At 42.0% G+C, this 72,089-nt stretch overlaps 1 protein-coding gene and 3 long non-coding RNA genes across 4 annotated transcripts; 2 read left to right on the top strand and 2 right to left on the bottom strand.

Annotated features, from left to right (window-relative positions):
- Positions 1-14,817: 14,817 nt before the first annotated feature.
- Positions 14,818-16,023, bottom strand: LOC125289706. The gene is made up of 3 exons (XR_007192679.1): positions 15,935-16,023; positions 15,564-15,641; positions 14,818-15,315 (listed from the first exon to the last, which is right to left on the bottom strand). It is a non-coding gene; the product is annotated as an uncharacterized LOC125289706 (long non-coding RNA).
- A 6,811-nt stretch (positions 16,024-22,834) lies between these two features.
- LOC125289512 lies at positions 22,835-37,030 on the bottom strand. The gene is made up of 5 exons (XR_007192644.1): positions 36,957-37,030; positions 36,557-36,602; positions 24,779-25,136; positions 23,006-23,346; positions 22,835-22,869 (listed from the first exon to the last, which is right to left on the bottom strand). It is a non-coding gene; the product is annotated as an uncharacterized LOC125289512 (long non-coding RNA).
- Positions 37,031-48,395: 11,365 nt separating this feature from the next.
- On the top strand, positions 48,396-51,980 carry LOC125289801. The gene is made up of 3 exons (XR_007192702.1): positions 48,396-48,521; positions 48,883-48,921; positions 51,925-51,980. It is a non-coding gene; the product is annotated as an uncharacterized LOC125289801 (long non-coding RNA).
- Positions 51,981-58,061: 6,081 nt separating this feature from the next.
- LOC125289659 lies at positions 58,062-61,169 on the top strand. The gene is made up of 7 exons (XM_048236616.1): positions 58,062-58,262; positions 58,949-59,013; positions 59,150-59,316; positions 59,489-59,607; positions 59,978-60,042; positions 60,574-60,731; positions 61,052-61,169. The coding sequence occupies exons 1-7, from the start codon at positions 58,143-58,145 to the stop codon at positions 61,141-61,143; spliced, it is 786 nt and encodes a 261-aa protein (XP_048092573.1). The 5' UTR covers positions 58,062-58,142; the 3' UTR covers positions 61,144-61,169.
- Positions 61,170-72,089: the final 10,920 nt, after the last annotated feature.

The following is a 72,089-nucleotide window of genomic DNA, read 5'->3' as shown; positions in this document are numbered from 1 at the left end:
CCATTTTTGTGTGGAAATGTATATGCGTTTTGCTCAGTGTCCTTTTGGAGACTCCAAAAAGGACCTTTGGTTACCCAAAACGCATACTCCAAAGAAAGTCTAATAACAGAAGAACCCCTTGGCCTAGAATCATGATCTTGGTCTCAAATGAAAGCTGACACCCAGGGGGTTGCATCTGGCTCAGTCAGAGATGGGTACTGTGGTACTGTATTACAGAGGTATTACTTCACACAAAACTCTACTTTTGCCAAAACGCCTCAAGAATTTCAATAAAAAAAGGACAAACAATGTGCTATAGTGCAAATTTGTAATTGTAAAAGTAAATTTGTAGTAGTGCAAACATTTGTAAAAGGCAAATATGAAAATAGGTGAAGAGCAGCAAAATTGCTTCAGTGCAAACATAAAGTAAGACAAAATATGAGTGGGGGAAACTATTTACATTTGGCACAATAGAATGCAACAAAGTGCAGAATAGATCACAAAAAAATGGTGTCTTGAGCTAGGGTTAGTCTTCATTGCTGATGTTGTCATCACTTTCACTGAAGAGAACAGAGACAAAACAATCAAACCATATACACACAGGAGCACATTCAATGCACACTACATTTGCATTCCCTCCCCTATGACTGCATGTTCACAATACCACAGGCCCATGCTCTCATTCCACCTCCAGTACAAACTATACCCCACACACATATCAGTCACCTTAGCCCCCCCTCCTCCTTCAGACTAATACAGGACACTCACCTTCCCCCTCCTTCTCTCTCTCTCTCTCAGGGCTAGTCCACACGTACGAAACCGATCTTTTTTTCCTCCGTCTTCCCCGAAACCGCATAAAGAATATTTACGTCCAAACGGATCCATCTCAACACGACTCAACACGTTACTTCATACCCCAGGCCTATAGGTGGCACTGTTTCTTTACAGAAATGGACCAAAGTTTGTGCTTTACAAACAGACAGAATAGGCTATGACAAAATGGCTAGTGCAAGGAAACCAGAATTGTTTGTGTGGACTGATGGTGAACTGTCAACTGTAGTCAACTGTAAAACTAATAAACTTTATTTTACGGTTTGTGAAGGGTGCAGTCCCGTCCTTTATTTGGCTAACGCAGGTAGCCCTACTAATCACCTTTACTTTCTTTGGTTGTAGGATAGTCCGTGATTCACATTAGTTTTGGCTATCACCGCAATTAGGCTACTAAACACAAGGCTTACCCAAGTTCTAGGCTATTCTGTCGCCACATTTATAATATTGCTATAAAACCTTCGTTAGTAACAGTCAATACCTACGTTTGCCTGCATCAAATCAAATCACGCATTCGCATTCAGTGTGCTACCATCGGCTTAACGTGAGTTCTAAGCGTCTTTGTATACTTATATCTGATTTCACTCGACTGTGAATGCATGTATATATGTTGTAAGACATGTAAAATAAATGAATGACACTGGCACTACGCACAAATTAATGTAGCCTAAACTTACACCGCTTTCCTTTCCTAATAACTTAAGTTCTCTCGCGTCACTGACAGTAGCTAGAATGCATTAAAAACACCGGGAAAAACAGTGTTCAGTCCACCAAGTCATAAGCTATCGGCTTTCGCTTCACCAGTTGTGATATTTATCTTACGGAGTGTAATCGTAGGTAATGTCATGTATGAAAACTAGTATTGTTAGGCAATACTATAAGTGCAAGTCCAGGGCAGCTGAGGTGTGGCGATAACATCATTGATACGCAAGCAGGATGTGCGGTTTCGCTGTCTAAACAAATTCAAACGGGCCACGGTTTCAGATTTCTCCACTCTGGGACCAGGTTTCAGAAAAGTGCGGTTTCGGGTGGTGCGTTTACAAGATTCGTTCGGACGCTCGGCCAAGACGAAGCAAAACCTCTGCGTTTAACCTGAAAAGCGTCTCCGTGTGGACGGGCCCTAACACACACACACACACACACACACACAGGTAGATTGCATCCCCTCCCCCATGACACCTAGGTCCCTCTCACCTCCCATCCCCCTGTGTGTGTGTCTTTCTCTTTCTCATACACACACACACACACACACACACACACACAGGTAGATTGCATCCCCTCCCCCATGGCAATGTACTATACATAAACATACCATATATCGAGTTTCTGTTACAAATATATAGTGTTCACTCACCATTCAAAGTCGGGGTCCTTTCCTTCTAAGAAGTCCATGAATCCCTCTTCTGAAACTTCACTTTCCTCAATGTCACTTATCTCTTCATCACTTTTTCTACTTTCACTAAATCTGCTGGTACCTTCCTCAGCTGGTTCGACCTCCACGGTCTTTTCGGCATGTTTTCTGCTTACTTCTTCTTCAAAAGATCCAAATGATCCTTGAATTTACACTTGGGGATCAATAAAGCATCTATCTATCTATCTAACTGTAAAAATTGCGACTGTATTCCTCTGACGAGCCGGTCGTACTAGTAAGCTATCGTTACGCACAACGAAGGTGGACTCAATTTCCCAGAGTTCCCCTCACCGGAGGGGATTGTACCATACGTCATTCGAAAGGTCTACTCATTGGCTACAAGACTATCTTTGAACCATCCTCGTAGCTTGTCATACGCCAGAGCTGTTGTCAATCAAAGCTAACTTGTCCATTAGGCAGCTAGCATGGCTACCATCCTTCTATGGGTGCATTCAAGGCACTTCGGAATGACAAGGACCGCCCCCGTGGCTACTGTTTTTCCCACAGCAAGTGTTCATGTGCTTTGCCGTCGGAGTGTGTGACAAACACGGATGCCACAACAAAGGTTAAAACATACACTCACTAATCCTAAATAAACAACTGTATTTGCTTAAAATATAGTGTAAGGCGCTTATTGAAAGAAAGATATGCAGCTTTCAAGTGACAAAACGGCAAATTCTAAGTTCACATTAAAACTGTTGGACATGAAAGGCCACATGGACTACAAACGAACTACAACGTGGCGACAAAAGTGATGGCGAGCCCCCTAACTGGGCAACTCTGTTAGCAAAATCTAGCCCCAGTTTCCGACCTCTGACTCACACATTACGTGACGTGAATGATGCGGAATGATGATGTTTTGCCTCGGAAAAAGGTTTTTCCAAAGCCCATGAACACTAGGTAAGGGTGCATTCAGGGCACTTCGAAATGACAAGGACTGCCCCCATGGCTACTTTGTTTTCCGACAGCAAGTGTTCATGTGCTTTGCCGTCGGAATGTGTGACAAACACGGATGCCACAACAAAGGTTAAAACATACACTCACTAATCCTTAACAAACAACTGTATTTGCTTAAAATATAGTGTAAGACGCTTCCGAAGCCCATGAACGCTAGGTAACACGTGTTTCTCGACAACGGTACATCACACAAAGTTGTCACTGGTATCTACGTACTCAGGAGAGCTTCCTGAACACGCCGAGCGGTGTGAATCCCGGTGATACATAGGATAAGCATACGAACTATGTGGTTTTCTGTCAGAGAAAAGTTATCGTTTGTTTTTTTACTAACGAAACGGTACTGTTTGGGGGAAATTATGCATCTTCTAAACGTAATGTTGACAAAAGACTTCGGATTCTATTCTATTCTATTCGGATTCTCTGGCTTCTTGTGAACAGTATGACACCAAGCATGTTGGGGTAGCATGAAGCCCGGGATGTACACAAAGGCTGTAATGTGAGGAGACACGGTGGTGGTGGGGGGCATTTTGAAACGTGACTAGTGATACAAATTGTAGGTTTTAGCCGTTCGGGATGGGTTTCATTCAGTCGACACGGGTCTCAAATGAATCCTGAGGCTCTGGGCTTTCCAATGGTATATGCCATGACTATGTAGCTAGCACAATGACTCGGCTACGATTGACTTTACATTGAGATTAGTGATTGAACAAGTGATTTGGGTCGGTACCGGAACTAATTATGCACAACTTAACCCTACACCACACACACACACACACACACACACACACACACACACACACACACAAACCCTGCCCTACTTAAACACCCCCTCCTTTCTTTTCTTCATATTAAATGAAATCTAAACATTTGTTCAGTTCGCACACATTTTTCTTTCTTTCTCTTCTAGTCCCTACCTAACATACATCTACACTTCTTATATTCTTTATATCCTCCTTTTTAATCTATTTGAATTATTTCTTTGTTTTTTTACTGCATGTTTTGTCTCCATCCACCCATAACACACCATGTCTGCCATGATTCCCCTTCCCAAACACTTAGCTAGACCCACTCCTAGACATCCCCCCCTTAGACCCCAACCCCATCCTAGACCTACCGCACTCCTACCCACCCACCCTCACACTTACAGAAATGCAATTACCAACCCCACACATAGAGGTTTTCCCTTACAATACCTTACTCACTCCTACCTTCACATAACACGTCCTCTCCTACCTATGCCCCCACCCAACACCAGATACATTCACACACATAGACCCCCTAGGCCCACACATACACACACACATGCATCCACCTTAACCTCCACTAGACCCCCCTCCTCACACACACGCACACACCCTACTCCACCACCAGACATGTACACAAACACTCTCAGGTATGAACCAGATCCCCTCACACGACAACAAGCCAAACATTGCTTTAAATTAATCCAAGTCACACATCACAAACAGATCACACACACAGCTCTGGACACACACACTTTCCCCACAAACTCACAGAAGTTATCAAACCAGCCGCCCCCACACCCCAGACATTAGAATTACTCAGAAACAACACAACACAGTGGGTGGAACAGAACATGCAGATTTTACACAACCACTACACCTCACAAATTTTAAACTTTACTACACCTACAGCACCTTTTAACAACACAGCTTTTCAAATAGCGTGTGGCTGGGCCAGGAAGAGGTACCAGAGAAGATTCACCAACTCCACCCTTCCCACAGTTCACCTGGCCCTCAACCCCCCTACCCCTGCCCCTTTGCCCATACCCCCTCCTTCCCACACCCCCCCACCCAACTTAACATGCCTCTCAGATTTTCCACCACTTTCATCCACAACTTCACCATCACACACAATCACAGACACGTTAGCTCAAACACTTTCCAACCCTACTTCCACTTCCCCTCCCACTTCCACCCTTCCAACCATACACAAGCACAACACACCACCAGGACCCACCAACTTACAGACTCACACACATACAACACGGACAGTTGACACACACACTACACCACACTCTACACCTCCCCGCACTCCTGCTAACACAACCACACACCTTTCCCCCTACATAACATCACAAGCACATACAGCAGAACCACTACCCCAGCGTCCCAAATTGAGAGTCACAATACAGTTTCACCACACAGCACACAGCCAACCTGAAGCAAACATTATCCCCACCATCACACACTCACCCAGGCCAACACATACACAACCCCCCAACCATTTAGTAGTACACACCCCTGATAATATAGTTTCCTTATCCCCACAGCACCCACCAGAGGAGGAGAGGGAGACTCCGGCGCCTCCACAGCTGGAGAGGGCGATGACGAAAGGGCGGACTCATCAAGTCAAACGATTTGTTACAACCGCAGCTGAGCCCTCTCCATCACAAGCTGTGGGACCGCCGGAGACACCCAACCCTCCTATCCCTTCCACACCCCACACCTCACCACACACCATCTCCAACCTCCTTCTACAACCCACACCACCCACTACACACCTCTTCCACCCCACCTACCACCGTGCCCTTAAAAATAAACTGGAAGAATGGTCAATTTCAATACACAAACCACTAGTTTTCATAGGAGATTCAAATCTCAACAGGATTCCCCCCTTCACCCACCCCGATATACAAATTGACAGTTACCCTGGAGCCACCACCTACCATTTTGCCAAACTCCTACAACCAAGTGAAGTCGGTGGTCTTGTCAGTGGGCCTCAACAACAAGGACCATGACCCCAAAAACACCAGCATCAGACAGTTCCTCATCCCTCTACAAACATGCTTCTACAGTTTTCCCACGCAATCATACACATTCCACTTATTAATTTTTCACCCCCCCACTACCCAACAGAAGGACAACTCCACCCACATTAACAACTTTATAACTTCCCACTTCCCCACATCCCCACTATCCCCCAGACACCTTCCACACCACCCAAGATAACACATACACTGGACACCCCATACAGCTCAGACAATCTTTACACACTGGTGCCAATATCTACATTTTCAATAACTCCACCCATAACCCTGGCCCCCTACTCCCACCCCCCACCCTCCTGCACATTCACCCCTCAACCCACTCCCACCCTCCCTCATGATTTAATCATGAACCTTTTCCACCTTTTTCCAACCCACTTCCCCACAACGCCTCTCTGTTGGAAAGGGGGCTTACATTCATTCCACACACCACTGGATTGACCGGGTGAACTCCAGAGGGACCTACACCTTTATCACCAAAAAAATACTCCATCACTTTTCCTCTTGATCTACACCCTACACTCCCACCCTGCACTTCTCCCTCCCACTTGGGAACCCCACACTTCCCAATTAGATAAGAAATTAGTTAAAAGCACATTCACAGGGACAGGCAGGCACTCAATTCCTTTCTCAGGCACCTCCCTCCCCCACCACCAGTAACCTCACACCAGCAGAAAAACAGGCCATTTCACAACTCACCAACAATAATCAAACCGGCGGACAAGGGTTCCAAAATTGTTATCATGGACACCCATCACTCCTCACTGGAAGCACACAGACAGCTCAACAACACCCAGTTTTATACACCCATAGCACAGTCCACCCAACCCAAGCAGCACAGTCTGAAATACCGTTAGTCACCTCTACTTATCAACAACACTTCATTAACTATAAACAAAGTATATTTTACAAGGACCGACCACCCCCCCACTACCGCCAATTCTATCTCCTCCCTAAAATTCACAAACCCCCACACACCTGACAGTTCCCTCTCAGGTTCCTCCTGGTCGCCCCATTGTGTCAGACTGCAACAGCACCACATTCAACATTTCCATCTATATTGACTCCTATCTCAACCCCCTTTCCAACAGACACCCTTCCTGTACCTCAAGGATACATACCACTTCCTCACCAGGCTTCACCCATGGCAGTCCCACACCACACTCACCTCTTCACCTTAGACGAGATAGCCTTTTACACCAATATCAACACCCCCCTGCCGGATTACAAGCAGTTCAAAACACTTTCAAAAATACCCAGACCCTCACAGACCGACACCATCCTCCTGCAACTTTTAGAAATCTGTCTCACTCACAATGATTTTAACTTTGACAAGAAACTTTACCTACAAGTACACGGGACTGCCATGGGTCAACGCTTTGCACCTTCCTCACGCCAACATTTATATGAGTGAATGGGAGCAGGTCAGCCTGGCCAAGTGCCCCCCTTCAACCCACTTTTTATTTTTTCGTTATCTAGATGACATCATTGAGCTTGGCCACACCCCCTACAGGATTTCAACACTTTTTAGACACCTTAAACTCACATCACCCATCCATCTCACTTAAGGCCACTATTGACCCTCACCAAATTAATTTTCTAGACACTACTATCTTTTTTTTCACCCCTATTTCACCTACACATAAAACTTTTAGCTCCAAAGTTTATTTTAAAACCCACGGACACTCACTCACTTTTGCACAAGCACAGCAATCACCCCAAACACACGCTTAGATCCATAGTTAAATCACAAATAATCCGCCATCGATCTGCTCCTTTCCCACAGACTTTCACTTTTGCATACAACAACTCTTTTCAAGCCCTCCGAAGAGGCACTATTCTAAACGCTTCCTCCGCCACATTAAGCACTTGACTTTGGCCGCCTTGCTCCCACTCGCCATACACCCCAAACACTTGCCCATCACCCACTCCCACACCAGACCTTCCTAACCCCAACCCGACCCCAACCCAGACCCAGATCCTAATCCCAACCCTTTTTCCTAACCTTTTAACCCTGACCCTAACCCCCCTACCCCCTTTCCTAACCTTTTAACCCCCAACCCCTTTTTTCTAACCTTAACCCCAACCCTTTTCCTAACCTTAACCCCCAACCCCAACCCTTTGCCTAACCCTAACCCCAATCCCAACCCCCTTGCCTAACCCCAACCCCAACCCTTTTCCCTCCTAACCCTAACCCCAACCCTCTTCCTAACCCCAACCCCTGACCCACCCCATCTCCTGCCCCTTATTGGCACCTACTCACACGCATACAACACCTTCACCACACACTGAAAAACAACACTATACTGATTTCCAAACAACACACCCCACCTTCCAACACCACACACTCATCTCCTCGCATATAGACGCTAATAAAACCCTCAAAGACCTCCTCATACGCATCCACCTTTCAATTCACACTTACAACCACCACCCCTAAAGAAAAACTTACACTTCACCCCTCACCTATTCATCACTAATATCCATAGTCACTGTTCTGCACCCACTAATCCACTAAACTTAGACACTCCCAACATAGTATATGCAATCACCTGCACTCACTGTCACATGTTGTACATCGGGAAACTGACATACACTGTGATACCAAACAACACCTGCACAACATACATAAAAATACACTCAACACTTATTTCACACACATTTCCAGACACACAACATCACACATTTGAGGGTCTGTGGCCTTGAAGGGAATCCAGGCTGACAACTTTACAGAGGAAAGAGCAGAGAGATTGTGGATTTTAAAAACTTAAAACATTACACCCACAAGGTCTTAATGAAAATTAAATTAAAGTTTTAAACCACTCTGTGTCCTTTTTACAGCTCCTCTCTTTTATTTCCTTTTAACTTTTATTTTATTCTATTTTATTTAATTTATTTGACTTTTTTAGATTAGGGGCGGGACAACTGGCCAGTGCATAATGGTCCAAACAACTGGCACTAAAACAAATTTTAATTTTAATTTCCTAACCCTGGTCCAAACCTAACCCCCCATCCCTAAACCAAATCCCTTAACCTAACCCCATCCCTAAACCTAACCCCCCATCCCCCACCCCCTTAACCTTCCCTAATTATTTATTTATTTTTCTTCCCCAATTTATATATTTTTTCCTACATATTATTATATTTTATTTTGACAGTTGACCTTTCATATCCTTATTCCCCTTCCTATCCAATCGCCAGTGCACTCACAGTCACCCACTCCACCAAATATCATGTTCCCCTAACCCAACCCTTGCCTAACCCTAACCCCAATCCCAACCCCTTGCCTAACCCTAACCCCAACCCTTTTCCTAACCCTAACCCCAACCCTCTTCCTAACCCCAACCCTGACCCACCCCATCTCCTGCCCCTTATTGGCACCTACTCACACGGCATACAACACCTTCACCACACACTGAAACAACACTATACTGATTTCCAAACAACACACCCCACCTTCCAACACCACACACTCATCTCCTCATATAGACTTAATAAAACCCTCAAAGACCTCCCTCATACGCACCACCTTCAATCTGGCCACTTACAACCACCACCCCCCTAAAGAAAACTTACACTTCACCCCTCACCTATTCATCACTAATATCCATAGTCACTGTTCTGCACCCACTAATCCACTAAACTTAGACACTCCCAACTTAGTATATGCGATCACCTGCACTCACTGTCACATGTTGTACATCGGGGAAACTGGACATACACTTCGTGATAATACTCAAACAACATCTGCACAACATACATAAAAATACACTCAACACTTATTTCACACACATTTCCAGACGCACAACATCACACATTTGAGGGTCTGTGGCCTTGAAGGGAATCCAGGCTGGACAACCTTACAGAGGAAAAGAGCAGAGAGATTGTGGATTTTAAAACTTCAAACATTACACCCACAAGGTCTTAATGAAAAATTAAATTAAAGTTTTAAACCACTCTGTGTCCTTTTTACAGCTCCTCTCTTTTATTTCCTCTTAACTTTTATTTTATTCTGTTTTATTTAATTTATTTGACTTTTAGATGGGATTAGTGGGGCGGGGACAACTGGCCAGTGCATAATGGTCCAAACAACCACTCACCAAAACAAATTTTAATTCTAATTTTCTAACCCCTACCCCTTTCCTAACCCTAACCCCAACCCTTTTCCTAACTTTAACCCCAACCCCAACCCTTTTCCTAACCCTAACCCCAACCCTTTTCCTAACCCTAACCCCAACCCACCCCATCTCCTGCCCCTTATTGGCACCTACTCACACGGCATACAACACCTTCACCACACACTGAAACAACACTATACTGAATTCCAAACAACACACCCCACCTTCCAACACCACACACTCATCTCCGCATATAGACACAATAAAAACCTCAAAGACCTCCTCATACGCACTCACCTTCAATTCACACTTACAACCACCACCCCCAAAGAAAACTTACACTTCACCCCTCACCTATTCATCACCAATATTCATAGTCACTGTTCTGCACCCACCAATCCATTAAACTTAGACACTCCCAATTTAGTATATGTTATCACCTGCACTAACTGTCACATGTTGTACATTGGGGAAACTGGACATACACTTCGTGATAATGCCAAAACAACATCTGCACAACATACATAAAAATACACTCAACACTTATCTCGTCACACACACTTCCAGACGCACAGCATCACACATTTGAGGGTCTGTGGCCTTGAAGGGAACCCAGGCTGGACAATTTTACAGAGGAAAAGAGCAGAGAGATTGTGGATTTTAAAACTTCAAACACTACACCCACAAGGTCTTAATGAAAAATTAAATTAAAGTTTTAAACCACTCTGTGTCTTTTTTACAGCTCCTCATCTTCTTTTTAACTTTTATTTTATTCTGTTTTATTTATTTTATTTGACTTTTAGATGGGATTAGTGGGGTGGGGACAACTGGCCAGTGCATAATGGTCCAAACAACCACTCACCAAAGCAAATTTTAATTCTAATTTCCTAACTTGTTATGACAAAAACCGAATGTCACTTAATAACAGAAGCGTTATGTCATAAACGTTTATGACTTGTTAATGACACGTTCATGACAGTGTCATGTCACTCTTATGTCGACGCTGTCAAGTAAAGTGTAACCGAAAATTCTTTGTAACTCCTTTAGTAGTATGGAGCCCAGAAAGTGTCATTGCAATATATATTTGTGCATCTAGAGAATGTGCGCTCTTTTTTAGTAAATTGTGCACTCATTTTACTAAACTGTGGTCTCGTTTTACTACATTGTCTGCACAATTTAATATATTGTGTGCTCATTTTACTAAATTGTGTATGCACGTTTTACTACATAGTGCGCAGGTTTTACTAAATTGTGCTCTCAATTTACAACAATTAAAATGAGAGCACAATTTAGTAAAATGAGTGCACTATTTAGTAAAACGTGCGCACAATTTAGCAAAATGAGCACACAATTTAGTAAAATGACTGCACATTTTCTGGACATGTACCAAACAACTATCTTGCAACGATCCCTCCAAGGGACAAGGATGTTTAGACACAGTTTTTGTTATGGTTATATTTGCTTTTGATCAGTTCAAGTGAAATCCTTTACATGCCCTCCACATGTGTCAGCACCCCTGGTAACATTTACTGAAAACAGATATTAATGTTTTGGTGAAGAGAAGCAAAGTTATTCTGTGTAAAAAAAAAATTCTAAGCAAAAACACATGTGGCACTGTACCACACAGACACGCCTAGAATATCTAATAAAAGTCAATGGAACATCTTTAATTTTAGTGTCTGTGAACTTTCAGCAGGTATGAAAATAAAGTGAACGTGGAGCTTTGGTGATTAAATAGTCAACGTGGAGCTCAGTGTGCGGATTCAATTTTGTTCTTTTACATTCTAAATTTTTGGAATTTGGCACCTGCCAGTTTTCCCATGTGCGCGCCTCCTAACTTAGAAAGGACATGTTTACAGTTAAAACAATAATTATCATCTTGGGGTCTCCCATGCCATTGTCAATTTGTTCTCCTGTCCCAAACTCCATAGAAATACAGTGGGATGAGTCAAAGAGAACACACAAGTGAGGACTTAGAAATATGAATGATGGCCTAAAGTACCTTGCGTTGTATTGTCCAACTTCATGTGATGTAATATGAGTAGACAAGCCACATTAATGACAAAGGGAGGAATAACAAAGTATTACATGCAGGGGTGCCAAAAAAACCTTCAATGTTGTTTCTTTCTCATCTTTTTCAACATGTTCTTTGCACCTCTTTTGAACTTTACCAAGGGTGCCAATAAATGTGTAGGGCACTGGGTAACTGATGACAGTGGAAAGGATATTGGTATGAGGTGAACAGACAGGGTATGTTTACACTTTAAATCAAGGGGATGCAAAATTACTTTTAAATATTTACAAATAATTTGTAAAATGCATTATAAGTCGACAAATAGTGTGGGGACAACTTGTGTATGGTGATTTTTTACACTTTAGAGGATATAAGGACTTTGCAAATGTGCTGCATATTATTTCTAGATATATTTACAAATGATTTACAATGGGGAAAATAAGTACTGAACGCGTCAACATTTTTTTTCAGCAGCTTCCAGTGAGTTAATTTGCATGACTCATCGCTAATAACTGAGAGTTACAGAAAAAAGTATGATTTTGGGGTCTGATCCCTGACCTAAACTCCACAGAAATATAGTGGGGTGATTCTATATTTCTACAGTATATACATATAGGATAGGATATATAAGATGTTTCTTCGGCATTACTTTAACTCACGCTGAATGGCTTAGAAGCAATTCATAATTCATCATGAAGGCCTTCTACACTTCAGCGGTTGAGAGTGTTCTAACTGGTAGCATCATCACCTGGTATGGGAACTCCACAGTTAGAGATTGTAGTACTCTGCAGAGAGTAGTACGAACGTACTATAAGAACTCAACTCCCTGCTCTACAAGACATCTATTCCAGAAGAGTACTCCTAAGAGCCCAAAAGATTCTGAAGGACTCTTCTCATCCTAACAATGGATTATTCCTACCGCTGAAATCAAGAAGACGCCTATGTAGTCACAAAGCCAGAACTGAGAGACTCAGGAGAAGTTTTTATCCCCAGGCCATCCGAACTCTGAACTCACACTATACTGACTTTGCACACATTCACTCCTCAGCACTCTCAAACATTTCCCAACTCTGAACTCACACTATACTGACTTTGCACTCATTCACTCTCAGCACTCATGACCCCCACACACACACACCCACACACACCTACAAGACTTTTAGCACTTTTACATCCCTCTCCCCTATGCTACAGACCTTTTATTTATTTTCTTATTTCATCACACGACAAAACACACACACACACACACACACACACACACACACACACACATATCTGACTTTCTCCAACTTTTGCACACTTTTTATTTATTATTTTTGATTTCTCCTCCATCTACCCATGTCCTTGATTGCCTAGCCTTTCTGCCCCCCACCCCACCCCACCCCCATCCCCAACACACACACTTACATAATCACTGTCATCACTTCACATACATACAGCACTCCTCTACATACTTGCTGCACACTGCCCCCACATACACAGCACATTGTCTTCAGGATCTTCTCCAACACACATCCTCTACATACTTACAGCACACTGCCCCCACCTACCCACACACACACACACACAGTCACTGCTCCACTCCCGCCCACACACACATCTTCACTGTCATCACTCACATACATTACATACAGTACTCTGCTTGCAATAGTAAGTCCCTGACTTCAACACACACACACTTACATCATCACTGTCATCACTTCACATACATACAGCACACTGCTTGCTACAGTAAGCCTCCTCTACATACTTGCTGCACACTGCCCCCCCCCACATACACAGCACATTGTCTTCAGGATCTTCTCCAACACACATCCTCTACATACTTACAGCACACTGCCCCCACCTACCCACCTACACACTACACACACACACAGTCACTGCTCCACTCCCCTCCCGCCCACACACACATCTTCACTGTCATCACTCACATACATTACATACAGTACTCTGCTTGCAATAGTAAGTCCCTGCCCCCTACATACACAGCACACATTATTTCATCAGGAAGCTTCTCCAACACACATATTGCACACTGCCCTCTCCCCACATACACAGCACACTATCCCATCTCCCCTGTCATCCCCCCAACACACACACCAAGACCCCTGGCAGTTGGGTTAGCCCCTTGAGCCGTGGGATCTGCCCAAGGTTTCTTCCTTGGTAAGGGAGTTTTTCCTTGCCCCTGTTGCTCTTGGGTGCTCCTTTTGTTGGTGCCCCCACCCAATCCCAATCCTCCCCCACCTTTTTATGCAGCCCTTGCCACTTAATCTACTAAACCCTCTTCTACTGCACTTTTTACCCCATAAATGCACAAATAGGCTGACACCAGACATAATTTCACTGCATTTCTTACTTCCAGTAACTATATGCATGTGACAATAAACTTCCTTGTAATTTAGCAACAAATTGTTTTCAAATGGTGTACTAATCATTCTTAAATTATATAAACCAATGTTTTATTTAATAGTTTATATAGCATTTCTTAATTATTTGGTTCATGATTAGTTCATTATTAACTACAATATTATAAATTCATTGTTACCATTGGTTATTCTGAAGTGTTATCGAATAAAGGTTTAAAAAATATATGAATTCTTCCAATAGCAACTGGTTTGAGTCATTCATCCCGCTGCACACTGAAATAACGACAATTTGATATTGTGCATCCCATTCACTGTTTTGCTTGTCTCATTGACTGGACATAAGTCTTGTTTCTATATGTGTTTGTATATTGTCTTTGTATTAACAGAATGAAAATATACTGTACAATTCACAGCATAAAATAACAGTGTAATGTTACATTTTAAAACTTGTCAGATTTTCTTAGCTTCTTAGTCATAGAGTAAGGTCTATGCACATTTCTTCATTCTTCATTCATTGTCACATTGAAATAAATCTTCACATCTTTCTCCAAAGGATTACTCTCAGATAAGAATTGTTTGAAACGTTTCGATGTGGTTTCTGACCACAGACCACAGTTTTAGTGCACAGCTTCAGTGTTTGAGGAAGTTCTCCTTAATAGGAAGAGGGATGAATCCTGGGTCCTCGGTCCAAGGTGTGTCTTCGGGGGGCAGCTCCACCCGTGGGGCGATGTTGGGTCCGAGCTCGGAACCCAACAGGAACCGTGAGTTCTCCAGGTCATCGTAAAACTCAATGTTGTCTGAGTGACTGGCAAAGCCTTTAGGCACAGGGATGGACAAGGACAATGCAAACAAACCTGTGTAAAACAGTTTAGAATAAATGGGTGAAGTAGTTATCACTCAGATTATCATGAATTGCATTTAATATTGCCGCTTAAATAATATCAGAGTGGATTGAATGTTGGCATTCTTTTTATAGACTTACTAATGGGAAAATGGATAACATCGGTTTCAGACTAACTTGAGTGTATAGGGTTAGGTGTCACACTATACTGTCACAAATTGTAACAAAATAAGTTTCATTTAACAGGATTTAAACACCTACCGGAGAGCAAGAAAAGGAGGTGGTGGAACATATCTGTTGGTGAAGACGTCCTTAGATTACAAAGGTGTGGGAAAGGCTCTGCTTGGAAAAATGGAATGTTAGAACAATTCATCAGAATCAGGTGAGAGTGGAAAGCAGAGCAACGAGTAGACCGACTTGGTATCAGATTTAGTCAAGGCAATTTTATTCCAGATTCTGTTAAATACTTCAACATTTCTTAATATATTGCAGCAACTTTCTCTTCTTTTAATATATTGTAGCTATCTTTTTAAACCCCTTCACTTCACACATGCCATGTATGGCATGATACTGTAAACAGTAAAAAAGTAAATAAATCTATTCTATTCTAAATCAAAAAGAACAATACTCACAATATGGTAAGGTGGTGATGTAGTATGAAACGGGTTGGAAACGAAGCACAGGACTTGATATTCCAATGAGGGCCTGTAAAGGAGAGACTGGGCTATGCTTCACGCTTTTATAGTGAAGGTAGTTGTGCTGTAATAGGAATGCTGCATGTCAACTCACACACCTTATCAGTAATCATGTTGGATTTCCATTCCATAAGCATTCACAATAGGATATATGTAAATAGTATGTCTGTCTCTGTATTGTTGTTTCAGATGGCTGTCCTTATATAGACAAGAACAAGCAATCATTTCATGATTTTTGTCTCTTTTTTTTACAAATGCTAAAAATTTCTTATCCATAGTTTCTCTGAAAAGTTTTTAATAGAAAAGCTGACATAGCATGATGCTATGTCACAAGAGATGTATTGCTATAAGTTGTAGCCATTGACATGACAACTGTACTGTTACAATTTTCAGTAATGATGACCGCCGCGCAGCGAAGCGGCGGTCATCAAGGGCGTAGGTTTGGTCTCAGCTTTGGCGGGGACACATCCCCAACTCCTGTTGTCACAATACCAACATTAGTGTTTCAATACCAATACTAAGTGAAGAATCTCAATTTCGATACTTTAAGCATTTTTAAAACGCATTGATTTGGTTTGTGTGATTTGTGAGATCATTCACATCAGTGGCAATCATAGAATTTGATTGTTATGTTGTTGTGGTATAACATAATGACTGAGCTAGGATTAAGGCTAACAACAGTAGAATGCAATAGGCACAGTGATGGCTCATGATGCAATACAAGGAACAATCATAGCCAGAATTTTGTTAAAAGCAGACCAAAGGTCAAAGTCTGGTCAATTGTGATAGAAATGCTGTAACTTTAGGCTTAGGCCTACTCATTAAAATTAACAGAGAGCCCACTACCTGTATATTGCAACCCAAAACTTAGACATGTCAAGATTTCTGAAACATGTAATATGTATTTCAAATACAAAATAGTATTTTGTAATTTTTATTTTATTGGGTTGAAGGAAATGGCTCTGTATTTTGTATCAAAATACTTTATTGGTGTGTATTTTTGTATTTTAAAAATACTGCAAAATACTATGTGAAAAACACTAAAAAAAGTAGATACTACTTGATGAATAATTGGTAATTAGGCAACAATGGTTAATGTGAGATGGCTAATGTGAGAACAGCTGTGTTCAACAACATTCACAGCTTTTCAGTGACGGCCTTTGCTGAAGCATCAGCTCTGGTCTGAAGTATAAGTATAAATACTCTTTTGATCCCGTGAGGGAAATTTGGTCTCTGCATTTATCCCAATCTGTGAATTAGTGAAACACACTCAGCACACAGTGAACACACAGTGAGGTACCCACTAATCACGGCGCAGTGAGCTGCCTGCAACAACAGCGGTGCTCAGGGAGCAGTGAGGGGTTAGGTGCCTTGCTCAAGGGGAGCAGTGAGGGGTTAGGTGCCTTGCTCAAGGGGAGCAGTGAGGGGTTAGGTGCCTTGCTCAAGGGGAGCAGTGAGGGGTCAGGTGCTCAAGGGAACTTCACTTCACTTCACTTCAGCCGTGCCTACTGATCGGGGTTTGAACCGGCAACCCTCCGTGAATTAGTGAAACACTCAGCACACAGTGAAGTGAAGCACACACTAATCCCGGCGCAGTGAGCTGCCTGCAACAACAGCAGCGCTTGGGTAGCAATGAGGGGTCGGGGTTCGAATCGGCAACCCTCCGGTTACGTCCGAAGCGCTAACCAGTAGGCCACGGCTGCCGAATTGAAAGCTCTGTCAGTCAAATTCAATATCAAATTTTTTTACTTTGGCCTTTTGGGGGTATGTATTGGCAGACAGCCCTGGTAACTTACCGTTGTCGTTGACACACCTACTCGCTTGACTGCCACTGCAAAGCCTGTGCATTGGCATTCTCCATGCGTGTAGCCTGCGTGTCAGATAACCCTGACGTTTCTTGTATTGTCGTGCTGGCTGTCGGAATGATCAGCAGTACAAATAAGTTCGCTAAAATATTGGTGGGGACAATTTTGTCATCTTAAAATTTTGATTAGGACTAGTCCTTAGCGTCCCACCCTAAATCTACGCCCATGGCGGTCATATAGGTTTAGTCAGATTTTTTTTTTTTCTTTTTTTCTTTTTCGCATGTCCAAATTTCCATCAAGGATTCCAAGGACACTGTAAGACCGGGGTACACGAAACTTGGTGGGCATGTAACCCCACATGGATAGCATGGAACCATTGCTTTTCGTTTTGATCTGTAGCCCCCCCCGCTGGACTGGACCCCCCGAAAGGAGGGTAGGGCAGACACAGTTTTCTGTGAATATCTTGAGAACCATAGGGCCTTAGCCTGGCGAGCCAGACCCACATTAAAATGTAGGGTCTGGGCACTCACCGTTCGCAGTGCTCAGTCCGAGGGGCGGGATAATCAGTTGTCTTTCAAATTCCCTCTGCACGCAATAGGACGCAATAGGATATTTGTTTTCAAGTAGCAGGGAATTCAAGCCAAACCGTTGCAACTCTGCCATCAATCATTATGTTAAGCCCACCAAACGACTCTATACACGATTTCAATGTCCTGATTAAGTTTCGATTTCTGGAGCTCACAAGCCAACGGAGAGTTGCTAGACTAGCCCTGGCAGCAAATGTAATGTAATGTAATAAGCTAGTAGGGCCTAGGATGACCAATTTTTTGAGTATGTTTGCCTCCAGGGGTCATGTAAACCCATTCCATATGCACACATGTGCATAAACAGATACACGCACACACATACATTCACAGTAATCCTACGTATGACACATACTGACACTGTAGACATATATACGCATGCATGCACATGCACACACACAGGCACATAAGCAGGCAAACACACAAGCACATGCACCCACACCCACCCACCCACCCACATACCCACAAACACATAAACATAAACATGTACACGCACACAATTCAAGAATTTCTCAGAATTATGAACAGGCAAGATGGGGGTGGGGTTGTATAAAATGTGAAGCTAGGGAGAGATGCCACGTGACATAATATGCTTTCCAGGTCCTGCATACAAATCACTCCACCCAAGTAGCAGTGCTTCGTCTGTATGAGAATAGTTCCATTGTCACGACATGTAAATAGGAAAATGTTGAAGTTCTTTTATCACTTTTGAGAGATATAGGCTAGTTGATTCCAACAACCTTAATGAGCTATGCTAAGCTAAGCTAATGGTGGGTGCGTCAGACTGAGTTCACGTACAGGGGTGTGAAGGCTACTATATTTTCTATCTGTGGGGGAGACGGCAAATAAACTCAGTTCCCACAATGTTAGCGTGTTCCTAATGAAGGAAGAAATGTGTTTTGGGGCACATGGGTTACCATTGATGAAGTGCTTTTAATCAGCTTTGTTCTCAGTTCTCAATTCAGTTTTATTTGTTAATTTGATGTGTTCATGAATAAACAGCTGTGTTTCGAATTAGTAGACGTTAGCAACTTTGTATTGTGGATTGTTCTTGTTTTGAGCTCTCAAAGAGTTGATCGAATAGGCCTAAAACAAAACACAGATATACTGGTAATAATTGCACAGATGGGAAAGCTGGATCATTTTGCTCTTGCATTAATCTTTTTATTTAATGAAATACATATTTATGTCAGCGACTTGAAAGTGCACCAGTCATTTTCTGTGGATCACATGACCATAATACACCTCTATACAAGATATGCAAACTGGTTAAAGTACAACAGATAAACTTAAATACATACAAACACACACACACACAATAAATATTGCAATAAATATTGTAATAAAACATATTTGCAGACAAACTACTGATTGATTTCAAACAGGCACAATTTTTCGTTTATAAGTTATACCTTGAATATCACTCTTTTTTGCACTTTGTTCCGAATGTAGAATATAGGCATGCAGTACAAACTTTTAATGGTCCAGCCATCCTAGAGACACCATACACACTCTCTCTTATTCCAACATATCCACATTCCTCACAACTTATATGCTACGTCCAATAAATACATGGAAAAATAAAGTCATAAATTGCATTTTAACACTGCATTTTTGACACTACATTATCAATGATGGAGCATAAAATCCTACTGTTAGTTATTTCAATAAAAACAAAGTCCATTGCAACCCTGTTTCCTGTGTTTACAGGCCTTTAGTCGATCAGGATTGTGCAAATGTAATGCCCGTCAAACGTCAAAAGTGCAAACATTTCCTTCATGGGGAGTTGATGGGGAGTATTGGGGGGGGGCAGGCACACCAGGCGTCTACCAGGACTGCGTGGCAATGATGGCCAGGAGGGTGAGGCTGAAGGTGGTTCCAAGACTGATCCTGCTGGTGATGTCTCCTGAGCTGATGGCTGCAGGGCGACAAACAATGTTAGGTGGACAACACCCAGATTAGGTAAAAACGTCATTTGTTCACATAATAGGACAGACGAGAACACGATGTAATAACACCCATTAATGGTTTAGGCAGGGCAATATTGGTAGATAAGTTAAAAAAATATTTGACAACAAGCATTGTTTCACAAAGAAGAGATGCAGTCACATTAGAAATCTAGACCGCTGGCACCAAATATCTCCATATAGCACTCACAAAGAAATTAGAGGTGGCTGTCAGTTAAGAAATGGAAATTGGATTGGATATAGTGTTCAAATAAACTCACCTGTGCCATTCACTGAGACAATGTTAATAGTCAGGTTGCCACTTGCTGCTGCTCGCACCATGGTGTTGTATATGGCGGTTGCACTTGGTAATGTGGCGTTGTATGTGAAGTAGAGGTTTGATTGGGTTACATAGGAGTTTGCGTAAACTGTCCCATCCCTGAGGAAAAAAACGTGGTTAATTAGAAGGGCTTCACTTGATTGGTTGACACCAAGTAGCAACTAAGTACAATCCATAGGGGAATTTATTTGAATATAAATTCAGAACATGTCAAAATAACATTGATGCTAGTGTTACTTTCATGTTTATTGTTTGTTGATAACACTCAGTATCCATAAAAGACTAAACACATTCATAAAATAATTAAAGTATTCCAAATGCATTATAATGATTGTCACTAAAATATCTATTACTACACTCTGAGTTACAATGTTGTAGAAAAAGCATTATGATAGTTCAACCTGTACAATAGCATATTAGCCATCCAGTCATGAATGTGTGTACAAGGTATATAGAATTATGTTAATAATTATGAGGTGTTATGAATGCTTTATAGCATCCTTATGAATGTGTTTATAATGATTAATGGGTATTGGGTTCATAAGTGTTACTTGTGTATATTTTGTTTATATTTTGGGGATGGCATATCTATACAATATCAATGAAAGATCATTTAAAGTGTAACATAATTATATGTATGCTGTGGGGTTCAAAGAGACGAAGTTTGTAGAGTAATCTTCCAGAAAGAAGGGCTACAGCTGAAAAAGAGGAAACAACAAGAGTTAAACTTCATTCAGACTGCAAGCGACTAGTGAAAAGAGGCCAAGTAATGTTAATATAGCCAAATTCAACGATTACAATCGAAATAACCACTTGTGACCCGAATCGTTACGCAACAATTTAAAATGTTTTCAACTTGTATTGAATTTCAATTTGTTCTTGTTAGAAAGATTTCAACCATGCATTGGCCTATATGTAACCTATATACTTTAGACCTAGACTTGACTAACTCCTACCTTTGCCAGACAAACATTGTATAATCAATGCAATCTCTTATTTTGTCATTATAACACTCACCTCAGATTTAATTTTGGATGTTGTATCACGGTAGGCAGTTGAGTTGACAGCGGCCAGAGTAATGGCAGAAGACTCATTGGTGATGGTGAACGGAACATTGGCAATCATCTGTGGCTCGTCTGTGAAACAAAATAACCTGTGGTAAGTGATTGTATGTGTGTGTGTGTGTGTGTGTATATGTGTGTGAGAGCATAAAATGCTACAGATTAGATCAGTCTATTGCTTGATACTTTGTTGAAAAATGAGTGAAACTCACGGAGAACAGAGATGGTGCTTGTGTCCACAGACAGGTTGGCGGGGCTGGGCTGCTCTTTCAGTTGCTCGAGCACCTCCGTTGTGTCAGGGACAGTGTCTGGTACAGACTGATCGAACTCCACATCAATCTCTGCCTCTGTGTTGTCTGCGCGATAACGGGCTACGGCCCTTTTTAGAAAAAGAGAAAATAAAACTCATTATGAACGTGTTTGTTGAACGGTCGACTTTGATCATAGCAATGGCCATTACCATATGCAAAATAACTGGTTGTTGCTGGAGAAAATAAGTAGGGCCTAACTTACCTCAGCGACTTGACAACAACTCGGAAGAACCTTGACCCATATTTCGCTTGGTAGATTGGTGTGGACTGTGAACACAGAATTATCATTAGGCTATAGTGAGAACGAATCCAATCTTATAGCATTAAAGACAATATTATCTGTCTTATTATATGTCTGATTGAATGTCTTATTCTCAAAGGAAACACAGTTTTTGTATTTTAGGTAAATCAAATTACTTCAACTGACTGAAACCGTAATTGTAAATTAGCCTTACCCAGCTAACAATGGAAGCAGCTAGCGTCTGGTAAGCTTCAGTTTGAGGGTTGTTGTAATCAGCAATGTAGGTTTTGGTCATCACAAAGCTCATTGCAACTATGTAACGTGGAGTGGTTATTGGAGATGCTGTTGTTGCTGTTGTTGTTGTTGTTGGTGCTGCTGCTGTTGTTGTTGTTGTTGTTGTTGGTGCTGCTGTTGTTGTTGTTGTCGTTGGCGCTGCTGCTGTTGTTGTCGTCGTTGGCTGCTGTTGTTGTTGTCGTCGTTGGCTGCTGTTGTTGTTGTTGTCGTTGGCGCTGCTGTTGTTGTTGTCGTTGGCGCTGCTGTTGTTGTTGTCGTTGGCGCTGCTGTTGTTGTAGTTGTTGTTGTGCCTGAAAAACAAAAAAGTAATTTCAGTGTGATTTCTACTTTCACTTTTATGAGTGTACATTTATTTGCATTTTCAGTCAAATAAATGCAAACAGAATAAAAACTGACAAGAACGAGGGTATCTTAGGAAATGAACACCTTAGTTTACTTGTATAGAAATTTTACATTTTCCCGCCGGAATCGTGACAGGGTGTCTGAAGACTTTTTCTTGGTAGATAGGCCTTCCTCCTTTGAGACAAGGTCATGCAATTCACTTTTGGGGCTGAACTTGCTTGTTGGAGTGACCAATATGAATTCAGAATCCTCCTCAAGCAGGCCATTCTCTGTGTGACCATTGTTTCTGGAGTCTAACGCAGTGAGAGAGCCTCTTTCTCTTAGCAATAGGTGTGACCGCTCTAGGTCGCTGTAGAACTCAATGTTGGAGTTGCGCTGGCTTGGTAAACCCTTGATGGGAAAACACATTAGTAGCAGGGCAAGACCTGCACAGAAAGAAGTAATCAGTTAGTTATCTTATTGATGGAAATAAAAAAAAAACCACATCAGGATGAAATAGGGGACAAGCTTCAATGCAGAGGACATTGACCACATAATGTCAATCAAAGTATTGAAGGGTGACAAGCACTGGAGGTAGACAGCTAGGTGTACTTGAGATTATGGCACAAGTCTTAGGCCTGCTATGCTTATCTAAAGTAGTAAAACTATAGCACATTAAATTTTTCCAACCGTGCAGAACACATATTTTTAACAATTAAAGTTGGCAGCTAAATAGTCCATGAATCCAGAACTAGTGAGAACATAACCCTGTGTCAAACCCTGAGGGGCCCTATCTCGGTAATCTAAAACGCATTGTCACCCGCAAATAGCTTAGGGGTTTGTTCAGTCCACATTGGGGGTGGTTTTCTTATCAAATGCAACAAGGCGGTTCTTATGTTTCTTATTCAGTCATGGGTGTGTTTTGGGCGCAACTTCAAACAGAGCATCGGTATTTTGATAGTCAGCGAGGCATTTGAAGGAATCTGCTTGCACGGAATACCGTATGGAACAGGCATTCCCCTACTAAAATCTAGCAGAGTATAGCCTATACGCATCTGCACTCATCTACTATTTGAACTCATTGGCAAAGTGACACTAACTTTACCGTTGTGTCATTTACCCCAATAATATTCAAATGACTGAATAAAAAACCTAAGGACATTTATCCTGCAGAGGAGTTGCTGCTTACATCTTGTGACAGTGTGTCTTCAGCTGTGCTTAACATGCGCCTTTCACTATAGACAAGGTTTTTCTTGGTCAGTGGCGTAATGCTTTTTAGATAGTGTAAAATAGCGATTTTTAGATAATGCGCCAAGACCACACGTAAGGTCATTAATTGCCATACCCCTGAATGCATTGCTCAATAAAAGAGACGGGCAGGGCGAAAAACCCTCTGTCTCCCCTCAGTCCCCTGTCGGTCATTGATGTTGTTTCGTGGTTGTAGTGTGCATTCGCATTAAAGATTCCTGTTTTCAGGTTTAAGTGTGCCTCGTTCTCAACTTGCCCTGCGCCTCGGTCCAGCTCTCCATACTGCAACCCTGACACAAAGGTGTAAAACGCACCTAGTGAAGTGGTTGGTCCAGATTGTAGGAATGCCCTAACAGCTGCCAACTATGTAAAAAAAGTGTTTTGGGAGGTTGCCAATGCTAATTTACCAGAGATAAGTTCAATGTCTTTAACGGTCACACAGAGAAAAGTAACAAAAGGAAAGTCTTTTCTATTCCTGCCTTCAGGCAATATTAACACATTATTATTATTATTATTATTATTATTATTATTATTATTATTATTATTATAACACATTTTTCTATACCATAGTTTCATGGATCAGATAGATTAAGTTAATGAATTAAAAAGTGGTCAAGAAATATCACTGACCTATGGACAGCATATAGATGGCCATGTGTATCAGTTTGTCTGAAATTAGAAAGATATGGTTACAATACACCACAATGTATACAATACCAACATTACCAATTAAGACACCAGCACCACAAGCACCAAAATATTCTTGTGTGTGTATGTGTGTGTGTCTGTATAAAAACATTTCTACAAACTCAAATTGATCATTAAATAAATCAATACAGTGAAAAATCCTTTATGTCAATAGGCCACTGAGTATAATGTAACCCTGTTGTCCTCTCTGAGTGTCCTAGTTGTCTGAGTGAGGAGGTCTGGAGATACTGGCCATTTAATACTCCATCTCATACGAAAAGATGCTCCCTCCCCATCGTTCCTGTTCGTCAGACAAAAAAAAAAAAAAAAAACATAAAAAAAACTCTGTTGTAATGGAATCTGGGAAACCTATAAATAATTACCCCTCTAAATACCTAGCAAGAGGCTTGGCTATTGTCTACTATAAGACGTCACACCCCAGCCTCTGTACATCGTCATAGCCTCAGTGATTGTGCACACTTAGTTCCTTATCTCTCACAGGTTACTCCCCTGAGATTCTCTGTGGCACGGTGCTCCATCCATACCATTCAAGTATAGTCATTCCCTCTCATTCTTTTGGGTCAAGTCAGCATAGTTGAATATTGAGAGCCCCCAAGTATATTATGATTATGGTCTTTGTAAACATTTACTGAATAGTGATATTCACTGCACCCAGGAGTATTATACAAAGACTAACCAGTTTAGCTTTCCCTTGGTTCATGGTTGAAATTAGCCTCACCTCTTATACATAATTTGTAAATGTGTAAAGAGATCATATGCAGCACATTTTTGCATCCCCTGTTTGAAGTGAAATTGTGATTATTTTTAAGTTGTAACAGTTCTATGCTGGAAATATAAATTCATAAATATTTAGTGAGTTCTAATAAAAATTCTTTGTAACTCCATTAGTAATACGGAGCCCAGGAAGTGTCATTGCAATATATATCTGTGTATCTAGAGAATTTTAGTAAATTGTGGTCTCATTTTATTTATTTTTATTTCTATATTGTCTGCACAATTTAGTATATTGTGTGCTCATTTTACTAAATTGTGTGAGCACCTTTTACAAATAATGCGCTCATTTTACTAAATATTGAACGCGTCTACTGAAATTTCTTAAATACTTTGTGGAAAAGCCTTTATTTGTAATGACAGCTTCAAAAAATCATTAATAATCGCAAATAACTGATAGTTACAGAAAAAAGTATGATTTTGGGGTCTGACCCCTGACCTAAACTCCGCAGAAATACAGTGGGGTGATTCTATATATTACACACACTGGGGTGCGTTTCCCAAAAGCATCGTTGCTAACTACGGTAGCAACTAACATGGTTGCAACTATGTAAGTACGACACAACTGTTCCCCAAAACGATAGTGTGAACTATGGTGGTGGAACTTACATAGTACGATGCATCGTGACACTGCGTCAGTGTTTCCCAAAACCATAGTAGCAACTAACGTTCGCAACCACTATCGTAAAGTTGTGTAGTTACAGCTACACCTCTCGACCTGTAGTATGTAGTAAGAACCATAGTAGACAACGTAACCCTGATGACGGAACACGCAGAGGACAGATGGATGAGAGGTAGCCATTAAACGATCCCATAGCATTGCTGTGGGATACCATACCATAGCATTGCTGGAAGCTACAATTGCACATTACTGGACAACGTTATGTGGTACAGTGGAAAGTGAAGTGTTGTGGAGTTAGCCTACAACAGAGCGGCCTGTGGTGAAGTGCTATGGTGACCGCAATCACCTGTGTTTCTTTACACACACGCTACAGAGGTCAGGGGTTCAAGACTGAGTCGATGGGTGTGAGGTGAGTATGCCTGTGGAGTGGGGTTTGTGTTGTATCTTGTCTGATCACAAGCTATGTTTAGTGGGTGTATAAGTTAGGCTACTCTCAGTTATTATATGATCTTGATATTTGAACACATAGCTGAATTATGTTGGTACAATGACATTGGAGAATGCTGCTGTGAAGTTGAGTAGCCTCTTGCTTGGAGAACTTTAAGACCTCTGGGACTTACAGTAAGTGAGCATGCAGAGTGCTGTGGTCAGTGTCAAAATGTGACATGATTTTCACTGATTTAACTTGTCCTTCATGGCCCAGGTATGGGTAGGCCTGTCATGGGAGGCGGAAAAATGGTAAGTTGCCTTTGCTTTGTGACCTTCCAATCTGTGTATGTATTTTGATGTCATGGCTCATAGGGAACGTGTGTGTGTGTGTGTGTGTGTGTGTGTGTGTGTGTGGGAGGGATCATGGGGAGAAAGTGATGGTGGGAAAGTTAAGTACATTTACCCCCTCACCCCCACCAAACTAAAAGAAATGTAAAAAACATAAACAAAAGGGGAAAAAACAGGGAATGTGGCAGGGAATTGTGGGGTTTGGGTGTTTAGGGGCCAAACATATGTGCAACTAATTCCCAGTGTGCTTCCAGGCCAGCAGGTAGGTGTGCAGCAGCCACCGGAATGACCTCTTCCACCTCCTCCACTAACAGCTCCTCATCAGCCGGCAGTGGGATGTGATACTGAAGGGCCATGTTGCAGAAGCGACGTCACCAAAACTACACTGCACGCCTTTGCAGGATGGAGCTTCAGGCCACCAGCGGATTTGCTCACACACCTTTCCACATGCCCAGGGCCCTCTCCACAACAACGCGGGTCCGGCTATGGGCGTTGTTGTACCGCGCCTCTGCCTCGCTATTGGGCTCCTAGATGGAGCAGTTGACATGCTTGTATTATCATAGGGGGTTGATGGAATAAAGTAGGTCTTGAAATGTCAGTGCACTCAGGGAATATAGACATGCATTTGAAAACAACAGTATAGACTTTGCTACTATCTCAGCAGCAGAAGGCAACAACATGAGCAGCACCTACAGTAACACTGTGTGTGTGTGTGTGTGTGTGTGTGTGTGTGTATGTTGGTACAGCTGGCGCAGATCCTTCAACCATTTGAGCATTGAAACATTTGTGCTATGTGAACTGTCATTTTGTGGTTGTGATTCAACACACAACTTCATAACTACAATGGATGAAAAGTAATGGTAAAAAAACTGTATCTGTGCATTTAAAATATCATGAAATACTTGTGTGTGGTAACAGTATTCAGTTTTCAGTGTCACAATGAAAACACATAACAAGGGCAACATTGGGTAAATGCTGCATAAAGGTATGAAAATATTCCAGTGAAATGAAGGGCAATGATAAAGTAAAGTATTCATTTATATAGCGCTTTTAGAACAGAGTGAAACCCAAAGCACTTACACAACAACATGTTGTTCAACATTGTTCATATTACATATCCATATTTATTCTGCTCTTACTGTAATGTAACTGCTAAGATACTGCACATATTTATATTTAATTTATAAACCAACTGTATACTACTGTCTACACTGCACTATATTTCTTGTCCTGTCTATGCACCACCTGTCTATACTTTATATATCACATTGCACTTTTCTGCCTTTTTGGCACTTCTGGTTAGATGCAAACTGTATTTGGTTGTATTTGTACTTGTGCTCTGCACAATGACAATAAAGTTGAATCTAATCTAACCATGCCAATTTTCATAGAACATGTATCATGTATCCTAAGCCTAGGCTAGTAAGCATATGGTCTCCAATCAGTAGTTAAAACTAGGACTACAGGTTCTAAACGATCATAGGAATATTTAGTGATTGAGCCTATCCAAGATTCCAACACCATTGTAAATTTAACATTATCCAAGCCCGAACCTACGACTACAAGATCCGAAATGCAGAGGTCTAGCCTTTCACGCCACCTTGTCACGCTACAACAAATGAAAATATTGGCCAGTAGGCTATTTATATGTAGGCTATTCGGTGTGTTTCATTAAATGTGTAACTTATTTGTTCACATTTGCTCGGTTGGCGATTTATGCTTCACTGATTAGGCTAATTAGTAGGCTACGTTCAATAGACTGTGACGTTATTATTCAAATTATCATTATTATGCCTATTATTATTATTATTATTATTATTATTAATAGCCTATATTTTTAAAAAGCATACATAGCCTAGGGCCTATTGAAATTACTGCCTATTGTTGTAATAAGTATTATCATTATTATTATTATTATTATTATTATTATTATTATTAATGATATTATAACTGCTGGGCCCAGGAAACTTCATGCAATGTAAAATTTCATTACTTTTACGTGACTTCATGCGTTCGGCTCTAACCGACACAGCCCGACATTCTCCGAACACATCTGCAACCATTGTAGTCTGAACTATGTTGGTTGAAACCAACATGGTTCAAACTATCAAAGTACTATGTAAGTACGACAGTTTTGGGAAACAGTTGTAACTTACATGTTGGTTAGTTGAACGATGCATCGTACCACGTTAGTAAAAAGCTACCCTCCGTAGTTGTACGGGAAACGCACTCCTGAATGGCTTAGAAACAATTCATAATTTAGCAACAAATTGTTTTCAAATGGTGTACTAATCATTCTTAAATTATATAAACTAATAGTTTATTTCATAGTTTATATAGCATTTCTTAATAATTTGGTTCATGATTTATGCCTTTAATGCAACAGGATAGTGGAGAATGACAGGAAGTGAGTGGGAGAGAGTCAGGGTGGGATCCGGAAAGGACCACCGGGCGGGAATCGAACCCGGGTCGCCGGCGTACGGTGTAGGTGCCCCAGCCAGTTGCGCATTTGTTACTTATTAGTTAATGGTTTGTTAATCATTAGTAATTTATACATAATTTATCATCAGTAAAGCATTTGTTCACACAGTTATAAATGGTTTGTTCATAGTAAATAAGCCTATCTAAAAATATGTTTACGTACATGATTTACTTAATAAATAATGAAACAACGACTTATACATGAAATCATTTTCCCATTATAAACCAGTTGCAAACTATTACAAAATGCTTTGTTCATCATTTGTAACGCATTTCACCTATGTTAATTCTCATAAAGTATTTGTACACACAGTATAAATGGTTTGTTCATAGTAAATAAGCCTATATCTAAAATATGTTTATAAATTACTGTTAATACTTAATACTAGTAATGATGCAAATTATACTAATAATGATGCAAAAATATTTTGTTGATGAAGTAATATTTCCATTATTTAAAGGTGCTCTAAGCGATGCTAGGTAACGTCACTTCTGTTGAATTTCAAACAAAACAGAGAGCAAGTTACTTCCTCCTCCTCCCTCCCGTGCTGCTCCCATGCAATTGAAACTCTCCTAAACGCACATCTCATCTGTGATTTGCTGGAACAGTTTGTTATGTTTTATGGGCTAGGTTTGGCCAGGTTGTTTTTGGAGCCTGGGCTGTCCACAGAGATCACATTTTTTTTACAGTGTATTCAGGACACAGACGGCTAGCGGTTGGTTAGGTGATGTTTGCAGTAAGTGACAAAATATTTTAGCCTTAAAAGCCTTTAAAAATGCATGGCATTGCTTAGAGCACCTTTAACAGTTGATCTGTTTCGACCTCACTCTGACCGTCACTATGGTCTAAAAAAAGGAATGATCACCTTCGTTCTGCCTATCACCGGTGACCATATGTCAAGAAAGTCATGCCCATGACCTCCGGAAGCAGAACGACTCGAGCTTGTAAATAGCGGAGATTGCTCCCGTTCAGTCTCTCACCTTGATCGCCTCATCTGAGACCTGTGATAATGCGGAGTAACGATACTTTCACTGCTTTCTTTGCTTTGACTGTGTTTGTTAGTCTGCATGTGGCAGTAACCTGTGTTTTTTTCAGGAAACTTCGCTAACTTTGTTTAACTTGTTGACGCTTTTCCTGAGTTCACCCCATACCGCACGGGCGGAGGGGCTAGTGTGAGCCTGCTGCCTGCGCTCACAAGACTGCCGCGGGCTGCCGCTTCAGTGTTATTTTCCTTTGTGTGTGCCAGGTTTCGGGTTGTTGTTTGTTAACTACTGTGTACCTTATCTGGCTGTTCGCGGCTAGTTGGGCTTGGTGTGAGCCTGCTGGGTGCGTGATATCGCGACCGGGCGTGGCCACCGTTATTATTTCTGTTTACTGCTCTGGCAGCCGGAACCTGTGTGGGCCTGATCAGCGCGTATGTGTCCAGTTGTCCACTGGTGTACGTCGGCGCGTGCGTTCGCGCACTGGTGGCCGCCTTCTTTGTGTATCTGTTGTGTACCCCGTCGCTGCTGTCCGCAGCTAGCTGGGCCAGTGTGAGCCTGCTAAGCGTGTCCGCACGCTGCTTCAGGCCACCCGTGTACTGTATTACACCACTGCTGTATCTCTTTACGGGCTGCTGCTTGCAGACCCAGTGCGCTTAACGGCCAAGGTAAGTGCCTTATTGTATTGTATTGTGTTGTATTGCATTGTGTTTTTCTGTGGTAGGCAATGGCGGCACACTACTGCAGAGTCTGTAGGGCCACGATGGCCCACAATGACGGGCATAGAGAGTGTCCCGCTTGCCTTGGGGCCGCCCACCTCCTGGAGGATGTCGACAGCCCCTGCAGCGCAGCCTGTGACCTTCCGCCGGGCTGACCAGGCATGTGGCCACGTGCATGGACGGGACAGGCGGGGCTCACCCGACCGACCATCCCACTCTCATAGGCATGGCCGTAAGCATACGCATTGCCGCAAACGGCAACATGAGTCCCCTTCCAGGCATGATCAGGTGGAGGTCCCTGGACCTGCTAAGCCCGGCTCCAGCTGCCGTGGACCGAGGGTAATGGCACGGAGTCGCCTCAGATTCTCTCAGCTCTCCAGGCTCTGGCTAGGAGGATGGACAGGCTGGAAGGTCTCCAGGGCACGTCATCCCCTTCTCTGCCCCCTGGCCAGGAAGGTCTCTCCCCATCCAGGCCTGAGAGCCATGGTGCGGGTGTTGATCTGGGTGATGTGGATGTGCTGTCGCTCCATGCCCCTCGTTCTAAGATCGATGACGTAAGCGGGGACGGCCTCCTGGATGAGCTACATTCAGACATGGTGCAGCCAACTGATGAATCCACGGTGCCAGGGAGGTCCCCGTCGGCCCCTTGATGTCACGGGTGTTGAGTGCCTCCAAGATCCTGGGTCTTCAGGCCCCTATGCCAGACATGGCTTCCCTTGGGGCGCTCTGGGAAGGCGCCTCGCACAGCAGCCCACCACCCTGTATACCCGTGGCAGTGGATTACACAAAGGTGCTGCAGACGGCATGGGGTAAGTCGCTACAGCGCCCCCAATTCAATCCAGGTTGCCGCCAGCTGGCAAAGGCTGCCTATCCGGCCCCACTCAGGGCTAGGGATATACCACCGCTCCGAGCAGTCCATCTCCGCCTGGACTTCCCTGGGGCCTGCCAATGCATCTCCCAATCCACGCTGCCCGCCGTAAGGAGTGTGCCAAGACGGACCGCCTCTCATCAGTCACTGCTTTGACGATCAGCACGGGCAGCCCGTATGGGCAACGCCCCGGCCATCACTCTGGCGGCTCTGCTAAAAAAACGATGAGCCCGAGGACCATGATGCAAGGGCCCTGGTGGATGCCGCAGATTGTCAGCCCACTCCCAGCTGACGCGATGTGGGGAGTGCTATGGCCTCTGGCGGTGCTGTGCTGTAGACAGGTGTGGCTTGCCCAAACCTCTCTCCCTGATGCCATCAGGACAGACCTGTTAGGTCTCCCCCGCGGTGCCTGGGCATGTGTTCCATCCAGACTCCCAGGGGTGCTGGACAGAGTGGAACAGGCTGGCGCTTCTAGAGAAACTGGTCAGCTGCAGGTGCCACAGGCGGGTCCGGTTCCCACAGGGCAGCATCAGGTGGGTATGGGCGTGGCAGCCCGCCCGAACACCACAGGTAAGTATCAACTATGCTGCCCCACGGGACCGGCGCTTTCGTGCACCAGACCAGAGCTCAGCCCCAACTCCCTGGCCCAGAGGACAGCAAAGACCTCGACGGGGCGCAGGCAGAGGTGCAGGCCGCGGTGGCGGTCCTGCCTAGGGATCCGGGGCTGCCCGTCGATTGCCCTTCCCAGCTGTCCAGGACCTCCTGGAAGGGATTGTGCCAGACTCTTGGGTTGTGGCTACGGTGAATCACGGTTACCGCCTACAGTTTCGACGGCGGCCCCCTACGTTTTCAGGGGTCAAGATGACGTCTGTGAAAGACCCCCTTTTAAATTCCGTGCTTGTCAAGGAGGTCCAGGAGTTGCTTCTGAAAGGGGCCATCTCAGAAGTACCGCTGCACGCACGGCACACTGGGTTTTATTCCAAATATTTTATTGTGCCCAAAAAAGACGGAGGTTACCGGCCGGTCCTCGACCTCAGGCCCTTGAACCAGTACCTCAAGGTGCTGCCATTCAAAATGGTCCACGTTGGAATAGTGATTCGTTCCATCCAGGAAGGGCAGTGGTTTACGTCTCTGGATCTAAAAGTCGCATACTTCCACGTCCCTATCTGCCCAGCACACAGGTCCTTCCTCCGCTTCGCCTTCCAAGGCAGGGTGTTTCAGTTTCAGGTTCTCCCATTTGGCCTTTCACTGGCCCCCAGAATTTTTACTTGCGTGGTGGCAGCCGCGCTAGCCCCCCTGCAGGTCCAGGGCCTAAAGATCCTACCGTACCTGGACGACTGGCTAATTTGTGCCCCATCTCAGGTGCAGGTGGTGCACGACACCAACACGGTTCTGACCCATATCCAGGCCCTGGGTTTCACGGTGAACTGGAAAAAGAGCAACTTGCAGCCCCGCCAGCAGGCGGATTTCCTTGGTGTCCTCCCTCGACTTCGGTCAGCATGACGGCGCCTTTCACTCCACGGAGGGCAGACAGCTTGACCGAGGCTCTGACAGGCTTTCGGCTGGGCAGACTGGTCACCGCCCACAAAGTCCAGAGGCTGTTGGGCTTAATGGCCACGGCAGCTGCGGTACTGCCATTGGGCCTGCTGAAGGCACGCCCCCTGCAGTGTTGGTTCAATGCCTTTCAGCTCCACCCGAGAGACGACAGGCATGTGAAGTTCGGGGTGTCTCCTGCTTGCATCCGAGCCCTGCGTCCTTGGACGGACAGGAGGTTCTTACTCCAGGGTGTTCCACTGGGGGGCCTTCCTCACAAGAGGCAAGTCATCTCGACAGACGCTTCTCTGACAGGCTGGGAGCTGTCTGGGAAGGGCTGTCAGCGAGGGGTGTGGCCTCCCTCCTGGATGTCAGAGCACATCAACGCCCTCGAGCTGAAGGCCATCCATCTCGCCCTGCAGAGGTTCCTGCCAGGGTTGGGCGGCCAACATGTTCTGGTGAGGTCAGACAGCACCTCGGGCGGTGTATCATGTCAATCACCAAGGCGCACGAGGTCCTGGCGGTGCCTCCAGGTGGCGGAGGAGTTGCTGTCATGGGCATGGCCGCCTGGCTTCAGTGAGGGCAGTACACGCGTTCCAAGTGTGGAGAACAGGGCGGCCGACATTCTCTCCAGGACGGGCCACTCCCGGGGAATGGAGATTGAACCCAGAGGTGGTCAGCCAGGGTCAGTCAGCAGAGTCAGTCATTGAACAGCTAGCTGAGTCTGTGCAGGAGACTCTGAACAACGCCAGGGCTCCTTCTACTAGAGCTTGCTATGCACTCAGGTGGAGGATCTTTTCGGATTGGTGTGCCAGCTTGGGTCTTGAGCCAGCGGTTTGCCCTGTGCCACAAGTTTTGTGCTTCTTGCAGTCCTATTTGGATCAAGGCAAGGCGGTCAGTACTGTGAAGGTTTATGCCTCGGCCATTTCAGCCTTTCACCAGGGTGCGGATAACAGGCCCTTGGGTAGGCATCCACTGATTGGTCAGTTTTTAAAAGGGGCCCGCCGGTTGCGTCCAGTTCGCACTTTGCGGGCACCAAACTGGGATTTGCCCACCGTTTTAATGTCTCTTACTGAAGGCCCGTATGAGCCCATTTTAGATGCAGATCTGCGATCTTTGTCTCTGAAAACTAGCTTTCTCCTGGCTCTTTGTTCGCCAGGCTGGCCGGGAGCTGTGCGCGCGCCCTCTCCGTCAGCGAAGACTGCCTGAGGTGGCAGGCAGGGGGCACTGGCGTGTCACTTTGGCCTAATCCAGCCTTCCTGCCTAAGGTTCTAAGTCAGCAGTCTATCAACCAGGTTCTGGAGCTGACCCAATTCCAGCCGTCTGCTGCCTCACAGGCAGAGCGCGACAAGTTGCTCACTCTGTGCCCAGTCAGGGCTTTGAGAGCTTATCTGGCCCGTACGCAGTCGTTGAGGAGGGAACACACTCAACTTTTTGTCTGTTATGGGGCGGCGAAGCAGGGACTACCGCTTTCCAAACAGCGGCTGTCGCATTGGCTGGTTGAGGTTATTTCCCATGCCTACCAGGCTCTGGGAATGCCGGTCCCTTCGGGTACAAGGGCTCACTCCACCAGGAGTATGGCTACGTCTTGGGCTGCCCTTAAGGGGGGTACCAGCAAGCGATATCTGTGCAGCGGCTTCATGGGCTACATGCTTGCACTTTTACCAGGTTTTATAGGGTGGGCGCCACTCGCCCAGCTCCGGTTGGCGACGCTGCCCTCATGTCCGTGACCGAGCAAGGTTTTATGGTTAGCTTAGAGCTCCTCGCGACTTTTTTGGTATGTGTCATCCCTTTTTTTTTAGACCGTAGTGACCCGGTCAGAGTGAGGTCGAAACAGATCGTAAGTTCACGCATGTAACTATGGATCTGTGAGACCGAGGGATGACTGCCACTATCCTTCCGCCGGACCATCCTGAGGCTCAAGGTAGGAGACTGAACCGGGAGCAATCTCCGCTATTTACAAGCTCGAGTCGTTCTGCTTCCGGAGGTCATGGGCATGACTTTGTTGACATATGGTCTCGGTGATAGGCAGAACGAAGGTGATCATTCCTTTTTTTAGACCGTAGTGACGGTCATCCCTCGGTCTCACAGATCCATAGTTACATGCGTAACTTACGTTACATACACATGCACTAATGATTAGTTAGGGTGAGGATACATATTTTATAAACCACTTCCTAATAGTATAATTCATAATTAACTCAGGAGTTACAAGTGGTTAGTTAATGATATTTTGTGAGCTCATCTAAAGTGAGGACTTTGTATGCCTTGCAACGCATTTACTAATGAGTTATAATGTTTACATTTGCATCAAATTAACTCTTAAAGAGTGGATGGAACTTAACACTCCAAATTTGACATCAGTGGTTTTAATTATGTAACATAATATAAGTACATATAAATAAATATGGCTACAACCGTGAGATAAACATAGTAGCCTAAAAATTACATGTCAAATGTCAAATGTGTACAGTTACATTTTGTCATAGAAAGTAAGAAACATTTGTAAGTATATCCGGGATCAAGTATTGTTCCTGGAATGCTACTGGTAAGTATAGGCTTCCCACTTGTCCAATCGGCGCCAAAATGCAACCATGATTGACGGAAGTAATAATAATGATTATTGTTAATTATTAATTACTGAAAATTGTAACATTACAGTTGTCATGTCAATAGCTACAACTCATAGCAATACATCTCTTGTGACATAGCATCATGTTATGTCAGCTTTTCTATTAAGGTTCTATTAAAAACTTATCAGAGAAACCATGGATCAGATATTGTTAGCATTTGTAAAAAAAAAGACACAAATCATGAAATGATTGCTTGTTCTTGTCTATATAAGGACAGCCATCTGAAACAACAAAACAGAGACAAAAGTACTATTTACATGTCCTATTGTGAATGCTTACGGAATGGAAATCCAACAAGATTAACAAGATACTTACTAAGGTGTGTCAGTTGACGTGCAGCATTCCTATTACAGCACTATACCTGAAAAGCGTAAAGCATAGCTCAGTATCTCCTTTACAGGCACTTATTGGAATATCAAGTTCTGTGCTTCGTTTCCAACCCGTTTCATACTACATCACCACCTTAACATACTATGCGTATTGTTCTTTTTGATTTAGAATAGAATAGATTTATTTCTTTTTTTACTATTGACAGTAGGCCTATCATGCCATAAATGGCATGTGTGAAGTGGTTTCAAAAGATAGCTACAATATATTAAAACAAGAGAAAGTTGGCTACAATATTATATATAGTATTTAACATAATCTGGAATAAAATTGCCTTGACTAAATCTGATACCAAGTCGGTCTACTCATTGCTCTGCTTTCCACTCACCTGATGCTGATGAATTGTTCTCACATTCTATTTTTCCAGTGAACCAAGCAGAGCCTTTCCCACACCTTTGTAATCTAAGGACGTCTTCACCAACAGATATGTTCCACCACCTCCTTTTCTTGCTCTCCGGTAAGTGTCTAAATCCTGTTAATTGAAACTTAATTTGTTACAATTTGTAACAGTATAATGACACCTAATCCTACACACCAGAGGTCGTCAAATGGCGGACTGCTGTCCGTGTCCAGACCCTGACATGATCCTATCCGGACCATAATAATTTAGATTTGGGTAAGGCTATTTGCACCCCTGGTACAATTAGCAGTGTATACTATTCATACCCTGGTGCAATTAGCAGTGTATGCTATTCGTACCCTGGTGCAATTAGAAGTACTGTAAATTATATTCTTACCCCGGTGCACACAGCAATGGGTCCTATTAGTACCCCGTCTGGTACAAATATCAGTGTATGCTATTTGCACCCCTGTGCATTTATTCTGGCATATTGATCACACAATGTAATAATAATTAAAAAAAAAACAAGCAACATGTTTTTTTGTTGTTACGTAACAGGGTGTGAATAGCTCAGCTGTGTAATAGACACTCTGAATAAGGTATGCTGTTTGCATCAATGTATAGTTAGAAGTGGATGCTATTCGTACCCTGGAGTATATAGTAATGTATGCTATTTACACCCTGGTGCATGAACTAGCTAATTGTTGCAATCAAAACTTCCGTTTAAGAACCGATTTCTTGTTCAAATTGTGTGCCTTCTCTCCAGAGACTTTGGTACACATGCATACTCACTCTGCCAAAATGCATCACACAGAATTCGAACCCCAGTCTCCCACATGCTAAACCATGTCTGTGACCACTGCACTATCTTCTTCCACAACTAGATGGTGTTTGCAGGTAAACTTATAGTTTATAGGCCTGAATGTCATATTCACAATTTTTTTGTTGACTAACAGACTGACTTGTATGTGGTTGTATGTGTTCACTAAACCAAGATTATGAAAATAAAACACAACTTCAATCTAAAACTTAATCTGAACAGATATTAGTGGTGAAACCTTTCAGAATTCTTCACTTTCTGCTGACGAAAAAACGAATGTCCGCCATGTTTTTTGTGCACGTGAGCAACGTCTTTTTGTTGTTATGTCACAGGGTGTGAATAGCTCAGCTGTGTGGCCAAGGCTATTCGTACCAGGGGTGTAAATAGACACTCTGTTTAGGTTTTCACGGACGATTTCAAAGCTGCACTAAATGTTTCGTAGGTTAGGATAACAGCATTTAGGCCTACTTCAGTAGCTTCAGGAACCATCATTTCGCTTGCTGCTATTCAGCCAGTGAAATCTGTGTATTCTGATAAAGTCGAGTCAGTGAGTAGGCCTAGGCCTAAAGTTAATATGTTGAAGAGACTCACTGATAGCCTGACAGGGAAAACGAGCGAGGAGAGGAGACGGGACGAGAAACAATCGGATGGATATGCAAGTTAGCGATAACTAAGTTATTTTCAAATCATGGATTTGAAAAGGGGAGAAAGCTAGACAGCGAGAACAGAGCTTTATATAACGATCGTGGGCAGTTACCACGCAAAACTGTCACGTCCATAAGTAAGGGATAACGGACGCCGAGGTGTCCTGTTATACGGAATTAATGGACGAGGGCGAGGGGCTAAGAACTCCCCGACACGCAGCGGAGCCTCCGACCAAGTCCATTAATTCCGTATAACTGGACACATGCACCTCGAAGGCCGTTATCCCGCTTATCACCCGGTTGCCACTGTAAAGCAAAGGAAACACGCGGTTCTGTTTAAAAAGTAGCTCACTAGTTCAGCTTGTTGTACAACTTTCGTTGGCCCTATAACAGCGATAGCATGGACAGTTAGCTTGTTTACAGTGTTGATTCCATTGTTGCGAAGCCTGCCTCCAGGCTCAACCGTGGTCTTACTATCATTATTATAGCCTAGTTACCATTCATAAGCATTGATATGGAACGGTGATTAAATTTTTTTTTACCAGATCTACTTCATAGGTGTCCCATTATTCAGAATTAAAAGCCACCTCGCTAACCAATCAGAAAAGAGTTATTTCTTCTCTCCGGGTGATAACCCTTAGCCTACTTATTACACGGCTCTTCACAATGCAAGTAGAACGCTCCATTGACTTGAATAGGATTTCCCAAAGTTCTAGCGATCATTATTTTCGACTAGGCCTAGAGGACCTCTGAAAAATTAATGACCGCTGTCAATGGCAACGGATTTTCATTCAAAAGTGAAGGCAGACTATCAGCTGTGTTCTAAAGAATGTTTGATTCAAGTTCAGCGTGTGTTGCAAACTATTTGTTTCATTGCAAAAGCCACAACGAAACGGTAACAAATAAATGTAAAGAGACATATCGTGGAGTTTCGCTCCATTGACTTGAATGGCATTTCCCAAAGTTCTAGCGGTCATTATTTTTGACTAAAGGACCTCTAAAAAAAAAATATATAACTGCGCGTCGGGGTCCGGTTCGCCCTGTCGGGACTTATTTTATATAGCCTATATATAGAGCCTATACATGCATGTTAAACATTATGGTGCTCCGAACCTTTGCTTGAGGAAAGTTTCGGTAACTGGACCCCGCTGAAGTTTAATTAAATACCCCTGCTATACACTAAACCTATAGTCTGAAACCGATGTTATCCATTATCCCATTAGTAAGTCTATAAAAAGAATGCTAACTTTTAATCCACTCTGATATTATTTAATCGGCAACATTAAATGCAATTCATGATAATCTGAGTGATAACTACTTCATCCATTTATTCTAAACTGATAATTCATGCTTTACACAGGTTTGTTTGCATTGTCCTTGTCTATCCCTGTGCCTAAAGGCTTTATCAGTCACTCAGACAACATTGAGTTTTACGATGACCTGGAGAACTCACGGTTCCTGTTGGGTTCCGAGCTCGGACCCAACATTGGCCCACGGGTGGAACTGCCCCCCAGAGACACACCTTGGACCGAGGACCCAGGATTTATCCCTCTTCCTATTAAGAAGAACTTCCTCAAGCACTGAAGCTGTGCACTGAAGCTGTGGTCTGTGGTCAGAAACCACACCTGAACACTTCAAACAATTCTTATCTGAGAGTAATTCTTTGGAGAAAAATGTGAAGAGTAAGGATCATGATTTATTTCAATGTGACAACGAACAATGAAGAAATGTGCATAGACTTTACTCTATGACTAAGAAGCTAAGAAAATCTGACAAGTTTAAAATGTCTAATGTTGCATTGTTATTTTATACTGTGAATTGTACAGTACATTTTCCTTCTGTTAATATAATGACAATATACAAACACATATAGAAACAAGACATGTGTCCAGTCAATGACAGCAAAACAGTGAATGGGATGCACAACATCACATTGTCGTTATTTCAGTGTGCAGCATGATGAATGACTCAAACCAGTTGCTATTGGAAGAATTAATCTATTTTTAAACCTTTATTGTTAACACTTTATAATAACTACATTCATCATTTAATAAGCATTTGTTACTTATTAGTTAATGGTTTCATCATTAGTAATTTATTGTTCATACATAATTTATCATCAGTAAAGTATTTGTTCACAATGGTTTGTTCATTGTTCATTGTTCTTTGTTTTTCTCACAAATTAAGTATTTGTACAAACAGTTATAAATCGTTTGTTCATAGTAAATAACTAGTTAATAAATTAATAAAAGTTAATAATTAATAAATGATTAGTTAGGGTGAGGATACATATTTTATAAACCACTTCCTTATACTATAATTCATGATTAAACCAGGAGTTACAAGTGGTTTGATAATGATATTTTGTGAGCTCATCTAAATTGAGGACGTTTTTGCCTTGCAAAGCATTTACAAATGAGTTATAAAATTTACATTTGCATGTATTCATTTAGCAGACACTTTCATCCAAAGCGACTAATACATGTCAATGAAATTAAAGGGCAAGGCCACATTGGTGGAAGCCGGGGCTTGAATCCCCGACTTGATGGGTTACTGCATAGAATTACAACACTAGTATACAGTTAAGAACAAAATTATGTATACCCCTGTCAAATATTGATGCAATGTGGATTTTCTGACTTTGTTCTGAATGAAAATGACACTGCCACATGCCAAAAGGTTGTAAGACAATGTGGTAGGAACTGTCCGCTTTGCCGGCAACCTTCATCCCGAGGGCTGTCCAGCTTATGAATGATAACCGAATCGTATGATTGTAATAGCCTCTATATGCACTCTTTCTTTTTTAATTGAAGCACTAAGGAAGCACTTTAAGAACTTTTAAAACTTTTATAACTACTACTATGTGATGAATGATGATATGTGGTGTGTATTGTGTGATTGTCCAGTGTGCCTGTGAAATATGTGTGTTGGTTGATTGTATAGTATGCGTGCTGGTTATGTTGTTGATTGTGTCCCTTGTCCCTTGAATATTGAATAAGCTACTGCAATGTACCCTTTTAAATTGTCCCTTGGGGACAAATAAAGTGCTTTGAATTGAATTTGAATTGAATTGAATCAAAAGAATAATTGTTTTTATCTTTTTTAACATTTGTATGAAAAATGGCATGTCCAAAATGAATCATACCCTTTTTAAATAATCAATGGAAACATCTTTATTTGCTTTCAAAGCTCTCAAAATGGTTCTTATATTACCTACCAAGCCTCTCCATGTCTCCACAATGATTGTAGACCGCACCTTTTTAGCAGCAATCTGGGCCTTGTGCCAACTTTCAGTTCTCTTGGCACACTGCCTGATCTTTCCTCCAGAATCTCAGTGTAGCCTATTTTTTATACCAATCTCAGGCCATGTCCCTGGGTAAAAAATAAATCCAGCAAAAGCTAAATTTGTTCAGGTGTGCCCGATTACCAAGTGGTCCATTTTGAGGGAGGGAAAATTTCAACCACCAAAACACCATCCACATTGTGGAGAATACCCATAGAAATGTATTAGTTTTGGGTGTTTTTTTAGACAATGGGACTTGGTGAACTTATCAAAGTAAACGGTAACACTAAAACAAGGAGGTACATTGAGATTTTTGGTGGAAAAGATCAGGCAGTCTGCCGAGTACTGCCACAATGGGCATCATTGGACCATTAAACCAGGGGTTCTCAAACTTTTGTGGGCCGGGGACCCCTCATGGAGTGGAAAATTCTCCAAGGACCCCTCAATCACAACACATAAAACTTTTTTTTTATAAAGTATATTTTTTTGGCCTTTTATGCCTTTAATTTACAGGACAGTAGAGAATGACAGGAAGCGAGTGGGAGAGAGAGTCGATGTGGGATCTGGAAAGGACCACGGGGCGGGAATCGAACCCGGGTCGCCGGCGTACGGTGCAGGTGCCCCAGCCAGCCGCACCACGGCTGGGGCCACAACACATAAAACTTAAGTTAATCATGTAGCTGTATAGCCTTTTTTCTGTTAGATGCTTATGTTATATGTATTTTAAAAACATAGAGTGCTAATACCACAATAGTCATGTTAGCAAAATTTGACCGTAGGTAGGATTTTTTTAAAGGATTGTTGTTTCTTTGTCAAATGTAGGCCTATTGTGTTGAACACATATTGTTTGCTTCACATAACTTTCATTTCGTTGGCAGTTAATTAATAGTAAAGTGTTTTGACGTATCATGTAACATATCAGCAGATCAATTGGGCAAATACTGATACTGTAGCATTTTTCGCCATACAAGACAATTTCATATTTTGTAGCAATCTTTGTCAGGGACCCCCTGACAATGTGCGGCGGACCCCACTTTGAGAACCAATGCATTAAACCACACAATGATCCAAAACATACAGCCATACAAGGCAAGAAACCAAATAACTTTCAGTGTCCCGTCGGCGGAACGGTTACCCCCCTCCCCCACCTCCCCCCAACATTCTAAATCATAGTAATGTTATACACCATTTCAAAGCTTTGACTCTTGGGAATCCAAAAATGACAACTTTTCTCATGTACAATCTGTATAGTGCTTTACATTCTCAGATTAATTTTATTATGTCTCAATTAAATTTGATCCAAAATGCCCCCCTCCCCCTCCTCCGCTTTTGGTGATACCCTGACTTCTGGCTGCTGGCTGCAGTGTAGCTGCAGCACAATAAGTAGATGCCTCATATTGGGTACTGAAATATTCACAAGAATCCATAGAAATTGAATCTTCATGTTGTATTATCCAATATTAGTTGTACAGATGTATAGTCTATCTTATACACACTTATTGAACCAACAAAGTAATTGCAAAAATAGAGACTTTTTTGTAATTATTCCATATTTTGTGTAGTCAGTCTATATCAGAACACCTGACATACAATCTAAATAGTCCACAAGAAACCTCAAAGTTTATCTTTCATTTGAGACCAGGATTATGCTTCTACACAAAGTTGTTCATGTGCAGTAAGCATTTGATTGTCAGTATGCATTTTGGATAACAAAAAGTCCTATGGGGAGTATCCATAGGCATTTTACAAAACGCATGGGCATACCTTGGCAAATAATAGTCTAAAGCACTCATATTTTCATTCTATATTGATCAACTTTTGCACACAGCTTCACGAGACCTGGTGCTAGGGCTCAGTTGTGTTTCTAAGGGATATCAAGTGACCTAGAGGGCTGAAATGTGGTCAGTTCAGAGATGCTTGTAATCCGGCAGAAAGAAAAAACTATATTCTAGCCTCTGTAGCTCTTTGTCAGTACATCACACAGTTATCTTGACTGCTTCCTACAAAAGCTACAGGTTCTCAACTTTCTATAGAGGTCCAGCACTTGACCCTAAAAGAGGTGGGAACAATGCCCTTGTAAATAGGCACAGTGCAATTTCAGGCAAAAACTTAGAAACTGAGAACTATTAAAAAGGGTATGAATAATTCTGGACATGGCATTTTTCAAAATGTTAAAAAAGATGAAAACGCTTTTTTTAATTCCATGTTTCTCCTCCCACATTGTCTTTTGTTATTGTCTAAACTTTTGGCATGTGACAGTGTCATTTTCAGTCAGAACAAACATATTGATCAAGAGAAAATCAGCATTAAATCAATATTTGCCAGGGGTATGAATAATTTTGTTCTTAACTGTAGATATGCATGTTTACTATGAACAAACCATTTTAACTGTGTGTAAACATGATTTACAGATGAGAATCAATGTAGGAATAATGCTTTACAAAAGAAGAATACAGCATTTAATAATAGTTTACAGATGTTTAATAAATGCTTAACAGTGTGTAGTAGAAGAAAACAGAAACTCTTGCATGGTAGGCGTTTTTATCTGGGCCAAGGTAGTGTAGTGGATAAGGAGCTGGTCTGGCATGCAGCAGCCTGAAAAGTTGGGGGCTCAATTCCTGGCTTTCACTTTTGTGTCAATTGCTTTTAATTTAATTGACATGTGTACTTTACTTGTCTGCTAAATGAATGAAAGTGAATGTCATCTTTACAACTCTGAAAATGTGTTGCAAGGCATAGAAAGTCCTCACTTCACATAAACTCACAAAATATCATTAACTAGCCACTTGTAATTCCTGGGTTAATCATGTATAGTATTAGTAAGTGTTTTATAAAATATGTATCCTCACCCTGTAACGGCGCTAAGTCGGGCACTAAGAAAAAGTTCAGGCGCCAGGCAGGCCTATCAATCCTGCCACTAAATAATAATTAAACAAAGCTACCGCCAGCCATATCAAATAATATTAAAAATAAACAGACAATAACCAAGGTTTCAAGCCACACGTCTTTACGCCTTACCAAATCAACCAAAAATAGACGTGCATCCGACAACAACACAAATACACACCAGCCGTGCCGGTGAAGCACCCGATCTGGTTCCCCCAGAATTCCTGTTTCCTTTACGCCACTGTTTTGAAGTTCTTGCGTTGTTGCTAGGTTACCGTGCGTATTCACAGTGCTGTATTGCGTTTTCCGTGTTTTCAGCTACGGTAACCGACTAGAGCTTCCGTGTAAAGACCTAGAGGGGAAACATGAATTGCATGGGGAACCAAATCGGGTGCTTCACCGGTTATCCACAACAGAAAATAAACAATATAAGCTACAACACAAAAGTCCAAAGTCTCTAGCTCACTCGTCAGTGAGATAGGCCTACCCCAAAAACTAAACAAAAGTTATCAGTGTGCGTGTATGTAGAAGAAAAGAAAAGGATATCAGTTAGTTTGAACTGTGTACTGTATGTAGGTTATGTTGCGGGAGTGGAGCTGTTTTGGTCTGTCTGCGTATGTTAGCGTGTGTGCATGGGTGTGTGTGTAGGGGAGAGAAACAGAGTAAGAGGGGGTGAGAGGGTGTGTGTGTGTGCGCGCGCGCGTGTGTGCGTGTGTGTGTGTGGAGGAGAGGAGCAGAGCGAGGGATTTAAGCTCCACTGCAGCGTGGAGAGTCACTCAGGGCCAGTTCAACCGAGCAGCAAGGAAAAGTAGGATTCGACTTACAGTTTCTGGAGGGGCTGTTTTGGTCTGTCCGGGAAAGGCTAGGCTACTTCGCTCGGCTCGAAAACAACAGACCGGGCCATTGACTTCACTTCGATGCTAATGTTGCTCGTCTTGGAATCTCCCCAGAGTATTACTCCTTAAGGCTCTCGATACTCCTTTTGGCGCTGGTGCTCTCGCTGCTTTTTGGGCCGCATTAATTCCGCTTCTCACTTTACTCGATGCTCTCCCCCCCAACAATGCTACAAACTGGCATCTAAACCAAATGCCGGCTTACGGCCACACCGCACTAGTGGTGTCTGGTAATACTGTTGGAAGTCCTTAGGCCGACCCAAGCCAACTTGTGATGTCATCGTAATTGATTTGGCCGCCATATTGGATTTAATCAAAAACACGTACAAGTTTTCGTAGGTCACATATTTCAGCGGATCCTCACCAAAATTGGCAGAGACCATCTTCAGACCATGCCTTATCAGTGCATTGCTTTCTGGAACAACTGACAGAAGCATTCGGGTGTAACAGCCAATTGAAATTGGTGGCGAAGCCGCCAAACAGGAAGTGAGCTCATATCTCAGCAACCCTGTCATGTATCATAACCAAACTTAGTATATAGATTCATGGCCCCATTAGGAGGATGCTCAAAACATTTGGTGACCTTTGACCTGTAGGGGGTGCTGCAATTAGCAATATTGCATGTTGATGTGTAGTTGCTGATGTGTTTTATCAATCTTTTATTTTTTGATGTGAAACTGATGACAACATGTTCCATCCAGTTAATTCTAATGCGTGCGCGCAGGGGCGGGACGGGACGGGTAGGGAAGGGCAGGGGTGATTAGGTGGGGGCTGGCTGGCGGAGGCGGTGGCAATACTCAGCCCTGTTTCAGCCCTACAAAATCAGCTATGTTTTGATGTGACATTTGTTGAAAGTGTTGATCGCGGGTGTCTGCTATTCTATCTATCCGTTCTGTCCGTTTTCTATCTATTCTAGTTCTATCTTGTCGCCGTGGCTACTCCGGCCTATTCTGCTTGGCCCCCTCATTGCTGCTTGCAGCTATATTGTTACTTGTGTTTGTGTGTGCAGTGTATGCGTGTGCTTCTGGACAATTGAAAACAATTAACGTTAAGACAGGGTGAAATGAATTCCACCACAACCCTAACTAATCATTAGTGCATGTGTATGTAACAACTGTTAAAAAATGGAAATATGACTTCATCAAAAAATATTATTGCATAATTTATTAAGTATTAACAATAATTTATAAACATATTTTAAATATAGGTTAAGTATTTTTATTAGAACTCACAAAATATTTATGAATTTACTGTTACAACTGAAAAATCATCACAATTTCACTTCAAACAGGGGATGCAAAAATGTGCTGCATATGATCTCTTTATACATTTACAAATTATGTATAAAAGGTGAGGCTAACTTCAACCATGAACCAAGGGAAAGCTAAACTGGTTAGTCTTTGTATAATACTCCTGGGTGCAGTAATTATTCAGTAAATGTTTACAAAGACCGTAATCATAATTTACTCTCAATATTCAACTATGCTGACTTAACCCAAAAGAATGCGAGGGAATGACTATACTTGAATGGTATGGAGCACCGTGCCACAGAGAATCTCAGGTGAGTAACCTGTGAGAGATAAGGAATTAAGTGTGCACAATCACTGAGACTATGACAATACGCACATAAGGGTGGGGTGTGACGTCTTATAGTAGACATAGCCAAGCCTCTTGCTTGACCTATATTTCTTTTTAATAAATTGAACAATAAAACCCCTCCCAGATGGTAGGATGAATATAAAAATGTAGGTATTTAGAGGGTAATTATTTCCCAGATTTTATTGTGACAGAGCTTTTTGTGTTTGTTTGTTTTCTTTTGTTTTGTTTTTTGAAAGGAGGAAAAACATATTTTTAAACAATATATTTTCTTTTTTATTGTATTCCCTATATGTACAGTATAGACAGTAAAACATATTATATATAACTATGTAACTACTATATGACTACTAACACTATAAACATATTATAGACAATTATCAAGTATTAACCACTTGTAAAGCATGTAAATGTCTGGATGTCTCAAAATGTTATGCAGCTGAAAAAAGAACTTCGGCTTGCCGCTCTTTCCTTGACTCTCCTTGGATGAACGCAAAGGATACTGTTAAAAGTATTGGTGTATTAATTGACAGTGATTTAAATTTCAACAGCCATATGAAAGCGATAACTAAATCAGGTTTTTAGCACCTTAAAAATATTGCCTAACTTCAAGGGCTGATTTCAAAACATGACTTAGAAAAACTCATTCATGCATTTATCTCCTGCATAGTTGATTACTGCAATGAGCTTTTCGCAGGCCTTCCTAAAAAGACCATCAAACAGCTTCAGGTGATACAAAATGCAGCAGCTAGGGTTCTCACAAAAACAAAAAAGAACCACGAATCCACAATAATTAAAAAAGTTTTGTAGCGTAACATGTCTATATCCATAAATTGATCAAACATCGGGTGGACTATATAGTCTATCTTAATGAAAATGTAACAGTTTCTGATTCATTGGCTGTTTTGTAACACTATGTCACATAATGCAAACATATGGGAGTGCTTAGAAACATACCACATTTCTGTCTTACCCTAGATGTGATTAATCATCGGAGATGTTCCATTGATTTATGATTCAGTTGCGTAATAAGCCTCACCCTGCTGAATGTCTCCGCTCTCTAAGGTGTTCCAATGTGTTACCGGTGGAAAGGTTTTGTGAAAGGTGTTGTTGCGATAGGATACAGTGCCAAGCCAAAACTAGATTGTGAAGATAGCTAAGCTGGGTAGGAGTGGATAATTAGATGGAATTCGAACGTCACTCAGAACCTGCATGATGTATTGAGGACGCAAAAGAGAACCAAAATAGACATAGTCTGACAAACAGGAATGATGGGCAGGGAGCATCTTTTCGTATGAGATGGAGTATTAAATGGCCAGTATCCTCACCTCCTCACTCAGACAACTAGGACACTCAGAGAGGACAAGAGGGTTACATTATACTCAGTGGCCTATTGACATAGGATTTTTCACCAAGGACTAAACTTTACAGGTAGGCTCTTGGTTGTCATTTCTTAGAGAGACATACTAAATATTTGATAAGACATAAGACATACGACTTTACATTACTTTCTTTAGATTAAGTTATTCAACATGGAAAATAAATACTTAATTACTCAAGTTGATAAACTCTTAAATTTCACCCAAATGGTTTACTCTTAACACGATTTTATTTCTGATAACTTATTTGTAATGCATGTATTTATTTAGTGATAAATTTGAGTTTGCAGAAATCTTTGTATACACACACACAGACAACGATATATATATCCTTGTGGTGCTGGTGCCTTAATTGGTTTGGTTGACTATTGTAGGTATTGTGGTGTATTGTAACCATGTCTTTCTAATTTCAGACAAACTGATACACATGGCTATCTATATGCTGTCCATAGGTCAGTGATATTTCTTGAACACTTTTTAATTCATTAACTTAATCTTTCTGATCCATGAAATTATGGTATAGAAAATGTGTTATAACTAGATGTACCGCAGAGCGGTACAAAATATGACCGCCGCCCAGTCCAGCACATTTTTTCCACAAAAAGAAATCACGCTGAAAGGCCTATATGATTCTAACTGTCTCACTAAATTGCATTATCCACAGTCAATTCTCACTGGTATCTGCTAGACAACAAGTACCAAAACATGATTAGTTCATAGATTTCACATGTAAAATTCATTTTATACAACCCCACCTCCACCTTGCCTGTTCATAATTCTGAGAAATTCTTGATTGTTTGTGTTATGTTTATGTTATGTGTGTGGGTGTGAGTGTGTGTGTGTGTGTGTGTGTGTGTGTGCGTGCTTGTGTGTGTGCCTGCTTATGTGCCTGTGCATGCAAACGTACATATGTCTACTGTGTGAGTATGTGTCATACGTATGATTACTGTGAATGTATGTGTGTGTGTGTGTGTGTATGTGTTTGTGCACATGTGTGCACATGAAATGGGTTAACATGACCCCTGGAGGCAAACATACGGAAAAAAATGGTCATCCTAGGCCCTACAGTTCTCAAGATATTCACAGAGAACTGTGTCTGCCCTACCCTCCTTTCGGGGGGTCCAGTTCAGCGTGGGGGCTACAGATTAAAACGAAAAATGACGGTTCCATGCTATCCATGTGGGGGTACATGCCCACCAAGTTTTGTGTACCCCGGTCTTTCAGTGTTGGAAAGTATTGATCTTACATAAGAGTAATTTTACAGTGTGTCTCCTGGGTAATATAGGTACACCTGGTAATTTTTTCAGAATTTTTTGAGACCTAAGTGCGTGGGCCCTGGTTGAACTGACGTGGAATGACCCAATGACCTTAGGTGTGGTCTTGGCGCATTATCTAAAAATCGCTATTTTACACTATCTAAAAAGCATTAAGCCACTGACCAAGAAAAACCTGGTCTATAGAGAAAAGCGCATGTTAAGCACAGCTGAAGACGCACTGTCAAGAGATGTAAACAGCAACTCCTCTGGCCTTTTAGATGGCCAAGATAGGGCCCCTCTGGGTTTGACACAGGGTTATGTTCTCACTAGTTCATGGCCCATTTAGCTGCCAACTAATATGTATTCTGCACGGTTGGAAAAATTGAATGTGCTATAGATACAGTCGGTTAAGACGTTCAGAAAGGTTACCGCCCCTCACGAGGGGGAAAGCATGCTAACCTCACACAATGGAAGTCAATGGGCGAACTAGCTAACAGTTAGACTTTATACATTCATTTTACATTCAGGTGGAGTTCTGCTTGTTTCTGACCACAATAATTTGAAGGAATTGTGTTTACTTAACTGTCCCGTGTATGCTAACAACTTAATTCACCCTCGATTGCCCAATGTTGACGACAAATTTCTCTGGAAGCTATATTCAATGGTAGCATCATTAGGTTGCTAACTGGCTTTATATCGTCATCGTAACATAACCAACGATCGTGCTAACTTTATATCGTCAGTGTAACATAACCAACTGGTACACATTACTTGTTAAAACTATTCCCACGGCCATTGTAGGGAATGTGCATTCATGTGAGAATAAATTCAGATGCAACTACGAGTATGTGATGTTAAGGCAAAAGGGTTAGCTTTGCTAAACCGAAGCTACACAGTCCGCCATTGAAAGCAGTTCTACAATGAGTACACTCGGAGACAGTTCTGGCCGTTTAACTGAAATTAGCAAAATGAGGGAACTTAATGTTACCCTTAACCTCCTTGACACACAGATAACTCTCAGTTGAAACGTGTTTGTGCCGTTTAGTGATGTTTGCTAAAAGATTTAATATTTTTATAGGTGCTTTCTGTACTCAAGCCGGTGCACCTCCATTAGATTACATGCAATCGAAATGAATGTTTTCCCCTTCGGGGGCTTTTCAGCCACGGTAACCACGGCAACTGGGGGCGGTAACCACGATTATGACTAGTTGCCGACTGTATGTATAGTTTTACTACTTTTAATAAGCATAGTAGGCCCAACGGTGTGTTTCCACACACCGAAATTTCGCATCGCTCTCATTGAGGTTGAATGGAGAGGAAATTCGCCCTGGTTGGGCGAAATGAGAGCAAATCGCCGAGGCAGGTGAAACAAAGTTGGCATAAGTTTAAATTTATTTAAATAAGGACCATTCGAGAACCAATCAGGTCCGTGTGTTTATGTTTGGAGGCGGGAGTTACAAAAAAGTCTGACCAAGATGGCGGAGACTACCTGAGCTGTAACACAAAAATTTGTATGTGATTAAAATGTTTCTACACCGAACATTGACACTTGTATCAATAATGTAATTGTGGTTTATATGCCACCTAACTTAGTCAGAGTACATACACCACTAAATAGACCACTATATATGTTAGTTTAAACACTCAAACTTTTTAGCTAGCTGACAGGCAAACTGCTAGTATGTTCGGACATTGGATTGCATTGTAAACCTAGCTAGACAGCTAGGCTACATGCTGCAACACAGGTATGAAATATATTATGTCTTATTGACGTTGTTGTTTCAATGAACATGAATTGTAGTTTAGGCAACATCAACTTATTCGAGGCATAAAGACCCCTGGATATCTTCATTAAGTACTTAAACATTTGAACCAGCTGATTAGCCTAATTAGTTCGCTTGCCACCACTGGCTAGACACTGCAGTCAAAAGGTTAGCGGTTTGGCCATCACGCCCCAAAGCGAAATTTCGCTGGCCGAAATTCGAGAGGTGTTTCGCTGTGTGGAAACCCATCGTAAGACTTGTGCCATGATCTCAAGTAGACCTAGCTGTCTACCTCCACTGCTTGTCACCCTTCAATACGTTGATTGACATTATGTGGTCAATGTCCTCTGCATTGAAGCTTGTCCCCTATTTCATCCTGATGTATTTCTTAATTTCTATCAATAAGATAACTAACTGATTACTTCTTTCTGTACAGGTCTTGCCCTGCTACTAATGTGTTTTCCCATCAAGGGTTTTACCAAGCCAGCGCAACTCAACATTGAGTTCTGGCGACCTAGAGTGGTCACACCTATTGCTAAGAAAAGAGGCTCTGCTTTTCGTTAGACTCCAGAAACAATGGTCACCAATAGAGAATGGCCTGCTTGAGGAGGATTCTGAATTCATATTGGTCACTCCAACAAGCAAGTTCAACCCCAAAAGTGAATTGCATGACCTTGCATCACAGGAGGAAGGCCTATTTACCAAGAAAAAGTCTTCAGACACCCTGTCACGATTCCGGCGGGAAACTGTAGAAGGTTCAGGCCAATCAGAAGGTAGCCAATCAAATATTTCTATTCAAGTAAACTAAGGTGTTCATTTCCTAAGATACCCTCGTGCTTGTCAGTTTTTATTCTCGTTATTCTGTTTGCATTTACACTCATAAAAGTAAAAGTAGAAATCACACTGAAATCACTTTTTGATTTTTCAGGCACAACAATAACAGCTACAACAACAACAGCAGCACCAACGACAACAACAACAACAGCAGCACCAACAACAACAACAGCAGCATGACAACAACAACAACAGCAGCACCAACGACAACAACAGCAGCACCAACAACAACAACAGCAGCACCAATGACAACAACAACAACAGCAGCACCAACAACAACAACAACAACAGCAGCACCAACAACAACAACAGCAGCGCGAACAACGACACCAACAACAGCAGCACCAACGACAACAACAACAACAGCAGCACCAACGACAACAACAACAGCAGCAGCACCAACAACAACAACAATGGCAACAACAACAACAACAACAGCAGCGGCACCACAACAACAACAGCAACAACAACAACAACAGCAGCACCAATGACAACAACAACAGCAGCGCCAAAAGCAAACAACAACAACAGCGGCACCAGCAACAACAACAGCGGCACCAATGACAACAACAACAACAGCGAAGCCAAACAACAACAACAACAACAGCAGCACCAACAGCAACAACAGCGGCACCAATGACAAATAACAACAGCAGCGGCACCAGCGACAACAACAACAGCAGCACCAACAGCAACAACAGCAGCACCAATGACAGCAACAACAGCAGCGTAACAGCAACAACAACAACAGCAGCACCAACAACAACAACAGCGGTAGCGAACAGCGACACCAACAACGGCAGCACCAGCGACAACAACAACAGCAGCGAAGTAACAACAACAGCAGCACCAGCGACAACAACAACAACAGCAGCACCAACAACAGCAACCCAGCGGCACCAATGACAGCAACAACAGCAACTGGCACCAACGCGACAACAACGGCGGCAGCACCAACAACAACAACAGCACCAATGACAACAACAAGCAACAGCAGGCGTAACCAACAACAACAACAACAGCAGCACCAACAACAACAACAGCAGCGCGAACAACGACACCAACAACAGCAGCACCAACGACAACAACAACAACAGCGCCAAACAACAACAGCAGCACCAACGACAACAACAACAACAGCAGCACCAACAACAACAACAGCAGCACCAATGACAACAACAACAACAGCAGCACCAACGACAACAACAACAGCAGCACCAACAACAACAACAGCAGCACCAATGACAACAACAACAGCAGCGCCAACAACAACAACAACAACAGCAGCACCAACAACAACAACAACAACAGCAGCACCAACGACAACAACAACAACAGCAGCGCCAACAACAACAGCAGCACCAACGACAACAACAACAGCAGCACCCAACAACAACAGCAGCACCAACAACAAAGGCAGCACCAATGACAACAACAACAACAGCAGCGCCAACAACAACAACAACAGCAGCACCAACAACAACAACAGCAGCGCGAACAACGACACCAACAACAGCAGCACCAACGACAACAACAACAACAGCAGCGCCAACAACAACAGCAGCACCAACGACAACAACAACAACAGCAGCACCAACAACAACAACAGCAGCACCAATGACAACAACAACAACAGCAGCAACAACAACAACAACAACACAGCAGCAACAACAACAACAACAACAGCAGCCCAACAACAACAACAACAACAGCAGCACCAACAACAACAACAGCAGCGCCGAACAACGACACCAACAACAGCAGCACCAACGACAACAACAACAACAGCAGCGCCAACAACAGCAGCACCAATGACAACAACAAATAACATAGCACTAAATAACAACAACAGCAGCACCAATGACAACAACAACAACAGCAGCAACAACGACAACAACAACAGCACCAACAACAACAACAACAGCACCAACGACAACAACAACAACAACAGCAGCGCCAACAACAACAACAACAACAGCAGCACCAACAACAACAACAGCAGCGCGAACAACGACACCAACAACAGCAGCACCAACGACAACAACAACAACAGCAGCGCCAACAACAACAACAGCACCAACGACAACAACAACAACAGCAGCACCAACAACAACAACAGCAGCACCAATGACAACAACAACAACAGCAGCACCAACGACAACAACAACAGCAGCAGCACCAACAACAACAACAGCAGCACCAATGACAACAACAACAACAGCAGCGCCAACAACAACAACAACAGCAGCACCAACAACAACAACAGCAGCGCGAACAACGACACCAACAACAGCAGCACCAACGACAACAACAACAACAGCAGCGCCAACAACAGCAGCACCAACGACAACAACAACAGCAGCACCAACAACAACAACAGCAGCACCAATGACAACAACAACAACAGCAGCACCAACGACAACAACAACAGCAGCACCAACAACAACAACAACAGCGCCAACAACAACAACAACAACAGCAGCACCAACAACAACAACAGCAGCGCGAACAACGACACCAACAACAGCAGCACCAATGACAACAACAACAACAGCAGCGCCAACAACAACAACAACAACAGCAGCACCAACGACAACAACAACAGCAGCACCAACAACAACAACAGCAGCACCAATGACAACAACAACAACAGCAGCACCAACGACAACAAATAGCAGCACCAACAACAACAACATAGCGCCAACAATAAATAACAACAACAGCAGCACCAACAATAACAACAGCAGCGCGAATAACCATAATTAACAACAGCAGGTACCAACGACAACAACAACAACAGCAGCGCCAACAACAACAACAACAACAGCAGCACCAACAACAACAACAGCAGCACCAATGACAACAACAACAACAGCAGCAACAACGACAACAACAACAGCAGCACCAACAACAACAACAGCAGCACCAATGACAACAACAACAGCAGCGCCAACAACAACAACAACAACAGCAGCACCAACAACAACAACAGCAGCGAACAACGACAACAACAACAGCAGCACCAACGACAACAACAACAACAGCAGCACCAACAACAACAACAGCAGCACCAACGACAACAACAACAGCAGCACCAACAACAACAACAGCAGCACCAATGACAACAACAACAACAGCAGCGCCAACAACAACAACAACAGCAGCACCAACAACAACAACAACAGCAGCGCGAACAACGACACCAACAACAGCAGCACCAACGACAACAACAACAACAGCAGCGCCAACAACAACAGCAGCACCAACGACAACAACAACAACAGCAGCACCAACAACAACAACAGCAGCACCAATGACAACAACAACAGCAGCACCAACGACAACAACAACAGCAGCACCAACAACAACAACAGCAGCGCCAACAACAACAACAACAACAGCAGCACCAACAACAACAACAGCAGCGCGAACAACGACACCAACAACAGCACCAACGACAACAACAAATAAATAGCAGCCTAACAACAACAGCAGCACCAATGATAACAACAACAACAGCAGCACTAAATAACAACAACAGCAGCACCAATGACAACAACAATGTAACAGCAGCACCAATGATAACAACAACAGCAGCACCAATAACAACAACAGTAGCACCACGATAACAACAACAGTAGCAACAACAACAACAACAACAACAGCACCAATAACAACAGTAGCGCTAACAACGACACTAACAACAGCAGCACCAACGACAACAACAACAACAGCAGCCAACAACAACAGCAGCACCAACACAACAACAACAACAGCAGCACCAACAACAACAGCAGCACCAATGACAACAACAACAACAGCAGCACCAACGACAACAACAACAGCAGCACCAACAACAACAACAGCAGCACCAATGACAACAACAACAACAGCAGCACCAACAACAACAACAGCAGCGCGAACAACGACACCAACAACAGCAGCACCAACGACAACAACAACAACAGCAGCGCCAACAACAACAGCAGCACTAACGATAACAACAACAACAGCAGTAATTCAACAACAACAACAGCAGCACCAATGACAACAACAACAACAGAAATTAAATTACAACAACAACAGTAGTACCAACAACAACAATAGCAGTACTAATGATAACAACAAATAATATAGCGCCAATAACAACAACAACAACAGGCACTAACAACAAATAACAGCAGTTAATAACGATACTAACAACAGCAGCACCAACGACAACAACAACAACAGCAGCGCCAACAAACAGCAGCACCACCACAACAACAACAACAGCAGCACCAACAACAACAACAGCAGCACCAATGACAACAACAACAACAGCAGCACCAACGACAACAACAACAGCAGCACCAACAACAACAGCAGCACCAATGACAACAACAACAACAGCAGCGCCAACAACAACAACAACAACAGCAGCACCAACAACAACAACAGCAGCGCGAACAACGACACCAACAACAGCAGCACCAACGACAACAACAACAACAGCAGCGCCAACAACAACAGCAGCACCAACGACAACAACAACAACAAGCACCAACAACAACAACAGCAGCACCAACGACAACAACAACAACAGCAGCACCAACGACAACAACAACAACAGCACCAACAACAACAACAGCAGCACCAATGACAACAACAACAACAGCAGCGACCAACAACAACAACAACAACAGCAGCACCAACAATAAATAACAGCATGTAATAACCACACCAACAACAGCAGTAATTAACGACAATAACAACAACAGCAGCGCCTAACAACAACAGCAGCACCAACGATAACAATAAATAACAGTAGCACCAACAACAACAACAACAGCAGCACCAATGACAACAACAACAACAGCAGCACCAACGACAACAACAACAACAGCAGCGCCAACAACAACAACAACAACAGCAGCACCAACAACAACAACAGCAGCGCCAACAACGACACCAACAACAGCAGCACCAACGACAACAACAACAACAGCAGCGCCAACAACAACAGCAGCACCAACAACAACAACAGCAGCACCAATGACAACAACAACAACAGCAGCACCAACAACAACAACAGCAGCACCAACAACAACAACAGCAGCAATTCAATGACAACAACAAATAGAAAGAAAGCGCCAACAAATTAAATAAATAACAACAGCAGAGCACTACAATAACAACAACAGCAGCTGAACAATCCATAATTAAACAACAGCAGTAATCTAACCATAACAACAAATAAATAGCAGTTTAACAACAGCAGCAGCACCCAACGATAAATAAATAAATAAATAGCAGTAATCTTTAACAACAAATAACAGCACCAATGACAATAACAAATAAATAGTGAAAATTAACGTGAAAGGAATAAATAGCAGCAACTAAACAAAACAACAGCAGCACCAATGACAACAACAACAACAGCAAACAACAACAACAACAACAACAGCAGCACCAACAACAACAACAGCAGCAACAACGACACCAACAACAGCAGCACCAACGACAACAACAACAACAGCAGCGCCAACAACAACAGCAGCACCAACGACAACAACAACAACAGCAGCACCAACAACAACAACAACAGCAGCACCAATGACAACAACAACAACAGCAGCACCAACAACAACAACAACAACAGCAGCACCAACAACAACAACAGCAGCACCAATGACAACAACAACAACAGCAGCGCCAACAACAACAACAACAACAGCAGCACCAACAACAACAACAGCAGCGCGAACAACGACACCAACAACAGCAGCACCAACGACAACAACAACAACAGCAGCGCCAACAACAACAGCAGCATCTCCAATGACCACTCCACGTTACATAGTTGCAATGAGCTTTGTGATGACCAAAACCTACATTGCTGATTACAGCAACCCCAAAACTGAAGCTTACCAGACGCTAGCTGCTTCCATTGTTAGCTGGGTAAGGCTAATTTACAATTACTGTTTCAGTCACTCAAAGTCATTTGATTTGCCTAAAATACAAAAAATGTTTTACCTTTGAGAAGAAGACATTAAATCAGACATATATATAATATATACATATAATAAGTAAGGGATAATATATAGAACGCCGGTCATTATTGGGAAAATAACTCCCGACAGGGCAACCGGACCACGACGCGCAGCAGTGTCATTTGCTGAGAAACAAATAGTTTGGAACACCACACGCTGAACTTGACTCAAACATTCTTTAGAACACAGCGGATCAACTCTGCCCTACAAAGCCAAAGTGCAGTATCTGCATTTTTTGTGAAATTCACTTTTTTACACCAATATAAAATGCCATATCCACCGTTCAATCAAATTTTCGTAGATACTGCACTTTGGCTTTGTAGGGCAGAACTGTCTGCTTTCACTTTTGAATGAAGTTCCAGTCCTTGCGTAGTGATATGAAATACCTGAATTAGAAGTACAAACTCCGTTGCCATTGACAGCGGAGCAGACCTCGGAAATAATGACCGCTAGAACTTTGGGAAATCCCATTCAAGTCAATGGAGCGTTCTACTTGCCTTGTGAAGAGCCGTGTAATAAGACAGATAATATTGTTTGTAATGCTATAAGACTGGATTCGTTCCCAATAGCCTAATGATAATTCTGTGTTCACAGTCCACACCAATCTACCAAGCGAAATATGGGTCAAGGTTCTTCCGAGTCGTTGTCATATCACTGAGGTAAGTTAGGCCCTACTGATTTTCTCCAGCAACAACCAGTTATTTTGCATATGGTAATGTCCATGGCTATGATCAAAGTCGACCGTTCAACAAACACATTCATAATGAGTTTTATTTTCTCTCTTTTTCTAAAAAGGGCCGTGGCCCGTTTTCGCGCAGACAACACAGAGGCAGAGATGAATGTGGAGTTTGATCAGTCTGTACCAGACACTGTCCCTGACACAACGGAGGTGCTCGAGCAACTGAAAGAGCAGCCCAGCCCCGCCAACCTGTCTGTGGACACAAGCACAATCTCTGTTCTCCGTGAGTTTCTCGTTTTTTAACAAAGCTAAGTATCAAACATCAGACTGATCTTAACTGTAGCATTTTATGCTCACACACACACACAACTACACACACACACACACACACACACACACACAAACACACACACACACACGTACAATTACTTACCACAGGTTATTTTGTTTCACAGACGAGCCACAGATGATTGCCAATGTTCCGTTCACCATCACCAATGAGTCTTCTGCCATTACTCTGGCCGCTGTCAACTCAACTGCCTACCGTGATACGACATCCAAAATTAAATCTGAGGTGAGTCTGCAATAATACATTTATGACAAAATAGAAGATTGTATTGATTATACAATGTTTGTCTGGCAAAAGTACGAGTTAGTTAAGTCTAGGTCTAAAGCATATAGGTTACATATAGGCCAATACATTGTTGAAATCATTCTAAGAAGTACAAATTGAAATCCAATACTAGTTGAAATCATTCTAACAAGAACAAATTGAAATTCAAATCAAGTTGAAATCCTTTTAACTTGGTGCGTAATGATTCGGGTCACAAGTGGTTATTTCGATTGTAATCGTTGAATTTGGCTATATTAACATTACTTGGTCTCTTTTCACTAGTCGCTTGCAGTCTGAATGACGTTTAACTCTATTTGATTCCCCTTTTCAGCTGGAGCCCTTCTTTTTGGAAGATTATTCTACAAACTTTGTCTCTTTGAACCCCACAACATACACGTAATTATCTTTTAATGATCTTTTATTGATATTGTATAGATATGCTATCCCCAAAATATACACAGGTAACACTTATAAACCCAATACCCGTTAATCATTATAAACACATTCATAAGAATGCTATAAAGCATTCATAACACCTCATAATTATTAGCATAATTCTATACATAACTTTTCCACACAGTCATGACTGGATTGCTTAAGTAATATGCTATTGTACAGGTTGAACTATCACAATGCTTATTCTACAACATTGTAACTCAGAGTGTAGTAATAGATATATATTAGTGACGATCATTATAATGCATTTGGAATACTTTAATTCTTTTATGAATGTGTTTATAGTCCTTTATGGATACTGAGTGTTATCAACAAACAATAAACATGAAAGTAGCACTAGCATCAATGTTATTTTGACATGTTCTGAATTTATATTCAAATAAATTCCCCGATGGATTGTACTTAGTTGCTACTTGGTGTCAACCAATCAAGTGAAGCCCTTCTAATTAACCACGGTTTTTTTTTCCTCAGGGATGGGACAGTTTACGCAAAACTCTATGTAACCCAATCAAACCTCTACTTCACATACAACGCCACATTACCAAGTGCAACCGCCATATACAACACCATGGTGCGAGCAGCAGCAAGTGGAAACCTGACTATTAACATTGTCTCAGTAAATGGCACAGGTGAGTTTATTTGATCACTATATCCAATCCAATCATTTCCTAACTGACAGCCACCTCTAATTTCTTTGTGAGTGCTATATGGAGATATTTGGTGCCAGCGGTCTAGATTTCTAATGTGACTGCATCTCTTCTTTGTGAAACAATGCTTGTTGTCAAATATTTTTTTAACTTATCTACCAATATTGCCCTGTCTAAACCATTAATGGGTGTTATTACATCGTGTTCTCGTCTGTCCTATTATGTGAACAAATTACGTTTTTACCTAATCTGGGTGTTGTCCACCTAACATTGTCCACCTAACATTGTTTGTCGCCCTGCAGCCGTCAGCTCAGGAGACATCACCAGCAGGATCAGTCTTGGAACCACTTTCAGCCTCACCCTCCTGGCCATCATTGCCACGCAGTCCTGGTAGGCGCCCGTGTGCCTGCCCCCCCAAACGCCCCCCCCCCCCCAATACTCCCCATCAACTCCCCATGAAGGAAATGTTTCCACTTTTGACATTTGACAGGCATTACATTTGCATAGCCCGGATTGACTGAAGGCCTGTAAACACAGGAAAAGGGGTTGCAATGGACTTTGTTTTTATTGAAACGACCAATAGTATAATTTTATGCTTTATCATTCATTATGTAGTGTCAGTGATTATTTATAACTTTATTTATCCATGTATTTATTGGACATAGCATATACGTTGTGAGTGTGGGTGTGGTGGGTGTGTGTGTGGTGTGCCTGTGTGTGTCTCTGTGTGTGTGTGTGTGTTTGTATGTATTTAACTTTATCTGTTGTACTAACCAGTTTGCATATCTTGTATAGAGGTTTCTGACAAAAATATGTATATCATAAAATAAAAAGATTAATGGCAAGAGCAAAATGATCCAGCTTTCCCACCTGTGCAATAATTATGACCGCCACTAGTGCAGCTAGTGTTTTTTACTTTTTTTCTTCCGTCATCTACTTCCTGAATTTTTGGTCAACGATTCCCGGGACACGAAACACCAGGGCACATGAAACTTGGTGGGCATGTAGCCCCACTAGGCTTTTACATAAAAGGCCACCCCTCCCCCAATAACCATAACCATAATATAGCCCATAACCACCCACACACACACTACACACACACACACAGTCACTGCTCCACTCCCCTCCCGCCCACACACACATCTTCACTGTCATCACTCACATACATTACATACAGTACTCTGCTTGCAATAGTAAGTCCCTGCCCCTACATACACAGCACATTATTTCATCAGGAAGCTTCTCCAACACACATCCCCAACATACTTACATTACACTGCCCCCCCCCCCCCAATACACAGCACATTGTCTCATGAGGAAGCTTCTCCAACACACATATTGCACACTGCCCTCTCCCCACATACACAGCACACTATCCCATCTCCCCTGTCATCCCCCAACACACACACCAAGACCCTGGCAGTTGGGTTAGCCCCTTGAGCCGTGGATCTGCCCAAGGTTTCTTCCTTGGTAAGGGAGTTTTTCCTTGCCCCTGTTGCTCTTGGGTGCTCCTTGTTGGTGCCCCCAGCCAATCCCAATCCTCCCCACCTTTTTATGCAGCCCGCAGCCCTTGCCACTTAATCTACTAAACCCCTCTTCTACTGCACTTTTTACCCCCCATTAATGTACAAATAGGCTGACACCAGACATAATTTCACTGCATTTCTTACTTCCAGTAACTATATGCATGTGACAATAAACTTCCTTGTATCCTTGTATCCTTGTAACCAGTCATTTGTGATTTGTGTATGATTAACATGGGCTGATGACATCACAATAGAGCAGTTAAGCAATTAGAATCCTATGCCAGGTGTTCCGGCCACCTGGATCAACTGCCAGTCTCAGGCTTTAAGCATACAAACTGGCCCTATTAAGACTACACATCCTGTTCAACTGCTTCCTCTGCCAAAAACTGTTTCATAATAAAAGTCCTCACTACAATAGTTCACTGTAAAACAATTTAACCCTTCAAACTACTGAACTTTTTAACTGTTCAGCCATTGTAACTGTTACTTGTCATCAACTATGACTCCTACCCACTGTAGCTAGTTAGCATGGTTAATATAGTTAGCATGTTAGCATTGCTAGCATTGTTAACATTTTTAACAAAACTGCTAAAAATGATTAGCTAAGTTAGCTAAGTAACATGGTTAGCATAGTTAGCATGCTGGCATGTTAACATGCTAGTTAGCATAGTTAACATAACTGCTAAAAATGATTAGCTAGGTTAGCTAAGTCACATGGTTAGCATAGTTAACATTTTAATATTGTTAGCATGCTAGTTAGAATAACTACTAAAAATGATTAGCTAAGTTAGCTAAGTCACATGGTTAGCATAGTTAACATTTTAATATTGTTAGCATGCTAGTTAGCATAGTTAGCATAACTACTAAAAATGATTAGCTAAGTTAGCTAAGTAACATGGTTAACATAGTTAGCATGTTAGCATTGTTAACATGTTAGTTAGCATAACTGTTAAAAATAATTAGCTAGGTTAGCTAAGTCACATGGTTAGCATAGTTAGCATTGTTCCATGCTAGTTAGCATAGTTAACATAACAACTAAAAATGATTAGCTAGGTTAGCTAAGTCACATGGTTAGCATAGTTAGCATTGTTCCATGCTAATTAGCATAGTTAACATAACAACTAAAAATGATTAGCTAGGTTAGCTAAGTCACATGGTTAGCATAGTTAGCATCAATAGCATTCTAATTAGCATAGTTAGCATAACTACTAAAAATTATTAGCTAGGTTAGCTAAGTCACATGGTTAGCATGTTAGTTAGCATTGTTAGCATAACTGCTAAAAATAATTAGCTAAGTTAGCTAAGTCACATGGTTCACATAGTTAGCATGCTAGTTAGCATAGTTAGTATAACTACTAAAAATGATAAGCTAAGTTAGCTAAGTCACATGGCATAGTTAACAGCATTAACATTATTAACATTAAAAAAAAAAACTGCTAGAAAACATTAGCTAAATTAACTAGGTTAAGTCACTTGGTTAGCATTATTATCTTTGTTAACATAGTTAGCATAACTGCTAGCAAACATTAGAGCCATTCCAACTGTTAGTTATCGTCAACTATATACCTAAATAATTTAACCATTTAAACAATCCACCTATTTAACTGTTCAGTCATTCCAACTATATTAAACCTCATCTACCTAGCAACCAATATAGTTTGTTTTTACTCTGTATGATATTTTACATCATATTTTTGCATTTTTATGCACTGTATTTCCTTCAGGAAATGGTTTTCTAGTTATTATTATAACCTTTTTTTCTTTTTACCTTTTCAAGAATGAATGCGTCTCTAACCGCTTAACGTACAGACATGTTGAAATAACCGTTGTGAAGGTCTGGAGTGGGGCAAGAGAGTTATTTTTTCAGATTTTTTAAAAAGTTTATACTTTTTGAGAAATAGGGGATTAAAAATGTTAAAAAGCTCATTTTCTCCCCATAGACTTCAAAGGCTGTGATGTCATAATGGCCTAAAGGCAGCTGCGCTTGTTAAGCTCCCAGATTAGTTCCCGGGCTAATTAGAACACTGACACAGGTGTCACCTGTGAAATCAACTGTCTCAGCTTCTAATGCATACAATCTGGTGCTCCCTAAAACCTCGATCCTGTTTAAGTGTTTCCGTGTGTCAAAATAAAAGTCATAGCCATATCTCATGCTTTTGCATTATATCTCCAGAACGGTTTGACGCATGTGCTTCAAATTTGGTACAAGTGTTTGTATGGACTCAAAGATGAAGTGAGTTGATGTTGGAGGTCAAAGGTCAAAGGTCAAGTCAATGAACACTCTGGGTGTGATATCTCAAGAATGCCTTGACATACATGCCTGAAATTTGGTATGAGTATTTGTATGGATTCAAAGATGAAGTGAATTGATGTTGGAGGTCAAAGGTCAAATGTCAAGGTCAAAAGCACCTTGAGTGTTATATCTCAAGAACGCCTTGACACACAAGGTCTTTTGGTATGAGGGTTTGTATGAACTCAAAGATTAAGTGATTTAATGTTTTTTTTTTCAAGGAATTTCCCCACCAACATTAAGCCAGCAGCTTTCCATCCACTATTGTAATTCCTCTGGCATTACATTCTAGTTATTATAACCTTTTTTTCTTTTTACCTTTTCAAGAATTAATGCGACTCTAACCGCTTAACGTACAGACATGTTGAAATAACCGTTCTGAAGGTCTGGAGTGGGGCAAGAGAGTTATTATTTCAGATTTTTTAAAAAGTTTATACTTTTTGAGAAATAGGGGATTAAAAATGTTAAAAAGCTCATTTTCCCCCCATAGACTTCAAAGGCTGTGATGTCATAATGGCCTAAAGGCAGCTGCGCTTGTTAAGCTCCCAGATTAGTTCCCGGCAAAGATTCTAGAACAGAGCAAGATAGATTACTGGCAGGAGAATACGTTGGATATGTTGAAGTACGTTCTATGACTCTATGGGCCATTTTGGTAAGATCAGGTGTAGCTCACAGACGCTGGCTACCGTGGGAATCCTATGGCTGATCCTAACATGTTAACAATATTTATTCTGTAAAGCTGTATGTTGAAATTACGTGAAACCCAATAGACCACACCATGTCTAGACCAGTTAAATATATTGTATAAAGACAATGTAGAATTATTTCCGAGGGTAAATTAGGCTAGGGCACTGACATCTGTCCATCATCCACCAAAGTTCAATAGGCCAGTGTTGGGGGTAACGTGTTACTGTAATTTCGTTACTTTATTGGGAAACGAAGTAGGCTAGTCTAAAGGTAACACATTACAATTTAAATTTCAGTAATTCGTTATAGTTACTGAATAACTGTAACGTCCATTCCTGCATTAGGCCTACTCACAATATCTGTCTAGCATATTGACATTTTTTCCATGATTGTTTTTAAAATATTTAAAATATGGATTAGTCTAGGCTACATTATTTCATAGAGATGTGCGTAGTGTAGAGCACCCATTCTCTCACTGCACCTCTCTCCCTCAAGAAGGCCTTGACATACATGCCTGAAATTTGGTAGGCATGTATGTCAAGGCCTTCTTGAGATATCGCACTCAGAGTGTTCATTGACTTGACCTTTGACCTTTGACCTCCAACATCAACTCACTTCATCTTTGAGTCCATACAAACACTTGTACCAAATTTGAAGCACATGCGTCAAACCGTTCTGGAAAGGATAATGCGCAAAGCATGAGATATGGCTGTGACTTTTATTTTGACACACGGGAAACACTTAAACAGGATGTGTAGTTTGGACTCAAATATGAAGTGAATTGATGTTGGAGGTCAAAGGTCAAGGTCAAAAACACCTTGAGTGTTATATCTCAAGAACGCCTTGACACACAAGGTCTTTTGCTACGAGGGTTTGTATGAACTCAAAGATTAAGTGATTTAATGTTTTTAATGTTTTTTTTTCAAGGAATTTCCCCACCAACATTAAGCCAGCAGCTTTCCATCCACTATTGTAATTCCTCTGGCATTACATTCTAGTTTGTTTTCAAATGACACAAACATTCATATAAATAGACATTTATAAGAACCAGTTGAACAACGTGTGCTCAATGTAAAACACTATGATGAATGGAAAACACTTCTTCTCCATTCATCATAATGACTAAGGCCTTTTATTGTTCAGTGTTACACTTACTACAGACAGTACATACATAAGTGTGTTGTAAAATATTTTAGAATATTGTTTTTATACACAGAACACACAAATACACGGTAACAAATATATTTTATTTTCCCAACAAAAAAACAATGTACACAGTGTACATCTCAACCAACACAAAGTTGCACATACAGTGGTCTACATACAAAGCAACAGAAGAATTTACTGTATACTGTTACAGTAAAAAAAAAAAAACTATACTGCATCCTCTCTTCTGTTTCGGTCTGGCCACAGCACCTCTTCCACATCACAAGCATTATGCTAAAGCTCTGATTGCTAATTGTAAAACTGTGACAGGTGTTTGCCCATGTGATGAGTCAGAATGCATAGTAGGGCAATTAACTTTAGAATTTGAGTGGCAGTATTTTCCTTGTGAAAACAAGACATTTTTTCATGAAAATTGTGCCAAATGCAGAGAATTGTGTGTAGTGTTTTGAAAAAAGTGTGTTTTAGAACTGCAATTTGAGTGTACAGCAGGAATTGTGCTTGTAGTTTAGCAGAATTGGTTCAGGGGGTTGGTGCACGAGTTACATGTTGTAACTGGTATTCAAGTACCAGTATTTGTGTGTAAACAATTGAGAAAAACTGTAAAGCAACACGCTAACATTGTGGGAACTGAGCTCATTTAGGTTGTTGGAATCAAACCCTCTCACAATGCATCTGTAATATGCATCTCACAATGCATCTGTAATATGAAGCTAGCCCAAGAAAACTCTGCACCTCTCACAATGCATCTGTAATATGCATCTCACAATGCATCTGTAATATGAAGCTAGCCCAAGAAAACTCTGCACCTCTCACAATGCATCTGTAATATGCATCTCACAATGCATCTGTAATATGAAGCTAGCCCAAGAAAACTCTGCACCTCAGTCTGACTAGTGGGAACAGGCCACTCCCTTACTGCCTGCACCTTAGCTGGATCTAGCATTACCCCTTCAGCAGAGATAACATGTCTGAGATAGGGCTGGGCGATATGGCAAAAAATAATATTGCGATATTTTTAGTCTATTTCACGATATACGATATGTAAATGTACATCAAATATAAATCAGGTTTGTATACTTGTGAATACAAGGAATTTGGTCTCTGCATTTATCCCATCTGTGAATTAGTGAACACACCGAGCACACAGTGAGGTGAAGCACACACTTACCCGGAGCAGTGAGCTGCCTTGCTACAGTGGTGCTCGGGGAGCAGTTAGGGGTTAGGTGCCTTGCTCAAGGGCACTTCAGCCGTTCCTACTGGTCGGGGATCGAACCGGCAACCCTTCGGTTCCAAGCCCGAAGCCCTAACCAGTAGGTCACGACTGCCCCCAAATAAATTATCCCAAATGTGCTTTCGCTCTATTTACTGCCACCTTCAACACTAATTCGCTCAGACTATGAGGAAAGGGAAAAAATGACTTTGGTGGTACTCTAAATGCACTGTGAGCCCATCTCTTTGTGAGCATCAAAGGAGACATACGTTGCCTTCCACCAACTAAAGATGCTTTCATATCCTCCTGAGAACCAATCCATAGACCTATGTCCTCTGTAGTGGACATAAGTTCTAGAAGCATACCCCTTTACCCCTTTGAGCTATTCTATCAATTCCCATGGTCTTTTAAAGAGGACACCCTGGGCTTTCTAATGATATATCATGTGATTGGCTGGGTTGCTGGGAACCTTCTCTTCCTGGTTCTCAAAAATGGTTGACATCAAAACAAGCACATTTTATGGAAGGAGGAGAGATAAGTCAAATAGTGTCTTATTATTAAGCATTCATTATGATGGCAATATATGGTCTTGTTAATGAAAATGTCAGGAATCATATGATTCATTTTGAAAGAAGTTAAGTTATTTACATTTTGAAATAATAGTAACTTTATGAATGTCCATTATAATGGACACCAGGACCAAAATATTTTGATTTTTTGGGAAATTTAGGAGATAATTTGTATAGGATGAATGAGGGGGGGTCAGATTTGGAGCTCTCAGGTGATGAGTTCTTGGTTCCCAGGAGGCTATTACACCTTCGCTGAGCCCTGCATCAGTTGGCTGTGATTAAGGGGGCACACATGGTTCAGCCAACCTATCCAGCTGCCATTGATTTTGGGAGACAACTTGTCAATGGCAAATTGGTGACAACCATGATGCTGAAAGAGGCAAAACCTTCTGAACTCAAACATAGCAAATACTGTCGCTGCAAAAAAATGTGAAATGTGGTAGCCAGGATTATTTTATAGGGGGGGCCAGCTGGGTCCAGACTTTTTATTGGGGTGGGGTGGCACTTGGGAATCAAAACTACTATTTGAAAACTACTCAAAAAGTTTTGAAGATTAGGATAGCCTATTTTAATAATGGCAATAAATTGTGTAAAGCCAACACTGATACACAGGTCAGTTTGTTGTCCACTCCAACACATTTACCATAAATGCTTTAAAAGTACATTATGATAATGCACCTTACTTAATCAGTCTAAATGATGTTAAAGAACAATAATAAATACTACAAATATTGTATGCAGATATTTAATCTTATACTGATGGCTAAACTATGATCTCCACTCCAAGTACTTGGCTGTAAGTAACATGGTTCTGAATTAAGAAATTAACCCTTAGAACCCTAGACTGTTTTAAGGGCTTTTTGACTACCTTTAGTTAGAAGCATTTATCCTGGTCAATGTAAGCGCCATACACACATGCTATACATTTTTTTTCAGCAGAGTCTAGGCTACCCAGATCTGCCACAATTTCATGTATTAATACTTGCATTGATTTAATTTTGATTTTTAAATTAATAAAAATACAAAAAGTGTATTATAAAAATTATATTTTGACATGTATCTCACCACTGCAAGCTGTCAGCTGGCTCATGAGTGTGTAGGGCAGACTGTCCTGAATCTGGCAATATAATTGCCGTGGTGGAGGGATTCTCTGGGGCTGAGCAAATGTGAAAAATATGTGGTGTGTGCCTTACGGAAATAAATGCCATTTTTTTTATTTAGCCCTATGAGCCCTACTCTATTTTTGGCCATTCTCACTACCTTATTTTAGGTAGTTATAAGCATTTATCCTGGTCATTGTAAGTGCCATTTACACATGCTATATTTTTTCAGAACAGTCTAAGTTACCCAGATCTGCCACCAATTCATATTAATACTTGCATTGATTTAATTTTTATTTTAAATAATAAAAAGACAAAAAGCATATTATACCATTCTTATTTTGAAATGTATCTCTGTCAGCTGGACATGACTTTCATGTATGTGTACGGCAGACTGTCCTGATTCTGGCAATATAAGAACTATGGTGGAGGGGGGCTTTGGGGCTAAGCAATTTACAGACATGACATTTATTACAGAAATAAATGCCATTTTTTAATTTAGTAATGAAAAATGCCCTTTCTGCGCTCCATATCTGTGACACGAACTGATCTGACCAGACTGAGTTTGGGTGTTCTGTGTGTACACTCATGATGATTCTAAAACAACTTTTTACTGCATTGTCATGAACAAAGTGAAGGCAAAAAGGTGTTTCTTTGTCGAATAAATTCGGATGCAATGTGAGTCTCGAATTGGATGCCATGCAGGAATTTGCTGGGATCTCAAAACCGCATTATGAACATACTTTGCCATAGAGAAACACATGATAGCGTTGGATTATGAACATGCCTTGCCACCACAAAACCCTCAAAAACGTGGGGTAAGTCGAAGCTATATGAAGTTATTATTTTGATGTCATTTCGTCTGTTTTATAACCCAGAAGGATGTACTTGGTATCAAATGATAGCTATCCGATCACGGGTTCGTGAGTAGGGCCTAATTCAAACAAGAGTAATGGGTGTGCAGCGTTGGTTTTTGTAAATGATGTTATTTTGCAGTCACGTTGTCTGTTTTTATTGCCCAGAAGCATTGATATACTTGGTACCAATAGATACCCCTTTGTCTCCTCTTTCTTCTGATATGCTTGCTATATCTATGCGATCACGGGTTCGCAAGTAATCCAAACGAGAGTAATGGGTGCGCAGGTGAACTGTAAATATGAATCAATTTGATTTAATTTCATGATTTTTTTAATTCACACACTTGATCAGACTAATGCATCGGCAAGTGTTAAGTAGCCTAGGCTAAGCCCTATTAGCCTACTTTTATTGGAGCCATCCGGAGATATGTGCCTAATAACATGCTTGCATTTCACCCGAATTTTATTGAAATATTTTTGTAACAACGTTACCGCGGGCATGCGATTATTTCTGATCAGCCCCACACGTCAATGTCAGAGCCTACCTAAGGACAGCCCAACACAGCTCACTTGGCTATGATTCGTGACACATTCTAACATCTTATTAGCATTAATGTTGCTGCTGCTGCTGCTGCTGCACTAGGCCTAGCCTACTCACGATTTGATCACAACCATGGGCTACACTTACTGAGCCAATGGTCGTAGATAGAGTGCAGTAATTGGTTCAGTCCCTGCTTTGCAAAGTGTTGGCAAAGTGCCGTCGAAAACGGTACAAGTTTTTTTTTTTTTACTTTTCACTGAACGGAGCTGGGGGGGGGCCAGCAGGGTGGCCAAGCTTTGACAAGTGGTGGCCGTGGACCCTCTGGCCACCACGTAGCTCCGCCCCTGAGTGTGGCATTGCTTGTCTCTGCACCGGGGACCCCAACAGATATTCTGTTACGATTGTGGACTTTTTTCCTCTAGCTACCTCTAAAGGTCGCCAAATCTAGTTATTCCCTTTGCTGTGGTTTTCCTACCTAATTAACCTGTTAACTGACCCACCTGTTCTCTGTTTATCAGCCATGTGACTTGTTTAGCCAATTCCCTCACAGTATTTAAGCTGTTTTTTTCACATTGTCTTTGTTGAGTCTTCTCTTACGTGAGTAACTTCGTAGTTTTGTCTGCTGAGACCTGTATTCTGACTGCTTTGCCTGTTTTTTGACCCTGCACTGTTGCTACTTTGTTGTTTTTCCTATGGATTACCCTGTGGATCTGTTGGCCTTTCCTGGATTGCTCTTGTTGCTAACTGCCTGTCCTTTTGACCCTGACTTCGGATTACCCGTTCTGCCTGAATTCTCTGCCTCATTGGAGGAATTAAGAACTGACATTTTTGTTTTGGAATTTTGTACACGATCTTCTGTGCTTTTTGGCACTTTACCTGTTTTGTAGAATAAACTCTTTAACTATACTTTCTGCTGCTTCGCAATTGAGTCACACTCAGTTCCTGGTAGTTCAGGGGATTGTTCCAGGGCTACCACACCGGAGACCCAGGTTCAAGACCCGAGTGTAACAGAAGACTCAACCATGACCGACTCAGTGGAAACATCAGCAAGTGCACCTACTACTATTAATGTGGCCGCTTCTGAATTTGAAAAGATAATGGCAGCTCTCAATAGTTTCGGTGCTACTATGGATACTCATGGGCAAGCACTTACTCGTCAGCAACAGACTCTAGCCTACCATGACCATCTTCTTCAGCAGCTCGTTCAGTCAGTGCAGAATTCTGGACCCAGAAACCCTCCAGACACAGGTGGGCAGCCCTTACCCTTTGTTCCTCCGGACCCGCTTCAACCCGTATCACCGCCACCTCCACATCATGGCACTGAGCCACGTCTACCTGCTCCTTAACGATACGATGGCAACCCAGGTGGGTGTCGCGGTTTCCTAATTTAGCA

This window comes from Alosa alosa, chromosome 24 (assembly GCF_017589495.1).
Source record: "Alosa alosa isolate M-15738 ecotype Scorff River chromosome 24, AALO_Geno_1.1, whole genome shotgun sequence".
Lineage (NCBI taxonomy): Eukaryota > Metazoa > Chordata > Actinopteri > Clupeiformes > Clupeidae > Alosa > Alosa alosa.
This window is presented reverse-complemented; position numbering and strand designations above follow the sequence as displayed.

Excerpts from the sequence above, each read along its gene's own strand:
- LOC125289659 (XM_048236616.1), top strand. The coding sequence starts at position 58,143 with ATGACCACTCCACGTTACATAGTTGCAATGAGCTTTGTGATGACCAAA. Across the intron at positions 59,014-59,149 it reads GTCGTTGTCATATCACTGAG|GGCCGTGGCCCGTTTTCGCG; the intron begins GTAAGTTAGGCC and ends TTTTCTAAAAAG. Across the intron at positions 60,043-60,573 it reads TTGAACCCCACAACATACAC|GGATGGGACAGTTTACGCAA; the intron begins GTAATTATCTTT and ends TTTTTTCCTCAG.